We start from the raw sequence: 72,089 nt of genomic DNA on the forward strand, positions 1-72,089 counted from the left end.
TAAAATACATCCCATGAATTACACTGTTATTTGTCTCTCAGTTGTAGAAATTAGTTTCATTCATATCCCACTACGTTTAGTTGCGGTTGGATCATTATAGATCCTATTTCTGTAGTCTTTTGTGGTTTAAAGAGTTAATTTTTTTATGAAAATATGTTTTTCAGTTGACCAATGATTAGCTAATTTCTGATTGTAGAAAAGGAAATAGGTTTCCACAAGGCGCTATTTTCATTTCCTCATGGGGAAATGAAAGAAGAGCATAGCAGAGAAGAAAGGCTAGACACAAGCACTGAACCTCTGCTACTATGGGGAACTGGGCTGTGAATGAGGGTCTCTCCATCTTTGTCATTGTAAGTACTGATACATTATGAATTCTCTGACTTGCCTGGGTTCTCTTGGGAACTAAAATAGAGAAAATCTTTTTTGTTTGTTCATTTTATTTCTTTGATAAATTGTATTGAAACTTATTTATTGTGTGAACATGCATCCATTTGTGAGCCAACTGAGTTCATTCTCCCAAACTTACTTTTGGAAAGAATGTAACTATGGGCTCCCTTCACCTACTTTATTTCTTGAGTTTTTTGGAGTACTAAATTATCCAACATTTCACATGGGAGCAGAAGACATTTCATGTTAATGATCGCTGAGTCTGAGTTGTTTATTAATGTTTACTCCAAAAGCAAATTTCTACTTTTTATGTGTTTATTCCAACTCAAAAATGAGCAATTGAAACTTTATATCACTTTCCAAATAACAACTACAAGACTGGCTCATCTGTGGGAAATTGGCCTTTATTTCAGGAATTACAGCAAAAGTGATTGACATTCTCATATTTATTTTTTAAAGTGCCTTCTTATCTCTGAGGTAAATTAAGTTATTTATAAGGTTTATAAAAATTTAAGGAAAGAATTGAAATTATATATCTAGACTCATATATACATTATATATATCATATATACTATATATGATATATGTAAATCATTTTAATCTATCTTGAGAAATGATTTTTGTAAGTAAAGATATGGCTAATCTGCAAATAGAAATGTTAATTTCTTTGATTTTTAACATAGCAAAGGTCAACCATTATTTTATGATGCTGGTCTCAGCAAAGCAATCATGGACAACTGGGAAGATAGAAATGTGATTTATAGCTATAGCTTTCCCAAATATCCAATGAAAGCATTATATATGTGTTAAAAAGAACTCATAAATTGAAATTTTGAAAGAATTTATCATGAAGTAAATATTGAGTCTTTGAGTTTTCTAGGTAGAGAGAAATTAGTGGCACAAGTATAATTGAAACAACAAGTATTTTGTCATTTAAAAATATGCCAAACCAACATTCTAATGCATGTAGAATTCTTCTGAGGATTCAGAGCCATTAACTTGAGTTATCACCATTTTATGAAAAGGTTACTCCTACAAAAAACAAGTTCAAATTATACTTTTAGATCCTACCACACCTTCTAAATTTCACAAACTTGAAAGTGAAGGCACAGGTTGAAAAGCAAAAGTAAGAATGACAAGGTTAGGAAATGGAGAAGTTGTTTTTAAAGAAATTGTTCTCCAGTGTCTATGACAGTGGTTCTCAACCTGTGGGTCACGACCCCTGAAAATACATCCTGCATATCAGTTATTTACATTATGATTCATAACAGTAGCAAAATTACAGTTATGAAGTAGCAACGAAAATAATTTTATGGTTGGGGGTCACCACAACATGAGGAACTGTATTAAAGGGTCACGGCATTAGGAAGGTTGAGAACCACTGGTCTATGAGCATTTAACAGCTTCAAAGCACAGTTAAGAAAAGATCACTATGGAGCTGAAGGTAGAGACTAGATAGTGTCACCACTTGTTGCAGTCAGTGCTTCAGATGAAATAAGCATCAGAATCTAGAAGGTTCTTTAAAAAAAAAAATCCCAACACCCTTCACCTCTTCATTCATGCTCAATAACGCTCGTCAAAATTTAAGCAAAACTTACCAAAGTAGAACTAAAGCAGTGATGTTCAACCTTTGTAAAAATTGAATGTCACACATAAATTAATTACTAAAATTCTGCAGCACACCAAAAAAATATATGTTTTGCCGAACTGACAAAAAATATAGGTATAATTTTGATTCATTCACACTGGACAGCTATTATTGTATTAGCTATTGTTATTTTTTTATTTGGCAATCTAAGGGAAAATAAGTCAGTGTCTCTTACTAAATAGTCACCCATTTCATGTTTTAAAAATTCTTACAGCACACCAGTGTGTCTCTTGACCCCAATGTGCTGCGGCATACCATTGAAAATCGCTGAATTAAAGACTTGACATTTTAGCTGATGAGACTCCCACTAGCTGGGCTGGGATACTGTGTGGTGGAGGGAGGTGATCGGCACCTGTGAGAGAATAACACAGAGTCCTACTGGTGTCGGGGACAACATAAGAATATATTTTTTTCCTTCTCTTTTTAAGAAAAGTCATGTGCTATCATTTATCTATCTAAGGCTAAGCAGAAAAGAGGAGTTATTATCAGTCTTGGCATACTAGCCAAGTAGTAAAACAATCATGTGAAACAACACGGGGTGCAAGGGTTAATTATAGGGAAGTATAGTGTCACTGCCCTAGGAAAGAGCTGGTTCTAAAATGGTTACATCCAGCTTTGTAACCATCTGTGTCAAAGGCTGGACTTGGGGAAGTCCTAACCTTGGTCTGTCACCAATATTGTGTGAAATCCACTGGTTGAGATGTGAAAACCTCATGTAACTGTTTCTGTTTGTGCAGCTGGTATGGCTGGGCATGAACGTCTTCCTCTTTGTCTGGTATTACCGGGTTTATGATATTCCACCTAAGTTCTTTTACACTCGAAAACTTCTTGGGGTAAGTATAAATTCCATCTCATGCAGTAATGAGTGGCTCACATTTTAATCAAATATTCTTGTTCACATTCCTTTGAAATATTTCAGTAAATATTCTGACCAACCCAAATAGCACTATCAGCCTCACTTCCTCCATTGCAAGCCCCTGGACAAGAGTTTTTAGGTCTTCTAGTGTAGGACAAACAAAAGTGTGGCAGGGGTCCCAGCAGCATCCCTCCTCTCCCCGAAACCTCTGGACAAGTATTTAGCTTAAAAGAGAAACCTAGTACTAGCTCTGGAATGAAAGGGCAGGTTGGAGAGATGTATCCAGGCATGACACAGTTGGGACAAGTGGAACTTTTCATATGATTCTTACCACTTGTGTACATAGAAAGCCCTAATCCTAGTGCAGTGATGGCGAACCTATGACACGCGTGTCAGAGGTGACACGCAAACTCATTTTTTTTGGTTGATTTTTCTTTGTTAAATGGCATTTAAATATATAAAATAAATATAAAAAATATAAGTCTTTGTTTTACTATGGTTGCAAATATCAAAAAATTTCTATATGTGACACGGCACCAGAGTTAAGTTAGGGTTTTTCAAAATGCTGACATGCCGAGCTCAAAAGGTTCGCCATCACTGTTCTAGTGGAATGTTATGAAATGATCTGAAGGAAATATGAATTTCCCTATATATGGAGCCTTTGAAGGATGTGCCCAAGAATCACATTCATTGATTAGACCAGCAGAATAAAGGCTCCCAACATTCCTTGGGTCTGTTAGCATTCCCAGTTTCGTTGAACTGCCTGGTCTCTTCTTCATCACAGATGAAAATAATTACAACTATAGCTGCCCCCAGAGTATATTATTTGCTACATCATGCTGAAACCATGAATTTATTACTTAATAATAATGCTAATTGTAATATATATTATAAATCATACATATTAATAATTATACCATTATACTATATTATTATGGTTGTTGGTACCTTATTCAGGTTGATGCTGAGAAGGATGATTTCTCTTCACTTTCCCCCTCCAAAATATGCAACTTCTTTAGGTATTTCAAAGAACAATTATAATGGAAAAGCATTATACAATACCAACTTAAGTTAGTGTTGAGGTTAGTCTAAGTGCTTAGAAAAGACTCTTTAACAACCCCAGTTTCTATACTGAACTCTAGTTAATGATATGCATTTTAAGTATTTAGGGGAAGTGAACTAATGTCTGCAATTTACTTTGAAATGCATCAAAAGTAAGATATGTTGATGGATGGGTAGAGGTATGGGTAGATAGACAAATAGATGGATAGCTATGTGATAAAGCAAGCAGAGTAAAATGTAAAAGATGTAATCTTGGAGATAGGTAAACAGTATTCAATATGAAATGATTTAAAATTCTCTTTATGTTTGAAATTTTTCATTTAAAAATGGATGGGGGGTAAGGGACAAATTAAAACAAAGGGTCCCAGCAGGCCCTAAAGGTAAACCTTCCTTTCCAAGTAACTAGATCTCTCAGGTGTGTGGGGCTCATGCTGGGAGCCTTGGGGAACTGGGGAGGTGTTATGTGCTCACAGGTACAACCCTACTCCCTCTTCTGCCTCTTTTAGTCAGCACTGGCCTTGGCCAGGGCCCCTGCGGCCTGCCTGAATTTCAACTGCATGCTGATCTTGTTACCAGTCTGTCGAAATCTGCTCTCCTTCCTCAGGGGTTCCAGTGAGGTAAGAACAAACGTTTACAAAGTTTGAGTTCCTCAAAATCTCAAAGACCATCAAGCTAAGTGTCCTATCTTAAGAAGAGCAAATCAATGGTTTATTAGGATTTCAATCTCTGTAGACTATTCATGAGCCACTCCATGCTTGATTCTGTAGTTTATTTCTATATTAACTGTTGGTGGAGCTCCCTGGGACATCCATTTAACCTGAAACGGACATTAAAAAAACCAAAAAGAACCAGTCAACCTATACCTCAGTAACAGCAATAAAATCCATGTGCATGCACACACAGAGACATACATAATATAATATGTATGTATATGTATATGTATATGTATATAAACACAGCTTTATGAGGCTGATGTGAAATGTGGGAATTAATCTTACAGTGCCACACTTTTCAAAGTCAGAGAAAATCTCTTTTGTGGACAATATCCCAAGCAAATGGAATCAATGGGCAATGAGTCATACTATAATGAATGTGATGAAGAGGTGTTGGGTCTGAGGAACTGAGGAGTTCAGAGTTTTCCAATTGTCCAGGGCTCCTTTCACTTTCAATTCAACAATTTCATGAGCCCCTGAATGTACTATGCTTGAAGAAAAAAAGAGGTTATGTAGAAAGAACTTTTGTAACCTCTAAAATGGTATATGAATTTCTTATTGATATCATTATACAGAGATGCAAAGCACGGAACTTAGAACCTACAAATAGTACTCAAATAAATGGGTCCCACAAGATGTTACAAATAAGGAACTACAGGGAATCAAAGGAGGGGAAAATTATACCAGATTGGCAGAGGATGAAGAAAGGCTTTCTGGAGAAGGTGGCATTAGATATGGGCATATAAAGATAAAATGAGCCTCTAGGAGATGTGAGAGAAAAAAAAACTTTCTACTTGGAGAACATGGCAAGAGCAAAAGCACAGGAAATTGTATTCTTGAAAGCCATGACTAAGCATGACCTCTGGCTTCTCTTTGGACATTTTTGCCATTCCTGATCACAACTGAATAGCTCTTCCAAAGCTGGGATTGATATGCTGGTGGGACCTATTCTACTAGCTCAGCCTCTGATTTTTCTCTTAATAAAACATATGTTTTTAATATTAACTACTTTTTAAAAAAAGATGACTTATTAAATGCAGATAATTTCTAGAGGGGAGTGGCAAAAAAATCTCCTTTAGGGGAATGTAGGTATTGTAAAGGGCAGATATGAGATAAGGCTGATGTGGAAGCTGGAGCTTTTTTTTTTTTTTAATGTATTTTATTGATTTTTTTACAGAGAAGAAGGGAGAGGGATAGAGAGTCAGAAACATTTATGAGAGAGAAACATCGATCAGCTGCCTCCTGCACACCCCCCACCGGGGATGTGCCTGCAACTAAGGTACATGCCCTTGACCAGAATCGAACCTGGGACCCCTCAGTCCCCAGGCCGACGCCCTATCCAGTGAGCCAAACCGGTCAGGGTGGAAGCTGGAGCTTTGCTGATAAACTAGAACCTTGAATGTACAGCTGAGGAATTTAATACCTAATTTTGCAATCACAGAATATTTTGGGGAAGGAAAGTGGTCTAAACTGTCAATAACAAGGAGAACTTGCCTTGAACTCTGCCTCATTTTTCCTAGTTATACTAAATTCACATTTATTCTAAGGGGAATTTTTTAAGAACAATACAAAACTCGATTTACTAATATAGGATTAGAAGACTACAACTAAAGTAGACATTGATTACAAAGATTTCCAAATAATCTCTTCAACGGAAGAAACCACAGAGGTAAAACCACATTTGCTTGAAAGTTTTATTGATGAGCCACCTATGAAGTACAATGTCTGATATACCATAGGTATCCAGTGAACATTTGCTAAATGAAGCTCATGCACTGTAGTTTTTTTATTTTTAAGGAGACACAATTTTTATTCTTCCCCCTTCCTCCTGTTTGAATGCTTAGAGGAAGTAAGCCCTGAGAAGTGGGCAGTGTTTTCACCAGGATGGCCTATTAAGAAATCCTTGTTACCCCACAGGCCCAAATTGCACTGCCTTTGAACTGCCATGCCCCATGAGCAATGTCTGTTGTAATGGCCGATTTTAGGCTTCCTGTGGCCCAGGAAGGAATATCCTCATGAGGGTCTCTAAAGACAGGGATGAAATAAGGCTGCTCTTCAAATTACAGAGAAGCTCAGCTCTGTAACCAGAAAGACCTGTATGTCAAATAATATATGTTGCTTAAATTAGCAGCAAGCAACATTCTTTTATAGATGGGATGTGTCCCTCCTTCTAGGTCTCACAGCTTAAAATGTGAACTTTGTAAAGGAAACTTATTTTTCTGATTGAGATTAAAGTGAGTGAGCATGTTGTGACTAATGTTGGAAATCATATTAGCTGCCACTTATTGAGCCTTCATAGACCTCACCTAATGAAATATGTATGCTAAGTCAGTGAGGTGAGGAAACAACTAAACGGAAGTGTTGGAATTCAAACCACAGTCATTGTGCCCCCAGAGCCCATTCACTTTCCTACAAGCCACTTAAACTCAAAACTGTCCTATTTTGATATTATGGTCTTAGATAGTTATTCATATATATGAATGATTGGAGCATGCTGAATAACTTAGGCTAGAAATGGCAAAGATGTAACTTTAAAGATTTGTTAGTAGAACACTGTAATTTGTTAACAGTCACAGAACTTCTGTTCAGTTTCTAGTGGTTTTAATCATTTAGACTTTGCATTATAATCCTTCTGGTTACCTAGAGAAAAAAATGTGTATGGTTGGTCCACCCCAGGAAAGATAGGGGTAAAGACTCATCCTGCTTTATTGAGGAAAATGGGGAAGAATAGGCCTTAGCATACAGAAATCCCCAAAATTTTTCAAAATGATGTGAGAAAGTAAAAATGAAAACAGTGTGACAAGTGTGGATATGTGGGAAAATACATCTGTGTAGGTTTAGAATAATCATTATAGATTCTAGTACAGTGAAAATGTAATTCATTTAAACAAATAATAATTAAAGGATTTTTAAAAATGCATGACATACTGCTCTACATACAGGAAACTTATATTCTAGCTGGGGAGCCAAGCCATACTAAAGGAAAAGTTAAATAATGATACAAAAGGCAGCTCTAGGAAGAAAGCTTTTGGGAGAATATTAATTATAAGAGCAGCCCATCATGACCCTTTTGCCTTTTTAGACCTCCTGCTACTAGTAAGCAGTGGACCGCTCCAGCTGCCCTCCCCGCTTCACCCAAGTGCCCCCACGCCCACCCCCACCACCTTATCAGAGAAGGAGCGAGCTGTCTCAGATGTCAGCTCTGAGCTCCCAGCATCCAGTGATCTTATTTCCCCCTTAATGGAAGAACAGATTTGAGCTCCTGATACCTGAAGTCATTTAGTCTTTGCACTGCCAGCCACAAGCTCAGCCAGCTCTTCTTCTCTAGACACTGGATACCAGGAAAAGAAATTATATATATCCTTCAAGCTCATGAAGATGCCTCGAAATCAGAACAGGAGAATGACTGGGTAATTCTGTGGTGAATGCTGGTTGTAGCAACATGCTGAGCTGCTTTTGGAAATGTATTTAAAATTTGAAACTGTAGCTGACAATGACATTCGAATGAATGGCACCGTGCTTTATGGTCGCTGAGGGAGAACTGCCAGAGAGGCTTTGCTCATGAATGAATTTTCCACAAGGGCCAGGTACGTGCTTCGCTGTCATGAAGAAAAAGCAGAGAAATCCCCAAGACCTCAGAGGGATTGCTCAGGGTAAAACAAGACTAAGTTAAAAAATCTGCAGTGGATCACAACTTAAGCAATTCAGAGTAAACAGGTGTTTCACATTGACTGCTATAGACTAAACATGCCCGCTCACCTCACCTGCAATTCATATGTTGAAACCTAATCCTCAAAGTGGTGATATTGGTAGGTGGCCTTTGAGGAGGTGATTAAGTGTTGAGGGTGGAGCCCTATGAATGGGATTAGCGTCCTTATAAAAGAGATGCCAGGGAGCACCCTCCTTCCTTCAGTCACGTCAAGACCCAGGGAGGGGACACGTGTCTATGAACCAGACACTGAATCTACTGGAACCTTGGTCTTGGGCTTCCCAGGCTCCAGAAATAAATGTTTGTTGCTTAAGCCATCCAGTCTATGGTATTTTTGTTATAGCAGCTGGAATGGACTAAGACACCATAGACTAGGTGCTCTGGTAATTGATTTATAAGCATGATCTTATTTAATGTTCACAACCCTGTGGAGTAGGTGCTATTACTGTCTTTGAACTCAGAGAGGTTAAGTAACTTACCCAAGATCACACAGACAGTAAACAGGGGAGCCAGTATTTAAGCCTTAGTCAAGCTTTTAGCAATACCAAGGACTCTTGAAGTGAACAATCCCTGAAGTGATGTCTATTGATTTGCCTACATCACCCCTCAGGACTGCCTTGTGCTGAGGTGGTCTACCTACATCCAGGGGCAGTGGAAGCATCTCACCACACCAGCATTTCATGTTTTCTGCCTGTATAAATCCCACCCTTTGTTAGAGTGTTTTACTTCCTGGGAGGTGGCCATCAGAGTCCCTGGAATGGCACCTAGAGTTCCCAGCCAGCACACCTCTACCTGAAAGCCCTGAATATGGGTTCTCAAAACCCAACTCAAATCCCATGTCAACTATGAAGCCTTCTCTGACTCCCCTTTGGAAGTGAGGATGGCAGTGATGGGACCTAAATCCTGGACTGGGAGTTAGTGGACATTGGATCTGACTTTGACTGTGTTACATATAAGCTGAGAGACCCCAGGCAAACCTCTTAACCTTTCTGTATCTCTGCTTTTTTCTCCAGAAAATAAGGGAATGGGATTAGGTGAATCCTCCTAGACTCTTCTGAACTCAAAACATTTGTAACTTAGTACTTAATATACATTATCTTGTACAGTATTATTCTTCTCACACATCTCTCTTTCTCTCTAGCATATTCTCTAAAAATTGTGAGTTTCTGGCAGGCAGGGTCTCTTTAGATTCTCAATCAATACTTATTGTTTTTTGCTGTTCAGAGTTCCACTGCCCACAGATAAAAAAAAATAAAAAAATAAAAAAATAATGATACAAAAAAGAAAATATTTACTAAACACCATTCAATGAATCTATGAAAAGACTTAAGGGGAAAGAACTATGATAAATATATAGGTAAGGATACTGGTAACAGAGTAAATTGTTCAATGTCTCACAGCTAGGTGGTAGGACTGGGATACAACACAGGTATATCTCATGGCAAAAGTTGCTCTCTGAAATGTAATTCAGTACTGCTTTCTGGCCCTACTAATTTTCATTCTCTCATTCATAGAAGTCCAATTATGTATCAGGATGCCAATAAGGACTGTATTAATGATCTATTACTGTGCAACAACTTTCCACAAACTCAGTGGCTTAAAACAACCCCAATATTTTAGCTCATTGCCCTGCAGGTCAGAATTTCATCTGTGTTTGGGTTCTCTGCTCAAGGCTGAAACCAAGGTGCCAACTGGGCTGAATTCCCATATGGAAACTCTGGGTAATAATCTTCCTCCAAGCTCATTCTTGTTAACAAAATTCAATTCCTTGCAGTTTCAGGACTGAGGTCCCTATCTCCTTGCTGATGGTCATCCAGGGGCTGCTTTCAGATCCTAGATGTCCCTGTTTTCCTTGTCACGTGGCTCTGTAACTGCAGATCCAGCTCAAACTGTTTGTAACAAGACCCAGAACAAAAGTTTACACCAAGTTTACACTTGGGAATCCTTAACTACTTCCTCCCCATAATCCTTCTGGTTACCTGGAGAAAAAAATATTCAATATTGGCCCACCCAGGAAAAACAAAGGACCAGGACAGGACAGCAACCTGAGCACAGAAGTGAAGGGTCCATTGTCCAGGAAGATACCGCACTGAAACCCCTTAAAGTCCTACCCTGAACCCTGGATCAGGGAGCAGAATTGAGCCTTGCCTCCTGTCTCAATGCCAGTTGACTCAAAGATAAAAGCCTTTTCTTTTCTCAAAAGCCAGTGACATGACTTCTAAGCACATTGGGCAGCGAGCCCTTGCCTGGTAACGGTCCCCTCCATTTTCAAGTCAGCAACAGTGCATCAAACACTTCTCATGCCTCTAATCTCTGACTTCTTCCAACTCTGACTTCTAGACCGAGATTTAAAGGGCTTTGGTGATTGGGTCAGACTCACACAAATAATCTCTCTCATAAGGTCAATTTGGAACTTTACCACTGCAAAGTCCCTTTTGCTATATAATGTAACAAAATCACTGGAATGGCATCGATCATATTCATAGGTCAGGTTCTACCCACATTCAAAGGGAGAAAATTACATAAGGTCATTGGGAATCATCTTAGACTTCTGCTTACCACAGGGACTCTAAGAACAATTGGGAAATATGAAAAGATAATTCCTTAAAATTATAAAGAATACAATGTAGTAAAACTAAGCACAGAACTTGAAATAAACACAAAAGACAATGAGGTTATATAAGAAATAAAGGACAGTCAGGTTTTCATCAACAAAAGTGTAAAATAAGTTATTTCAAATAAGAAACCCTTGTTTTGAGAGCCTGAATCACTGCTGAACTTCACCCATTTTCCCTCCACACTGACAATTCCAGTACATGGGCAACTGCCTTCTGGAAGCCCCAGTCATTCTCTGCCCGAGGATTTTTTTCCAGCCATTTCCTGGGTGAAATAGCAGGGTGCTGATGCTCTGGGTACAGCCCTCAGCCAGTGATAGATGTAAATTGGTGGATGAGTATCAAGTTTCCTAACCCTTCAGGAAAAAAATAAATAGAACAGAAAACAAAACTCTGTGGCATGTTCTATAGTCTCCTAGAGTTCACTGATATATGATATGATAGTGGTAGTTGATATGACACACCCTTTATAGGTTTTCTTCCTTTCCAAGTCTTACTTCCCCTTACCTTGATTTCTGTGATCATCTTCCAGAATTTACACTTAAATTCTTGTGTGTGTGTGTGTGTGTGTGTGTGTGTGTGTGTGTGTGTTTGACAGGTAGAATAATAGTGAGTATATTTTTACCTTTGGTTTGGTTGAAAAGGACATGAACTTTCAAGACAATTAGATGTAGATCCAAGGAACATGAGAGTTAGTACTATTATCTGTAAAATGAGGACAGTAATAGTTATCTCATTGTATTAAATGATGTAATGAGTATTGGTAACCTTCCTGGCTCACAGAAGCCCAATTATTTGTTCCTTTTTCTGGAATCCTCAATGTCTTACTAGTATTTCTACAGTTCTAGGAATCTGCTGTCCTAGTGAAAGTAGCCTGTCCTCCTTATATGTAGCTAACTGAGAGATAGTGGAGTAAGCAAAGTTTTTCATACAATTATATTTTTCTATAAAACCAGGACATTTTATTTAAAATTAGTAAGCCTAATATTAAACATCCCTATATTAAAATTGAATAATATGTTTAGAACCATATATTTATAATACCTAAGTTTTTTTTGTTTTGTTGGTTTTTTTGTTTGTTTGGTGTGTTTTTTTGTTTTGTTTTGTTTTGTTTTTGGCACTTCATTCTGCTCTCCTTAAAAGTTCTCTGAATCTCTATGGCAGTACATCTAGCCTTGGGGACAAAACAGCCATAGTGTGCATTTGAACAGTTTTCAGAAGAGCAAAACTCTGATTCAAACATAAACCAGGTTTTGTTTGGGGTTGGTTTTTTTTCTACTTTGGGTAGTGATCTGAATCCAGATTCAAATCCACATCTTCTTACATACACTGGGAGAACAGTTACACCAATGTATTGAACAAAATACTATTTTTAATGTCCAGGTAATCATATAAGGTATTGGATATCAGAATATTTATATCTTTGGCATCAGACATTATGAGTTTAAATCCCAGCTCTGCCACTTTAATTAAACTATGTGACCTAAGGCAAGGTAACCTCTCTATGCTTTTTTTTTCTTCTCATCTCTTATATAGGCATAATAATGGTACCGCCCTGATAGGATTGATGTAAGAATGAAATGACTCAATGCATGTAAAACAATTAAAGCAACTCCTTGCATAAGCTCTTTGTAAATATTAACTATTGTTATTTGTGCTATTATTATTTGGTTAATGAACTCCCCTTGTGATGTTGTCAACATAGGCAGGTGGACTATTTTTTCTCCTTTAGTGTATAACCTAGAAGGGTGTTGTTCTAAAGCTATTCACTTGTTCTAGAACTGTTCACTTGTCTGTGTCCCCATTAGACTGTCAGGTCTTTAAGGGAAGGCCTGTCCTTTGCTAATTTTTATATCCTCTGTTTATTTAATAAATTAATCTGAACTATAAACCATATAGTTAGATACGTTTTCTGTCCAAATTCATATTTTATATAATTAAGCAATGGATTCCAGGAGAAACTTTTTAGGCCACTAGTAAGGGAACATAAAACATAGTGGTTAAGCCAGTTATGCCACTTACTGGCCCTTTGACGTTGGGGCAATGACTACATCAATCTGAGCTTCAGTATTTTTACCTACCAAATGGGTATAATGACAGTTTTTATGGTGGTTGTGAGAATTAAATGAGATGATATGTCTCTAATGTCCGGCACAGAGAAAACCTTCTTATTAACAATTACTATTTCATTATTTTCCCCTTAATCCAAAGTTTTGCTCAACAAGAATTCGAAGACAACTGGACAGAAACCTCACCTTTCATAAAATGGTGGCATGGATGATTGCACTTCACACTGGTAAGTTTATTAAGATATTTGGGCTTTCAAAGAAAACTTGGAACCAGAGATTTCTCTCTATTCTTACTTTTAAAAAATAGGTCAGCTTTTGTAGGCACATTCGGTGGTGATTAGATATATTGTATTTTTTATGAGTTCTGTTAAAAATATTCACCCTTCTTTCCACCATCCCAACATTAGGATTTATTCCTTCGGGTCTTAACACTTTCTAATCTTGGGCTCCTCTGATAAAATCCTAGCATCGTCAACTTTTTTTCCACCCTTTTTATATAAAAAATATTGGTTAGTCCACATATGAGGGCTTTTATTCATTCATTTAAAAAAATTATTGTTTGAACATGTAGATTCATGGATTTGTTGCAATAACTTTAGAGAAGCCACAGCCTATAAATTGAGCATCCCTTATAACAGAGTTTATCAGCTAAACACTTTATTATTATTTATATATACATGTATATGCATGTATATATACATATATAATAGGTATACAAGTGATAATATGTGTTATGTACAATGTATTATTAGAATTATTAAGGTGGTGGTATTGGCACAAGAAGGGTTGTATCTGGCATGGCAACTATCATTAATAATACTGTATTTGAAAGTTGCTGAGAGAGTAGATCTTAAAAGTTCCCATAACAAGAAAATAATTCTGTAACTATGTGTAGTGATGGATGTTTTTGCAATATGTATAACTATTGAATCATTATGCTATACACCTGAAACTTATATAATGTAAGTAAATTATACCCCCATTTTTTTTAAAAAAAAAAAGTGCAAAAAAAAAGAAGGGATGGATCTGAGACCTTTATCAAATCTCTATTAGGTCACTTAATAAATAATTGATGTGCCAGACTATAGGCATGCTCACATATACAGTGATGAACAAAACAGACTTTTACTCTATCCTTAAGGAGTTTGTCCCTGAGTAAAATAGGCTTAGTTCACAGACGTTCAGCTGGATTTCTCATTTCCTAGTAGTAGATCATGCAGATTTTCTGAGCTGTGGCAAATGAAATATTTTAAAAGTGAAATGTATAAAAAAGTGAAATATATGATAAAATCTTGTTAGAAAGCAACATAGTATAATGGTTAAGAGCACAGATTTGTGGGCCAAACTGCTTGGATTTGATTTTTTTAAATTCTTTATTGTTTAAAGAATTATATGAATCTCCTTTTTTCCCCTCTTTGACCTCCTCCCTGCCACCCCCTCCCCCAAGCACAAGCATTTGGAATTGGATTTGATTTTTAAACCTGTTAGTTATTAGCTTGGTGACCTTGGGCAAGATTTTAAAGCAATCTATGCCTCAGCTTTCTCATTGTAAGATGAGATGGTAATAAACATATCTAAATCATTGATTCTTAAGCATTAAGTATTTATAAAGCACAGCAGTGCTTGGCACCTAGTAAGTCCTATGACAGTGCTTGTTAATCAAAGAGTGAAATTAAAAAAAAAAAGAGATTCATTCTTATGCCCATTGATTTGTATCAGTTTCATATAATTTTGTCATCTCTTTCTGGACTAATGTCAGAGTCCAGTGAATAGAACAGCTAAAGGTATATGTTACATGAGAGTCTTACTGTTTGAGCATAAATATATCTGGGGAAGAGAGACAACGACAGGACATCTAAATATCCTCAGAGACCAAGGTTATTTTGTAGAATCTTAGAAATTAGTTGAGTCTTTAGGATCATATAGTTCAACACCTTCATTTTGCAAATTAGGAAACCCAGACCAGAGAGGTTAAGTGATTTTACTACATTCACACAACCAGAAAATAGCTTACCCACTAGAATTCCCTTGCCTCTCTGGTCCTGGAGACCCAGTTTTTGTTTATAAGTGTATTGGACCATACTTGTGTTTCCCTGTAACTTATCATAGAGTCAGAGGCTATAGGAAAACCCAGCTTACAATAAAATTGCCCACATTCTTTACCTCCTTTGTTTCTCTTCTCTGCCCTTTTTAGCGATTCACACCATTGCACATCTGTTTAATGTGGAGTGGTGTGTGAATGCCCGAGTCAACAATTCTGATCCTTACTCAATAGCACTGTCTGATATTGGAGATAAGCCTGGTGAAACTTACCTCAATTTTGCTCGAGAGAGAATCAAGGTAAGCCTCTTATTTCCTGATTCTGATGTTCCCTAGACCTGTGGTTGGCAAACTGCGGCTCACGAGCCACATGCGGCTATTTGGCCCCTTGAGTGTGGCTCTTCCTAAGCCTTAGGAGTACCCTAATTAAGTTAATAACAATGTACCTACCTATATAGTTTAAGTTTAAAAAATTTGGCTCTCAAAAGAAATTTCAATTGTTGTACCATTGATATTTGGCTCTGTTGACTAATGAGTTTGCTGACCACTGTGGCCTAGACTATTAAAACTGAGGACTAGATTTCAATGAGAGAAGTACTTCTCTTGGCCAGAACAGCAAAAGTTGAATATCAGATTAACAAGTCTGAAGGTTCTAAGAAGGTGGGAAGGTCTCCCACAGAGAAAAGATCTCCCACACTCCTAATCCCATGTGTGGAGGGTCACTAGATGTTTATCAGTTCCTTAAGCTAACCTGTGAGACTCTGTGTGGGTGGAGCCTGGAGTAACTAAGGCTCACCCATGACAAGGCCCAACAGAAAGCCAGGAATACACATCTAGACAAATAAAATTGGATTTATTACTTTATTACTTGCTGCAGCAAAAGAGACCTTATACCACAAGGAAGTCTGAGGCATCTCAGAAGGATCTTAAGAGGGGCTTGTTATAGAACCTGGGCTTGTGTTAGATAATCTGGGAAAGGTTTAAGCAAGCTAGGACTTGCTCTAGATCAGGTATGGTCAGGAATTGGGGGTAGTTCTAGGATTGGGTATTTTCATTTATTTCTAGGGGACATAAGGGAACAGAAAGGGGCTAAATATTTAATAGGTAAAGAAGCAGCAGTCACCCGTCTTTCTTATACTGGTTCAGACATGATTTTGGAGTGGTTTTGTTTTTGCCTCACTCTCTAATAGTCACAGAATGATGCTGGCATTCTATGAAATTGTATATGTGACTAGGAAACACTCTGGTCTAGGTATCAGTACCAGGTCAGTCGCCAGTTGACAACTGTCAGTTATACTTTTGTTCTTTTTTACCTACAGCATCTAAGGTGTGGCCTCCTATGTCTGCTAATTGTCATTCTTTGATATGCACAGTGCACTGAGAGTAACTCAGCAGTTCTCCAGGGGGATCCATTTGTGGTATCCACAGGCAAGGTCTTCTCCACTTCCAGCAGTTGTTGAAGCTTCCTACACTCAGAGGGAGAAGCTCCAAGTGGTCTTCATGTGCCCAGTGGTTTGGGAGAATGGCCAAATCACATCTCTGTGCACCAAATTTCAAACATGTTTCCTTCTGTTTAGAAAAGATTATAAGAAAAGTCCCTTAATTCTGAAGAAATAATTATCCTTGGACTTGACATGCAAAAATTTGGCTCATCTACTTAGGAACAGAATGAAATAGCATCAAACAAAACAGAAACTCTTTTTCTGTAATGTGTTGAATATTTTTATTTTATATTGTTCATTGTTTTGTACAATCATTTATAAGGGTGGCATTATTAACATACAAGATATGTAAGCCAACCCTGCCTTGTTGTGCTTAGATCCCTTTGGATCACTTTTATTGTGTCTGTGTTGCCCCACCATTCTGTGTGCTTTCACTTCCAATTTCCTGTATAAGCGTGTCTTCCTCATAGGACCACCCTGGGGTTATCGGAGTCCCTTTGCCCACAAGCTCAGAGATCTAGAAAGGCCTGGATAGCTACCTCTCCATGTGCAGTCATTACCCAATAACTGATGGATGCAGGCCATGAAAGCCCAGCTTCCTTGCCTTGAGTCAGGATAAACTCTGAGTTGTAACTTACCATTTAGTTTCCCTGCAACATCAGAATGAAGAAGCTACCCTCTATAAGACTTGGCCTGATATCACCTTCTTACTTGACTTATTCATCTTTCTTGTCCTTTTATCCATTCCCTTACCAGTTTCTTCTGAAGCACAACGTTTCTAAATCACTTGCCTATGAATCCTCATCTCAGGGTCTACTTTGGGGAAATGCAACCTAATATGTTAGATATACCCAGAATTTGCCAACAAAGCACTGTGGCCTTTTCCAAATCAAAGGGAAAAAGACCTTTAGGCCAGTAAACTGATTTGCTTTATGTGATACTCCCTTAGAACTATTTCAGTGTATCAATTCATATTTCCTATGACACCTCAACCACATAAGACTTTTTGAAACTGAGAAATATCTATTCCAAGTCTATATCCCTCTGTGAGAGATGATTAGGATTATGTAAAGGGGGAATGAAAATACCTATTGTCTTATATACTGGACACTTTATATATAGGTAGTCCTGGATGTGAGAGCCTACAAATAATGTGTGTATGTATTTGCATTTTATAGAATCCTGAAGGAGGCCTGTATGTGGCTGTGACTCGGTTGGCAGGCATCACTGGAATTGTCATCACACTGTGCCTCATATTAATTATCACCTCTTCTACCAAAACTATCCGGAGGTCTTACTTTGAAGTGTTTTGGTACACACACCATTTATTTGTGATCTTCTTCATTGGCCTCGCCATCCATGGAGCTGAGTGAGTGTTTAAACTCCAGGGCCAAGTCTTTTATGTCACACCTCCAGTTTTCAGGTGTGATGCTCTGTTAGAGGCACAGTGACCTCCTTGTCTCTGTGTGGTCAACTGTCTTCTGAGAGAATATGAGGGGACAACAGAGGTCAGTGTGATAGAAACCACTCAGCAGCACTTTAGTTTCTAGCATTCAATTTATAGCTATTCACAGTGTTGTTGTTTATAGCAAACTTAAAAATACATAACAATTTGAGTATCTTTGCAAGCATATAAAACATGTTGAAAGTGCTCATACAGTCTTGGATGTCTGCTATAATGTTTCCTGTGGCTTAATTACTAATATATTAGACAAATCCCCAAACTAAAAGAGTTAGTGATTAATCAGTTGAAAAGATTTGCTATAGTTGAAAGTTTTTATTCAAGCCTATCATTAATTGATTGCCTACCATGTATGAGAACTGATCCAGACATTATTAAGAATTCTAGAAAGAAAATACATGGTATTGTCTTCGAACATCCTATATAATTAAGAGGTAATATGCAAATTGACCATCACACCCTTGCACAAGATGGCCGCCCCCATGTGGTCACAAGATGGCCGCCACAAGATGGCCGGCAGGGGAGGGCAGTTGTGGGCAACCAGGCCTATAGGGGAGGACAGTTGGGGGGGGGGAACCAGGCCGACGGGGGGGGGGCAGTTGGGGGCAACCGGGCCTGCAGGGGAGGGCAGTTAGGGGTGACTGGCCAGCAGGGGAGGGCAGTTGGGGGCAATCAGGCTGGCAGGAGAATGGTTAGGGGATGATCATGCTGGCAGGCAGAAGCGGTCAGGGGCAATCAGGCAGGCAGGCAGGTGAGCAGTTGGGAGCCAGTAGTCCTGGATTGTGAGTTGGATGTCCGACTGCTGGTTTAGGCCCAGCAGTCAGACATCCCCCAAGGGGTCCCAGATTGGAGAGGGTGCAGGCTGGGCTGAGGAACACCTGCCCCCAGTGCACGAATTTAGTGCACCAGGCCTCTAGTTCTAATATAATAAAGGCAAGAGTTAACTTCTAGTGAGTACTTGTTATAGACATGAAATGTTTCTTTTAACCCCCAAGAGGTAGGGATGCTCTTACTATACCCATTTCCTGGGAAAATTGTAGACAGGGGACAAGACTAAAAAAGGTATAATATGTAGCCCAAGCCACCCAGTTTTTACTTGACATAGCTGGGATTGGATCCTAGGTGGTCTAAGGTACCTGAGAGACACAGTGCCAGAACATGTGGTTGGAAGACTTTGCCTTATTGGTCATCTTAAATGAACAGTTTCTCTTATTCTTTTGTAATTTCAACCCTCATTTTGTAACCTGTTACCCATATTGCCAGAAGCTCTTTGGGAGGATAGTTTCTATTTTTGTAATGAATTGCATTGATTTTTTTTATTATGCAAAGGGAATAGCTACTTTAAATTTCAGTTCTTCAAAGTGCAATTTAGAATCTTTAGGTGAGACTTGATCATAATCCAGCTGTTTCAGAGAACCCTAGAGAGAAAAAAAAAAGAATGTCCCCCCTCTCTTATTTAATAATTCCACAATTGTACATTCCTGTAGTTTCATAGATAAGCACATTTCTTGGAGCAGGCAGAGGAGTTATATTTACCCATTTTTTATCTACTACTTATACTGGTGGACTGATTGCTCACAGTCTTATGGCTAGGTAATAGCTGATCTGGGATTAAAATCCAGGCTTTCTAATTTCTGATCTTGGCATCAGGAAGAGAAGGAGAAAATAAAATTATTTTTCTATTTCTTCCTCTCCAAGTAAACGTGGGCATTAAGAACTTAAATAGTTATCATTTGTTGGATGCTTACTTTGTATCTGGAATTTGTTATGTGTCATGCCAATTGATTATTAAAATAAATATTTGATGAGGTCCTGGTGTACATATTTTATAGCTGAAGAAGCTGAGGCTCAAAAGAAGTTTTGAGCCTTGTCCAAGCTCACCAAACCAGTAAGGGGTGAATCTGGGATTTGAAACCAAGGCTGCTTGGCTTGGATCCAGAACTATTTTCACCAGATCATTCTGCTTCTAGTTACCTAGTCTCTCTAAGCCTCATTGTCCTCATATGTGAAATGGGAGTACTAATACTTAACTTTCAGGCTTGTTATGAGGATTAAACCAGATAATTTGATACAGTGCCTTTTTCTAGGCCAGATATATAATAGATGCTCAATACATGATAATTTCTTCCCCAAAATCTAGGGGTAGAAAAGGATGGTTAATGACCTTGAATTAAAAAATTATCAGAATTTAACAAATGACATAATAAAATTTAGGTCCCTAAGCAAACTTCTACAAAGGACCTTCTATTTCTCTTCTTATTACATGTTCTGAAGATCCTGCTATCTATGTTTCTCGAGGTCAGGGACATGACTTCCTCAACCTTGTGCCTCCCTTGCTATATCCCACTAAGCCTATATTGTATTAAGTTTTAGTAGTTGCTCAATTAGTATTTATTGAAGTGAATGGGCTCTGAGCACTTCAAGGGAGAAACCATTAGTGTTCATATCTGTGAGAATGTCTTAATCTCCACAAAGTTAAGTCATCTTAAATTGAACTCAAACTTTTGGTTTAATTTAGACAATTTTGAAACAAATAAAACACTTGTACCAAGCCTCATGGCTATTGTTTATGACTGCAGGGGTTGTCAACTACACAAAGGTGCCTGCTCTAGAGGAATAAAAGTAGCCCATGTTCTGCTGGCCAACGTCTTTGCCTGTAGGCCTGTCCTCATAGAGGGAGCATCTTGTTCTGAACTGCACAAAGGCACTGTATGGGTTAGCAGTTTCTTTGTTAGATTTGTAGTTTTCTGTTTGTTTCTTTGTTTATAAATGAAAATAATTCTAGAAAGACAAGCACAAATGATCCCTTTAAGAAAACATATATTTATCTAAAACTTCTCGTTTATAAGGTTACATATAAATATTCTTTGTGCCATTGTACATGATTTTTTCTACTGGTAAAGATCATATATTTTCTTCCTTTTCTTTAATCTATTTGGAAGGAGCAATAAGATATAACATTTTAGTGAAAAGTACAAGACCCATATTAGAATACTTAAAATATGCCCAGCCCTGGCTGGGTGGTTCAGTTGGTTGGAGCTTTGTCCCATACACCAAAAGGTTGCAGGTTCATATCCCAGTCAGGGCACATACCTAATTTAAGGTTTGATCCCTGGTCAGGGCGAGTACAGGAGGCAACAGATGCAATAGATGAATGTTTCTCTCTCACATTGATGTTTCTCTCATTCTTCTTTTTCTCCTTCTTCTTCCTCTTCTTCCCCTTCTTCCCCTTCTTCTTCTTCTTCTTCTTCTTCTTCTTCTTCTTCTTCTTCTCCTCCTCCTCCTCCTCCTCCTCCTCCTCCTCCTCCTCCTCCTCCTCCTCCTTCTTCTTCTTCTTCTTCTTCTTCTTCTTCCTCCTCCTCCTCAAAAATCAATAAAAACATATCCTCATGTGAGGATTAAATAAAATATGCTCAGACTGTCAAGAAATTTGCTTAATTTCCTGCTACTAAATGATCTGTACTTAAATTTCCTCTCCAGGCGAATTGTACGTGGGCAGACCGCAGAGAGTTTGAAGAAGCACAATATAACAAAATGTAATCAAAACATCTCAGATTGGGGAAAATCAAAGGACTGCCCAGTCCCTCAGTTCTATGGCAACCCTCCTATGGTATGTACAATTCATTGTTGCTATTACAGTTTCATTATCAAAATCTTCAAACTGTGTCTAAGAAATACATACAAATGTCTTGGAGTTGTCCATTATAAATGTCATGGAACAGTTAGAATGTTATAAGTATCTACTTTTTTTTTCTACTGAAGTTAATATAGAATTATTTCTTAAAAAGTAAACTTTGCATTGGTCTTTTATGAACATCCTGATATAAAAATCAGAAAAGCATTGTTTTTAAAAGTGCTCTTTGGGTTCAAGAAGTTCTATCTTTTCTCTTCTGGATGTGCAGATCACAATAATACCAGTTAATGATTTTCAGAGGCATTCTATCATGAACTTAGTCGGGTAGCTTAGATAATCACCTATAAGGAGCTAAAAAGTAAGGCTTTTGGATTTGTGAAGGAAATCGATGAGGTGACACATAAGGTTGCTGTTAGGCATCAGGAGGTCCTGTCAATGAGGCATAAAAAAGGTTGGGCAGCCAGGTTCATACTAACATGCAATGGCATTGCATGGTACAGTGGGAGTGTGGCACTGGTGACAAAGGGGAAACATGCTGAAACATTTACTTTCTTTTGTTGGGAGCTACAAAGAACTCCATTTTGTGTATTATTTATTTTTTATTTATTTCTATTTTTTAATAATCCCCCCAGGAGTGAGGATATTTTTTCCATTGATCCTTAGAGAGAGTGGAAGGGAAGAGGGAGGGGAGAGGGAGAGAGAGAAAGAAACATTGACAAGAGAGAGACACATCGATTGGCTGTCTTCCACTCGCGCCCTGACAGGAACCCTGGGATACAACCTGCAGCGGAGGTATGTGCACTTGAGTAGGAATAGAACTGGCAACCCTTTGGTCCGTGGGCCAATCTCTAACCATTTAGCATACTAACCAGGGCCATTTTGTGTAAGCTTAATATCTCTGTTCTATAGAATTAGGAGTGGACCCTGGGATGTTCATATCTTCCCCCCTCCCCTCTTTGGAAAGCAGTATACATTATTGGTTATTATGCTAGCCATTTGTATAAAGCTAGCCAAAAAAATTCAACATTTGCATAGGGCTTCTGAGCAGAATTATTATTTTATCCTTAAGCCCAGTATAATATAATGGTAAATTTCTCATTCCATTTTCTCTTTTCTTTTTTTGTACTCTACTAGTATAGGACTACTCTTCCTTTAGACACAGCATGTTCTCTGAGACTTAACATCTTTACACATCCTTGCTCAATACTGAAAGCAACCAGACACCTCAGTGAACTGCCCCAACTACCTTCAGACATCAACAGAAATTATAAAAAGCGAACTGTATTTCAGGTTCTCTTTATAGGCTAGGAGAAGGCACATATCCTTGAAGACAGCTGGAGTCAGAGTACTACTATCTTAACAGGCGTCTACCTCAGAGGAGTTTCTGGGTTTTGAGGGATATTAGAGGCAATGTCCAAGACTTGGCTCCATTCAATGGAGCTCCATGGTGGCACCCAATAAATAGATAGATGGTCCCAGACTGTTTTAAAAACCTGTGCCATGAAAACAAAGTCCAGAAACAGAACAATACTGACTTTTGGGGTAGATACTCTTCAACTGTGGCTAGAGAGGGGAGCATTTAGGTGATATTGCCTTCTAAAACTCTTTGCTACTTCAGGTATTAAACTAGGTGCTCTCAACTTCCAATAAAAAGTTTCCAAAAAAATTTAATAGAAAGATCATATGTGAAAATATGAGAAGCATTTCATGGTTTTATTTCCTTCTTGGAATCCATTATGGAATGTCATCTTTTAGATGCTATTGCCTTCTAAAATTCTTTACTATTCAGGTATTAAGCTAGAAACCTAACTTACTGAGTCCCAGAATGGATTTGTCTGGGACAAATAAATGAAACATTTATATGTTTTCATATAGCCAACAATGCTATAAGGTAATTTTAGTGTTCTGCAACACCACCGATTCTGACAAGAGGGGAATCTAAAAAAAAATCTGAAAATCTTTGGGTATGTCCCTATTCAGCAAGTGCATTGCATAGTTCCTAGGAACTTACCAGGATATTGAAGAAACAGTTAAATTCTTACAAAAAATTTCCCATCTTGCAAAAGAATACATTTTGACTACTTAACAATTGAAGGCATTTGCAATATTGCATTAAAAATACGGTGTTGCTGAAATGCTATCTTTTAGAGAAATGTTAATTCTGAAACCAACCTTGCTCTGCTGTAGGGTTATTGCAACTGCTGTTGCAACACTAGGAGGAAATCCCATTCTTGTGCACAGTTCCTCTTTGGAAAGTTTCATACTGTAGATATGAAACTTCATGGCCTTGCACAGTTCCACAACATGATCTTGGAGAATGTTCATTTTTACTGGCTCAGTTTTAAATTTAATTCTAGATGTTTTTATGCATTCTGTTGTAGAACACATTTACTAATATAAATTATTTTTAAAGCCTACAAAGATTGATTATCTTGACTTCTAAAATGTTTTGTTTCCTTGAATCTTTTATTAGCTATCACCCCATAACACATCCCTTTCTAAAAATCTTTCTTTCTGATTACAGACTTGGAAATGGATAGTGGGTCCCATGTTCCTGTACCTCTGTGAAAGGCTTGTACGATTTTGGCGATCTCAGCAGAAGGTGGTCATCACCAAGGTATTAGCTGGTTTAGAAATTACTAATAGAATCTAACTATAGCATGGAAAAATCTACCCAAGTTCTCTATATCATTGGTCAGAGCTCTTTTTTATTCTTTTTTTTTTTTTAAAGCTTAGAGCAGAGAGATGACCTAGTTAATTTCAATGCACTTAGCTTGATAATCAAATGGTTGGGCCTTTTAACTGGATAAACTAGAAGTTCACATTTTCTTTTGAAAAATGAACCCAAATATTTTGTAGAAATAAATATGGTGTGTGTATGTGTGTGTGTGTGTGTGTGTGTGTGTGTGTAGAGGGGAGGGACATAAAGTGATAATGTGATTAGTTAAGAGTGGAGAAACAAGAGGAGTTCAAAAGGCATACATTGAGCCTTAAAATAGTCAGATGCCAAAAGAACCAGGGAACTTCGGTTGAGGTTGAGATAGCTTCCTAGGTCCCTTTACCTCCTTTTCTGTGCTTTGTATGTGATCATAGACTAAAAAATTAAAGTGCCCTCCCCCAAAAAATAAAGTACCTAAAGTCTTAAGCAAGTTACTAACTAAACTGCATCAAGAATTGAGTCTCCTAGCTTCAAGTATATAGTGGCTTTCTCCCCAATAATCTATGCTGTTTCTCATCATTACATAAATAAATAATATCCAGCTATAGAAATATACACTTCTTATTATTGTTTCAGGAAACACCAGACAAGACTATTTGAAATATATATTGATTTCAGAGAGAGGAAGGGAGAGGGAGAGAGAATCATTGATTGTCTGCCTCCTGCATGGCCCCCGTCCCCTGACCCACTAGGGATACAATCCCCAATCCGGGCATGTGCCCTGACCAGGAATTGATCCCTGACCTACTGGTTCATAGGTCGATGCTCAACCACTGGGCCACACTGGCTGGGCAGAAAAGACTATTTTTATCAAATAAAATTTAATTCAATTCACTTCAGTTCAAAAAGTATTTACCAAAACACTACTATGGCTTATTTTTGCAATATTCACAAATTCTTTCTGTCCTTCACCCTAACTTTTCTTTCTTGTCAACTAAGGAAGGTCATAGTAAAGATAGTCCATCTGGCATTAGAAATCTGAAAATACAAAAAGCCACAAAAGTTCTTCTTTTATGATACTTATATTGTACTATCAGAAAAATCCCACAGATCAAAAGAGCTACCTCAAAATTTCCCTTACTAGACTAGGACTAACAAAATAAGTGTTTTCCTTAAACATATTTCTAAGGGAAAACTTATTTTCCTTTGAAGAAAATAGATACTCATTTTCTTCTCATATAAACATACATAAGAAACAATGCATGATCTGTAAGTATTCCAGTCATAAAGCTGTCCCCTAGTACATTTTATTAAATCCAATCCTAATTTTGCCTGTGGTAGCAAAATTGCTATATGGTAAAAATTTGTTTCACCACACAATATTGCAACATGGTAAACATAATTTTCAAAATAGTCTTTATAAATTTTTATTTTCTGTTTTCAAAATGAAACTTTATAACTCTATTTCAGTGATGAAGGGAAGTTGGTTACAGCTTTATCATGTAAGATCTATTTAAATCACAAGTTTCAAAATGTTTGGCAATTTTTATTAAAAGGACTTCCCATTCTATTCTTCCTCACTGGTGAAAAGAAAAGCTCAGCAAGATTAGTCAACATTGGGAAACTGCTGTTTTTTTCTATTGATTTTTCTTTCCTTGTATATCTCTTTTTTAAAACAATTTTGTTTTATTGCTTAAAGTATTACAAAGAGTATTACATATGTTTCCTCCCCCCGCCTTGACATTCCCCCGGCCTCCCCTACTCCCCCAAGTGTCTTATGTCCATTGGTTATGCTTATATGCATGCATACAAGTCCTTCGGTTGATCTCTTACCCCCACCCTTCCCGCCCCCTAACCCTCCCCAGCCTTCGCGCTGTAGTTTGACAGTCTGTTCAATGCTGTTCTGCCTCTGTATATCTCTTGTTTGTTTTTAGTTGTACATATGAAGTCCTTCTAGGTTTTTCAGGAATCGTCAAAGAAACAATATATTACTTTCTATATTAAAATGAAAGCTTTCTATTGTGTTCTATTTTTTAAAATTGTTTACTAATTCACCAATTGATGTGCATTTGTACTGTTTCCCATTTTTTTTTTGCTATTATAAACAAAGATGTTATCAACTTCCATGTATACGGATTGATGGCAACAGGTAGGTAGGGCCTGGCTTTGAGAAAGATAGATAGTGTATTCCTCAAATAGGGAGAAATGTAGAAACAATGCCTGGAGTCAGACAGGTTTGAGGTGTGACTCAGGACAAAGGCAGATAAACACAGTTAGTCTTGGTTTGGGAGATGTTGCTATAACACACCAATAGGGTCTTCTTTCTCTTCTATCCAGATGCTAAGGCTCTCATTCCCTGGGGAGACAAGAAGACTGAGCAGGAAACCATCTCTTCTTTCTGTTTCTAGCCCCTGCCTTGCCTTCTTAAAGAAAAAATATGATAATAAGCTGGTTCTTAGGTTCAATTCCCTTGTAAGACTCTGAGACAGAAAGCTACATGTAGAAGGTTTATTGGAACATGTTCTCTGGAGATGAACCTGTCAAAGAAAAGAAAGGCAAGATTGGGAGAGGAAAAAGCTGACCCTAAATATGGTTGCAATTGCAGAGAGTGATCCTGCAGAGAGTGCTGGAGTTAGTATGTCTCCTTGGAGTTGTCCCAAATTGAGGAGAGGGGCCAAGCCTCTCTTCTCAGGCATCAGCTCATCATTGGTCATGGGCTACAACTGAGGGCAATGCCCAATGAGAGAGATATCTGCTGCAGGAAATGCTGTGTTGGCCCTGAAGAAAGAACCTGGGTGTGGCATCTTAGTTCAGCCCTTTATACATACAGACACTGAAAAGGCAAGTTTTGGGGAAAGTGTAGTTTTCAGAGATATGTTTTGTTCCTTAGGTGGTGACTCATCCTTTCAAAACCATTGAGCTACAGATGAAGAAGAAGGGATTCAAGATGGAGGTGGGACAATATATTTTTGTCAAGTGTCCCAAGGTGTCCAAGCTGGAATGGCACCCTTTCACACTGACCTCTGCCCCTGAGGAAGACTTTTTTAGCATCCATATCCGCATTGTTGGGGACTGGACAGAGGGACTGTTCAATGCTTGTGGCTGTGATAAGCAGGAGTTTCAAGATGCCTGGAAATTACCTAAGTGAGTACAAAGCAAATATAACAAAGGCATATGAGTTCAGGAAAAATGACACTAAATAGCTCCTCTCCCCGCATCTCTCACTATCTCCTGAGTCTGACAAAACACACAGGTTCTACAAATATAGGTAGCTATCTCTATGTTCCCCATTTTTTTGTGTGTGGTGTGTTTGTGCATATATTTATAAATCTTATATGAAAGGTAAAATATTTGAATCAAATATGAACATTCCCAAATTCCTTTCAATATATAAGGATCAAGGCCAAGGTATATTAACCTTTCTAACAAGCAAACATATTATACTAAAGATGTTCTTAAAATACAATTGGTGCATGTTATTTGAGGGTAAATGCCATATATCATTCATTTTACCTCCTTCTCCCCATATGCCTAACATGGTATTAGGCACTTAGTGGATGCTGAAGAAAAGTTTGTTGAATAACTCAATGAATACACAGATGAAAATTGGACAAATTAAAGCTACAAGAGGTTTTGATGTAGAAATTTCCCACTTTATTTCAATGCACAATATAAGCAGAAATTTCAAGCCTGGGACACCCTGACAAGAAATACAGACATGTGTGTATGTGGGGAGGTTATGGGTAAAGGGGATGAGGAGATGAGCAAACTACCCTTGAGAATTAGCAAATGTTTTCAGTAAGCTAACAATTCCTCTTCATACTTCCAACTCCAATGTTCATACTAAGTTGGTTACTTGAAAGTTGTTTCACAAAATAAAGTGCTCCATATCCTGGTTTGAAGTGACATATTGCACACCCCTAGGAATAATGTGTGCCCCATCACACTCTGAAGAGTAGAATATGTCTGTAACAGTCTCTTCTTATGCTTCCCTCCAGGATAGCTGTTGACGGGCCCTTTGGCACAGCCAGCGAAGATGTGTTCAGCTATGAGGTGGTGATGTTAGTGGGAGCAGGGATTGGGGTCACACCCTTTGCATCCATTCTCAAGTCAGTCTGGTACAAATATTGCAATAATGCCACCAATCTGAAGCTCAAAAAGGTAGGTCCCATTATTGTTCAGAAGGCTTGGAGCATTCATCACACTCTGACAAGTAAAGTCTGAGAGAGTCTTTGTGGCTGAGGGTGGCAGAGACCAAGGGAAGTGTAGGCCCTTGGTATACTGTATTTGTATATTACTATATAGAATAGTATATTACAAGAAATTTGGAAGAAAGAAAGTTGGGGTAGAGAGAAAGTATTTACAACCCCAATCCAATAGCTGTCCTTTTTGTATATTCTCTTTCAATATTCCCCACATTTACATATTTTTAGAAAATTGTAAATAATGCAGATGTACAATTTCATGTCCTGGTTTTCTAGAAACAGTGTTTTTCCGTGTTGCTGCCGGCTTTCAGTAATCATTTTAATGATTCCTTCATGTTCCATTGAGAGGATATAGAATATTTTTTCTATCATCCTAGGTTAGTGATCAAGATCAATTTCATTTTCAGCCTCCCAATACTTTTGTTGCAGGAAGAGAGCAGGAGACATGTTTTTCATGTAACTTTTACTTTCTTAGGATAACTCTTCAGAATAAATTCCCAGAGGATTTTGTTCGTCCTATGTAAATTTGGTTTCATTATATGATAAAGAACATCATTATTGAAACTTGAGGCATTCTAATAACCCTAGATATTACCGCTAATGGGAACATTAAGCTTATCATGACTTTTAATTCTTCCCTTTTCCTATTTCCTATGTGAGGAAGGTTTGGGTAGAAATACTTTTTTCCTTAGGAACTCAGGAATGTCTGGTAGTAGCAGGCAGGGAATTGGTCCTGTGACTCAAGGTTCTACATTAGTCTAGATCAGCGGTTCTCAACCTGTGGGTCCCGACCCCTTTGGGGGTTGAATGACCCTTTCACAGGGGTCGCCTAAGACCATCGGAAAACACATATATAATTACATATTGTTTTTGTGATTAATCACTATGCTTTAGTTATGTTCAATTTGTAACAATGAAATTGGGGGTCACCACACATGAGGAATGGTATTAAAGGGTCGCGGCATTAGGAAGGTTGAGAACCACTGGCCTAGATTCTAGTGGTTTTTATGAGAGGAGATACAAGGGAATCCAGGGATTCTGGGAAAGCAAGAGCAGACCCAAAGAGAAAGAGGTGGGCTAATATTTTTTCTTAAACTTTGTATGTTTGAAGCCAAGCTATTCATTTACTGCCTTGCCAATGTGAAGGCCAGAGCCAGTTCATGTGAACTAGCTTGTCAAATGTCTAGAACTTTCTGAAAACTTCTTTCCAAACCTTTTGAGCAACAAGAAAAAGTTGGGAGGAGGAAAGAAATCCCTGGGTCAAGGCTGACAGGGCTTATTTAAATATAATCTGCTTTATGATCTGTCCTCTTTCAGATCTACTTCTACTGGCTGTGCCGGGACACCCATGCCTTTGAGTGGTTTGCAGACTTGCTCCAGCTGTTGGAGACCCAGATGCAGAAGAGGAACAATGCTGGCTTCCTCAGCTATAACATCTACCTCACTGGCTGGGATGAGTCACAGGTAAGGACAAGATCTCAAATTTCAGGTTCTTCCCACAGTGCCCAGGGCTTACTGACTTCCCTTTGGCTATTGAAGTGTCTTCTGCACTGTTTTTACTAAGAGCAGTTGATTGATTCTGGTGATTCAGCCCATTCACTATCACTCAATATCCCCACACATTCAGACTGTTGAGATGATATTTTGAAGTTGATATCTGTGGAACAGATCAAAGCTAAGCTGCTGACAAGGAATAAAAGCCAAGACTGACCTTATAAGAGAAATGCTACCACCGGAGGTCTCAAACAAGGTAGACCAGAGGATCCACAGGGTAATGAGAAGATAGTATTAGCTCTCTTTCTCTCTCTCTTTATATCTACACACATATACATACATATCATACATATACTGTATATACCTTTAATTTTCAGTATATGCATGTTTTATAATATACACAGTACATATACTATGTGCCAGATATTCTTTTTTAAAAATACATTTTTATTTATTTCAGAGAGAGGAAAGGAGAAACATCCATGAGACAGAAACATTGATTGACTGCCTCCTACATGTCCCCTATTGGTGATAGAGCCCACAACCGGGGCATGTTCCCTGACCAGGAATCAAACTGTGACCCTCCTGGTGCATGGGTTGATGCTCAACTACTGAGCAACACTGGCCAGGCCCAAATATTGTTCTTAGAGTTGGTATAGTTTGTCTAATTAAATCCTCACAACAACCCTATGAATTAACCACTATTATTATCCACATTTCACAGATGAGGAAACCAAGGCCCAGAACAAGTTAGGTCATTTGTCCAAGGGCGTCCAATTAGTAATTAGCAGAGTCAGAATGTTCCAGAGCAGCACTCTTAGCAACTTCTAGTAGTTTGCTATTAGCATTTGTAGATAAACCAAAATATATCTAACAAAGGTGTATATACACACATACATATATGTTAAATATATGTATGTGTGTATATATGTGTGTATATGTATGTATCCCCTCCTTCCAGGGACACTTAGCAATGTAAACATTCTACGATTCACAAAGACAACCCCCTAACAGCAAAGAATTATCTAGTCCTACATGACAAAAGAGCTTCAATTGAGAAACTCTAAAACAAGTTAATTCCAAGAGGATAGCATTTATAAATAAGCAAACATTAATGACTTGCATGGAAACAGCATAAGCTGTCACTCTGAGAGGAGAGCTACAGCAAGAGTCTGCTTATTCCTGACCAGTGTCTCAGTGGCTCCTCAATCCTGGGCATCTTTCCCATGCACGATGTACCTTGAAAATTGACTTTTTCTCATTTGGGTTTTGGCATATTGTTTAGCATGGATTCCCTGAGTCTTAGAAAAGTCTTGTTGTAAATGGGCCAGGGACACATGACCGTGAAAATTGCTAGTCAAAAAAAGTGGTTTTAAGATGCAACTTCTGCAATTCAAAAACAAAACAAAACAACAACAACAACAAATACTTGATAAAAATGAAACCCAGAAAAAAAATCTATAACATAAAAATTGCTTTGCAGTTTTGATATTTAAAAAACCAGATACAGTTTTTTTTGTTTTTTTTAAAATATATTTTATTGATTTTTTACAGAGAGGAAGGGAGAGAGATAGAGAGTTAGAAACATCGATGAGAGAGAAACATCCATCAGCTGCCTCCTGCACATCTCCCACTGGGGATATGCCCACAACCCAGGTACATGCCCTTGACCGGAATCGAACCTGGGACCCTTCAGTCCGCAGGCCGACACTCTATCCACTGAGCCAAACCGGTTTTGGCAAAAAGCCAGATACAGTTTTTGATGGGAAATTTATTTGTATTGAAAAAGAATTATTTTGCTTTGCAAAAATAGTCTCTACAGATTTATTAAAACAAGTAACCACCCTTTTTACCTCATTCATCCCCGGCCCAGATAATTTAAAATCTGATTTAATTTTAAAATAAATTTAATTAGCTACTTTTATGAAAAATATCTGTGTTCAAACTGAAGCTCCCTAGAATGGTAGCAGAAGTCAACACAAACACACACACATACACACACAGACTTGCTTTAGGCTTTATTTGATATCTCATGATGTTATCAAAATATGAGTGCATTTTAGTCAATGATTGTTTTAGTTCTTAGTGATTCCCCTAAAGAAGAGGGAGTGGAAATATATTAGTGCAAATGAAGAAAGTCATAGAGCAGATGAGATACAGAACCAAAAGAAAAACAAGTGAGACAAAGAATTTGAATCCTACCCACACTTCAAAGACTGAATCAAATGCTGCCACCCTGAAACCATCCTATAGCCTCCCACCCCAACTCCTTCCTTTCCTCTCATTGAGATGTTTGTGTCTCTTCTACAGCACTCATCATACCTTACTCTATAAATATGATTATTCATGTTGATACTTCAACGTCTGCCCTCCTAGATTATAAATTGCATGAGGAGACCTAGTTTTTTCTTTTTTAAAAAAATCCTCACTAGAAGATATTTTTTCCATTAATTTTTAGAGAATAGAAGGGAGGGAGGAGGGGGGAAGAGAGAGAAATATCCATGTGAGAGACACACTGATTGGTTGCCTCCCTTATGAGCCCTGACCAGGACTGGCAATCGAACCTGAACCCTTGGTTACATAGGCCGACACTCTAACCATTGTGCAACTGGCTATGGTTGGTCAACTTTTTTATCTTCTACCCTACAGCACGTTTTGCTCCAAATATATATATATATATATATATATATATATATATATATATATATATATATATTTGTCCTTGCTTTGTGAGATATGTAACTATTTCAGAAAAAAAGAAACATGTTTTTACAGCATGTCTTTTTTTTTTTTTTCTGAATTCATTTCCTATCCTGCAGGCCAATCACTTTGCTGTGCACCATGATGAAGAGAAAGATGTCATCACAGGCTTGAAACAAAAGACTTTGTATGGACGGCCCAACTGGGATAATGAGTTCAAGATAATTGCGAGTCAACACCCAAAGTAAGGCATTTCCTGCTTTAAGGTGTTCTTGAGGCTTGTGGTCTGTCTAAAAGCAGCAGCTCCCAAATATGGCTATATTTGTATATTGAAAATGAAACTACCCAGATTCCTATATTTACACAGTATCTGTGTCTGGCATGCTGATCTGTTAGAAATTCCAGGGAGGGTCCATTATCTCATCACGCATCCGCATGCATCTGATCCTAGGCTCCCTCATTTTAGTATCCTGCTGCCTTCACAAACAAGGCTGAGCAGCTCTCCCATGGGGCAATCTAAACCCAACCATTTGTAGAAAAGACAAAGGAGCAGAGGGGCTCTTCCCTGAGGCCTAAAATCATTTGGAAATCCCCCTAGGTTCTGCGTAATCTATGGCATCCAAAAACCTGAAACTGTCTTTTCTTTCTTTCCCCAAAGTACCAGAATAGGAGTTTTCCTCTGTGGACCTGAAGCCTTGGCTGAAACCCTCAGTAAACAAAGCATCTCCAACTCTGAGTCTGGCCCTCGGGGAGTGCATTTCATTTTCAATAAGGAAAACTTCTAATTGGTTTCTTTCATGAGAAAATAAATGTGGGTTATACTGTTGAATGTCCAAAAAGTGCTAGCTGGTTATGTAAGTTCCCCCCTTAAAAAATGGAGAAAAAGAAATTCTAATGTGAAAGTTTTCCCTGAAAGGAATGTCAAATTGTTTGATTGTAATAATATGCATTTGAATGGAGCTTTATAGTTTTCAGACCACTTTTACAAACATTTTTTTTTCTGTCACTCATGCCAGAGAAAGGTAGGGCAATGATTCCTGGAGTTAGTTTTTAGGAAAAAAACAAATGGGGACTCAAATGATGAAGTAACTTCCCGAAGGTTATGAAGCTGAGATGCATCTGACTCCAGATTTGGTATTCTTCCCACAATACCAGCCTACCTGGAAATGGGTTTGTATATTCCCCAAAAGGAGAAGCAAACCAGAAAGTAGCTATTCATTTTCCATTTTGTGTCATCTTTGTTCTCATTATTGTCATATGGAAGGAAATATTATGTGCTGACACATTTAACATGAATGTGTCAGTGTTAGATTTTTAACATTAACATTAAACATTTAACATTAACAGGATTGACAGGACTGACAACATTAACAGGATTGACATTTGTTCATACTTCAGTTTACCAATAGATCATATTAATTGTGTCAGATATTCTTCTTACAAAAGAATATTAGAGTAACTGAAATTGATGTATTACCCAACATATACAATCATGCTTGGCGCAGAGTAGATATTCAATGAAAATCTGTTGAATGAATGAATGAAAAGACATTTAGAACCATATAATGCCAGGGTAGAATTAATTTAAAGCCTTAAACAGAATTCTCTAAGGAAATAACTTCTGTTACTCTTATAGGCCAAAGGAACATGATGTTCCTGAAGGTAGGGAACAGGCTAAGCATAATAACCAATAGGGTGTCCTGGAGGTTCCCTCACATTCATATTTGAAGCATGGAGAGAAGGTAGATGGAGGCAGAGAATGGACCTTCTACTGTAACTCAGGCTGGCTTCTCTAGTCTTGCTATCTGTGTTATGAAAGAAATGCATACTTGAAAGGATCTCCCCCAACCATCACTTGTGAATTTAAAACTAAGAATTGTGATAAATATGTATCTGAATGTCCATCTGCCTTAAATAGCATCACCCCTTGCTTTACTTAAATACTCACATACAAAAATGGTTCTTATTGGGTGACTAATGATTTATTGTTTTATCATCATCACCATGAAATTTATATCCTAGAAACTAAAATACCCAGTTTATTGTGTAGGTATTGAATTCACACTCAATAGAATGTTCTCCATATCTATGTGTTCAAAAGAGAGTCTCTAAATCATTGTTAATATGTCCAGAAACATTTTTTCTTTTTCTTACAACTGCTCTTATAGCTGTTAACTAAAAAGTTTTCTTGGCCCAACCCTCTGGAGCCACAGATATTTAGAATTATTCAACTTCAGTAAGGAGGAAGAAAGAGAAGTAAGCAGGGGGAAGGGCAGAAGACAAGGTTTGGAATAAATGGGCAGGAAGGAGGAAAGAGAATAGAAGAATGAGAGAAAGCTAAAAAGGTAAAAGGTTAGGGTAGGGGAAAGGGACCTCACATTGCTCAGTTTCTACCCCAGACTTAAAGTCTTATATGTACTGAATGTAAGTGAAGGAAGCATGCACATATTCATTTTATTTTGATTACATATGATATTGAATATGAGATTGTTATTACAAATTTTGAAGTGAGTGAGTATATTCAGTGTACTGGGATGAACTAGTAAGAACTCAGATTTTCTTTTGGGTTCTCAGGATGACCAGGACACTAACAAGTCAGGTCTGCTGCTGGTATGTCATCTTCCCAAAATGTCCCAGGAAAGTTTCCATGTAGAGAAATGTAGGTCCAGCCTGCTCACACTGCATGCCAAGTTCATTCATTTAACAAATTTTTATTGTGCTATTACAATGACTCTGGCTCTATCTTCCTGTTTTCAATTCTTGATACCAAGTGTGAGGAAAGGGGGAACCACACTTATACGGAGTCTGGGACTCTTGGCTACCACTAACCTATTTTGACATAAATAAAACCAACTCCATTTGTTGCTCTGAAAATGTTTCTCCCTTTGGCACCATAAAGGGTTTTCTCCCTTTGGCACCAACATGGTTACCAAAATCGAGAAATCTGTCCTGTGTTATGCTGGTTATGAGATTTTTAAAGATGAGTATAAAAGTGTTTGTCATTTTGAGAGCTTTCTTCTTCATGCTTCTTCCAAGCCACCAGTGCATCTTTTTTTTTTTAATATTTAGTATTTAGCATTTAGTAACAATTACTGAGAGAATGATTAAGCAGTGTTTTAATCTCAACATTCTAAAGGCTTTTCTTAGTTCTTTCGTTTTTGCAATATTGCTTTTATGAAATTTGGATGCTTGTAGGTATGGTATGTGATTATCCTGGGGGTCCCTGGGAGATAATTCTTAGTAAGAACTATTAAAACTGTACTTGATATTAAAATTAATGAACTCTTTTGGTGTCTGTGTTGTTGATCTTTGTGTTAAAGGGTGGATTCAGATAGTAAAGATTTCTTTTCTTCCGCAGTAGAGTTGAGATTCCCTGTGTTTTTGTATATGTCATGCCAAAAACTGCACAATTTATGGATTGGGAAGGGAAAACTGAGTATAGAGTTCTGTGCTACTGTCCTGGTGACCAACACATCACTGGTATAAGGAACAAGGACGCATCACCTCACATCAGAATTTAAAAGGCAAAGAAGCCCTAGCATAAGACCTCTTTTTTTTTTTCATTTCCTCTTGGGTTCTAACTATGCAGTTAAGTGTCATCAAATCAGACTGTTAATATCCTATCTAATAAAAGAGAAACATGGTAATTAACATACGACTGCTACCCTTCCCATTGGCTAATCAGGGCAATATGCAAATTAACTGCCAGCCAAGATGGCGGCCTGCAGCCAGGCAGCTTAAAGTGAACATGAGGCTTGCTTGCTTCAGTGACGGAGGACTCCAACGTTCCCCGCCTACCTTGCCGGCCTCTGAGCTTGCAGTTTGAAACATAGTTACAAATATAGAAGCTAAACAAAACCCCAGCAGGGCTTTCAGCAAGCCGGGATCTCAGAGCTGGAGTTGATACAGAGTTCCGATTATAGAATGCAAACAAACCAGATACCTGCTTTCAGCAGCAGAGGCCTCAGAGCTGGAGCCAGAGTTAAAGCTGGCCCAGAATAAAAAGAAAAAAAGGAGCAGTTGGGAGCTTCAGCCACCCGCCAGCCTGAAAACAGCCATCATCCCCTCACCCAGGCTGGCCAGGCACCCCAGTGGGGACCCCCACCCTGATCCAGGACACCCTTCAGGGCAAACCAGCCGGCCCCCACCCGTGCACCAGGCCACTATCCTATATAGTAAAAGGGTAATATGCCTCCCAGCACCAGGATCAGCAGATCTGCGAGGCCTCCCAGCACTGGGATCAGCGTGACAGGGGACAGCGCCCAAACCCCCTGATCGCCCTGCGGCTCTGTGTGTGACAGGGTGTGGTGCCCCAACCCCATGATTGGCCCTGCTCTGTGGGTGATAGAGGGCAGCGCCCCCCCCCCCAACAGGCCCTGCTCTGTGTGTGACGGGGTAGAGCCATAACCTCCCCATCGGCCCTGCTCTGTGTGTGACAGTGGCGGCGCCCCAACCCCCTATTGGCCCTACTCTGTGAGTGACAGGGGGGAGCTCCTCAACCCCCTGATGGGCCCTGCTCTGTGTGTGACAAGGGGGAGCTCCCCAACCCCCTGATTGGCCCTGCTCTGTGCATGACAGGGGGTGGCGCCGCAACCTCCCCATCGACCCTGCCTTGAGTGTGACAGGGGGTGGTGCCTCAACCCCCCAATCGGCCCTACCCTGAGAGTGACTGAGGGTGACATTGCAACCTCCTGATCCACCCTGCTCTGTGCATGACAGGGGGTGGCGCCCCAACTCCCCAATCGGCCCTGCTCTAAGCCCAACCAGGGGCTGCACCTAGGGATTGGGCCTGCCCTCTGCCACCCAGGAGCAGGCCTAAGCCAGCAGGTCGTTATCTCCCGAGGGGTTCCAGACTGCAAGAGGGCATAGGCCGGGCTGAGGGACCCCTCCTCCCCCCTGAGTGCACAAATTTTTGTGCACCAGGCCTCTAGTATGTACATATGGTTCTGTGTTGGCCATTGTTCTAAATGAGTCAACCAGTTACAATCTCCACTGTCCAGGAAATGGATAAAGGCATAGGCATATATTCCTGTGGGAGTCAGCAAATTCTGCCATGGTGGCTAAGGACATTACCTGAAACAAGTGTTAATAATAGAAATAGCTAGCTAACATTTAGCAAATATCTTCTACTATGTCAAACATTTTATATACATTTCAGCTAATCACTCAGGGCACTGCAAGGTAGTCATTTTATCCCAATCTTGTTGATAAAAAGCCAGTCTAAGAAATCTAACACTGATACAAACTATCATTTAGTTTACAGTCATATATAGGTGACACTGTATCCTTAGTGTATTAGAAGGTAGGTATTGACAGTCTGTCTTGTTATTGGTGGTATGAAGTTTAATCACCAGATTTCTCTGTTATAAATGTAAAGGTATTATTTTACTTTTGTAACTAGTCAGTAATGTTTGGGGAATATTTTGTGATGATAAAAATATCATTTTCTCCAATAACTTTTTACCCAGTCATTTTAGCACATAAAATTATATCATCTGCAAACAAAGATAATTTTACTTCTTTTTGATTTCATGCTGCTTATTTATTTTTCTTGTCTGATTGCTTTGGCTAGGACTTCCATTACCATGTTAAATAGGAGTGATGACAGTGAGTACTTTTGTCTTATTTCTGATTTTAAAAGAAAAGCTTTAAATTTTTTGCCATTGAGTATGATATTAGCTGTTGGCTTGTCATATATGGCCATTATTATGCTGAGGTATGTTTCTTCTACATCCGTTTTGTTGAACATTCTTATCACGAAAGGATGCTATTTTTTGTCAAATGCTTTTTCTGCATCTATTGAGAAAATCATATGATTTTTATCTTTCTGTTAATGTGGTGTATCACATTTGTGGATTTGTATATGATGAACTATCCTGCATCTCACCAATAAGTCTTACTGGACAATAGTGTTATAGTGTATAATCTTTTTACTGTGCTATTGAATTTGATTTGCTAGTATTTTGTTGGGAATTTTTGCATCTATATTCATTAGGGATATTAGCTTATATTTTCTTGTAGTTTCATTATCTAGATTTGGTATCAGAAAAAGGCTAGCCTTGTAAAATGAGTTTGGGGGTGTTTCTTCCTCTTCAATTTTTGCAAGAGTTTGAGAAGGATTGGCATTAATTATTCTTTAAATGTTTGGTGGGATTCACCAGTGAAACCATCTGGTCCTGAGTTTTCTCTGTTGAGAGGTTTTTTGATTACTGATTCAATCACCTTATTCTTTTTTGGTCTCTTCAGATTTTCTATTTCTTCGGTCTGGGTAGGTTATATGTTTCTAGGAATTTATCCATATCTTCTAAGTTATCCAGTTTGTTGACATATAATGGTTCATAGTATTCTCTCATGAACTTTTTTTTTTTTGTATTTCTGTGGTATCAGTTATAATGTCTCCTCTTTAATTTCTGATTTTATTTATTTGAGTCCTGTCTCTTTTTCTTTGAATTTGAGCTAAAGGTCAATTTCAGTTATCTTTACCAAAAAAACAAAACAAAACAAAACAAACCTGTTAGTTTCACTGATTTTTTAATATTTTTTTCTGGTCTTCATTTTATTTATTTCTGCTCTGATTTTTGTTATTTCCTTTCTTCTGCTAACTTTGGGCTTAGTTCTTCTTTTTCTATTCCCTTGAGGTGTAAAGTGAGGTTATTTGAGTTGTTTCTTAATGTCAGCATTTATTGCAATAAACTTCCCTTTTAGAACTGCTTTTGTAGCATCTCATAGATTTCAACATGTTGTGTTTTCATTTTTGTTTGGTTTGAGATATTTTTTTATTTTCTGTTGGATTTCTTTTTCTAACCCATTTGTTGTTCAGGAGAATGTTGTTTAATCTCCACACAGTTGTGAATTTTCCAATTTCCTCCTGTTTGTTTTTTTTTTGTTTGTTTCATACCACTCTATTCAGAAAAGATACTTATGATTTCAATCTTCTTAAACTTGTTAAGACTTGTTTTGTGACCTATCCTGGAGAATATTCTGTGTGTACTTGAGAAGAATGTGCATTCAGCTGCTGTTGGATGGAATATTCTGTATATGTGTGTTATTTTTATTTGGTCTAAAGTACGGTTCAATTTCAATGTTTCCTTGCTGATTTTCTATTTGGATGATCTTTCCATTGTTGAGAGTGGGACATTGAAGTTTCAAATACTTTTATCTTATTTCTGTCTATTTCTCCCTTCAGATCTGTTAGCATATGCTTAATATAGTTAGGAGTACCAATGTTGGGTGCATTTATATTTAATTTGTTATATTTGTTTACCCCTTATCATTTTATAATGTTTTTCTTTGTCTCTTGTTACCATTTTTGGCTTAATGTCTATTTTGTCGGATATATTTATAGTGACCCCTGTTCTCTTTTGGTTTTCACTTGCATGGAATATCTTTTTTTCATCCCTTCATTTTGAATCTATATTTTTCCTTAAAACTGAAGTGAGTCCCTTATAGGCAGCATTTAATTAAGTCTTTTTTCTTAATTTACCCATCCAGCTATTCTATGTCTTTTGATTGGAGAAGTCAATCCATTAACAGATATTATTGATAGGTAAGGACTTACTATTGCCATCTTTTAAAATGCTTTTTGGCCATTTTGTAGTTCCATTTTTCTTTACTTCCTTTCTTGCATCCTTCCTTTGTAAATGGATGATTTTCCATAGTGATATGCTTTGATTCCCTTTTCTTTATCTTTTATGTATATATTGTACATTTTTGTTTTGTGGTGCCCATGAGGCTTACATAAAACATCATATACATATAGTTTTTAGCTCACTGATTCTGTCTCCTGCTTGCTCAAGTCTACTGTAGAAGCTTTCTATTGAATTCGTTAGTTCATTCAGTATTCTTCAGCTCCAAATTTGTTTGATTGTCTTTGTGTGTTTTTTCTATGTCATTGTAGAACTTCTCATTTAGTTCTTGTATTGTTTTCCTGATATCATTAAATTATTTATCTATGTTCTCTTGTAGCTCTCTAAACATTTGTTGAATAATTATTTTGAATTCTTTGTTGGATAATTCCTGGATCTCCATTTTTTTTAGAGCCAGTTACTGAAGTTTTACTATATGCCTTTGATGGAAACATGTTTCCCTTATTCTTTATAATTCCTATAGCCATTCATACGAGTCTACACATTTGAAGAAGCAATCATTCTTCCAGACTTTATGGACTGAGTTTACTAAGGGAAGCTTTTCACCTGAGGATGGAGGCACATTAAATGACGTTGTGACCTTTGGCCCATGGTGTAGGGTGCCAAGTTTGCCAGTATAAGGCAGCACCAGGTCTGAAGAAATTTGACATCTCTTCATCTCAGGACACTGGGGTCCACAGTATCAAAACTGTGTGGTCTTTGGTGAGCAAAACAGAAAATCTGCAGTGACTGTAAGGGCTATTGGGGTCCTAAATGGACCTCCAGCTCTGTTAGCTGGGCATGATGGTAATCAATGGTGGGGGCCAGAGCTGGTGGTGTGCACACACTTGGCTTTAGGGTGTCAGTTGCTAGTACCTATATAATGGGGCCAGTTTCAGACATCCTCATAGTCATGGGGGCCAGGGCAGATAGCAAGGCCTGGGAACAACTATAGACTCACTAGCAGCTAAAGAGGATATGACTATTTTTTAAACTTTTTTATTTATTGAATAAGGTATTACATATGTGTCTTTATAATCCCATTGCCCACCACCCCCCCACACACACACACATGCTCTCACCCCCCTGTTGTCTGTGTCCATTGGTTGGGCTTATATGCATGCATACAAATCCTTTGATTGATCTCTCCCTCTTATCCCCACCCTCCCCTAATTTCCCTCTGAGGTTTGACAGTCTGATCGATGTTTCTCTGTCTCTGGATCCATTTTTGTTCATCAGTTTATATTGTTCATTATATTCCATAAGTGAGTGAGATCATGTGGTATTTATCTTTCTCTGACTGGCTTATTTCACTTAGCATAATGCTCTTCAGCTCCATCCATGCTGTTGCAAATAGTAAGAATTCCTTCTTTTTTACTGCCACATAGTATTCCATTGTCTAGCTGTACCACAGCTTTTTAATCCACATATCTGCTGATGGGCACTTAGGCTGTTTCCAAATCTTAGCTATAGTGAATTGTGCTGCTATGAACATAGGGTTGCATATATCCTTTCTGATTGGTGTTTCTAGTTTCTTGGGATATATCCCTTGATGTGGGATCACTGGGTCAAATGGGAGTTCCATGTTTAGTTTTTTGAGGAACCTCCATACTGTTCTCCACAGTGGCTGCACCAGTCTGCATTCCCACAAGCAGCACACAAGGGTTTCTTTTTCTCCACATCCTCGCCAACACTTGTAGTTTGTTGATTTGTTGATGATAGCCATTCTGACAAGTGTGAAATGATACCTCATTGTCTTTTTGTTTTGCATATCTCAGATAATTAGTGATGCTCAGCATGTTTTCATATGTCTCTTGGCCTTCCTTCTGTCTTCTTTCGAAAAGTATCTATTTAGGTACATTGCCCATTTTTTGATTGGGTTGTTTACCTTCCTTTTGTTAAATTGCATGAGTTCCCTGTAAATGTTGGAGATTAAACCCTTATCGGTGATAACATTGGTAAATATGTTCTCCTATGCAGTGGGCTTTCTTGTTGTTTTGTTGAGGGTTTCCTTTGCTGTGCAAAAGCTTTTTTATTTTCCTGTAGTCAAAATACACCAACATTTATTTATTTGTTTATTTATTTATTTTTTATTTTTGTTTATTTTTTCACTAGTTTCCATTGCCTTAGGAGCAGTATCAGTAAAGAAATTTTTTCGGCATGTGTCTGAGATTTTGCTGCCTGTCGATTCCTCTAGTATTTTTATGGTTTCCCATCTTATGTCTCAGTCCTTTATCCATTTTGAGTTTATTTTTGTGTATGGTGTAAGTTGGTGGTTTAGTTTCATTTTTTTTTTTTGCATGTATCTGTCCAATTTTCCCAACACCACTTATTGAAGAGACTGTATTGACTCCATTGTATGTTCATGCCTCCTTTGTCGAATATTAATTGAGCATATTGGTTTGGGTCAATTTTGGGGTTCTCTATTCTATTCCATTGATCTATATGTCTGTTCCTGTGCTAGTACCAGGCTGTTTTGACAGCAGTGGCTTTGTAATACAGCTTGATATCTGGTATTGAGATCTCACCTACTTAATCCTTTCTCAGGATTGCTGTAGCTATTCCGGGTCTTTTTTTATTCCAGATAAATTTTTGAGGAGTTCGTTATAGGTCTGTGAAATATGTCATTGGTATTTTAATGGGGATTGCATTGAATCTTTAGATTGCTTTGGGTAGTATGGAAATTTTGATTATGTTGATTCTACCAATCCATGAACACAGAATGTTATTCCATCTGTTTATGTCTTCCTCTATCTCTTCTTTCAGTGTCCTGTATTTTTTCGCATATAAGTCTTTTGCCTCCTTAGTTAAGTTTATTCCTAGGTATCTGAATTTTTTTGGTGTGATGGTAAATGGGATTGCTTTTTTAGTCTCTCTTTCTGTTAGTTCACTATTGGTGTATAGAAATGCCATAGATTTCTTCGTGTTAATTTTGTATCCTGCTACATTGCTGAATTCATTTATTTAGTCTAATAATTTTTTGATGGAGTCTTTAGGGTTTTCTAAGTAAAGTATCATGTCATCTCTGAATAAGGACAATTTTACGTCTTCTTTTCCAATTTGGATGCCTTTTATTTCTTCTTCTTGTCTAATCACAATGGCTAGTACTTCCAATACTACATCGAACAGGAGTTGTGAGAGTGGGCATCTCTGTCTTGTTCCTGTTCTTAGGGGAAATGGTGTTAGTTTTTGTCCATTGAGTATGATGTAGGCTGTGGGTTTGTCATATATGGCTTTTATTATGTTGAGGTATGATCCTTCTATTCCCACTTTGCTGAGAGTTTTTATCAAGAAAGGGTGTCAGATTTTGTCAAATGCTTTTCCTGCGTCAATTGATATGACTATGTGATTTTCATATTTCAATTTGTTTATGTGATGTATCATATTTATTGAATTGCAGATATTATACCATCCTTGTATCCCCGGGACAAATCCTACTTGGTCATGGTGTATGATGTTTCTGATGTACTGCTGGATCTGATTTGCTAGAATTTAGTTGAGAATTTTAGCATCTATGTTCATGAGGGATATTGGCCTATAATTCTCTTTCATTGTGTTGTCTCTATCTAGTTTTGGTATTAGGGTGATGCTGGCTTTATAGAATGAGCTTGGAAGTGTTCCTGCATCTTGAATTTTTTGGAATAGTCTGAGGAGGATAGGTTTTAGTTCTTCTTTGAATGTTTGGTATAACTCCCCTGTGAAGCCTTCTGGCCCTGGCCTTTTGTTTGCTGGAAACTTTTGATGACTGCTTCAATTTAGTCCATAGTTATTGCTCTATTGAGATTTTTAGAATCTTCCTGATTGAGTTTTGGAAGGTTGTATTTTTCTAAGAATATGTCTATTTCCTCCAGGTTGTCTACTTTGTTGGAATGGAATTGTTCATAGTATTTTTCAACAATAATTTCTATTTCTGTGGGTTCTGTTGTTATTTTGTCTCTTTCATTTCTGATTTTGCTTATTTGGGTCCTCTCTATTTGCTTCTTGGTGTGCCTGGCTAGATGTTCATCAATTTTGTTTATCCTTTCAAAGAACCAGCTCTTGGTTTCATTGATCTTTTGTATTGTTTTTTGTTTGTTTGTTTGTTTGTTTATTTCTATGTCGTTTATTTCTGCTCTGATCTTTATTATCTCCTTCCTACAGCTCACTCTGGGCTTTTCTTATTGCTCTCTTTCTAGTTCTTTAAGTTGTAGAGTTAGGTGATTTACTACCATTTTTTTCTTGTTTTTTGTGGTTGGCCTGTAGAGCTATAAACTTCCCTTCAGGACTGCTTTCATTGTGTCCCATAGATTTTGGATTGTGGTGTTTTTATTGTCATCTTGTCCAGGATGTTTCTAATTTCTTCTTTGATCCTATTTGTAACCCACTCATTGTTTAATAGAATGCTATTCAGCTTCCAAATGTTTGAATTTTTTGGATTGTTTTTATTGTAGTTTATTTCTAATATCATACCATCGTGGTCTGAGAAGATGATTGGTATGATTCCAATCTTCTTGAATTTGGGGAATCTTTGCTTGTGACCCATTATGTGGTCTATTTTTGAAAAAATCCCATGTGCACTTGAGAAGAACATATATTCCGTGGCTCTGGGGTGAAATTTCCCGAAGATGCCAATTAAGTCCATCTGATCTAGTGAGTCATTTAGGACTGCTATTTCTTTGCTTATTTTTTGTCTTGAGGATTTATCCAGTGATGTCAGTGGTGTATTAAAGTCCCCTTCTATGAATTTATTGTTGTTGATCTCTCCCTTTATATCTTCCAGGAGTTTTTTTTTTATGTATTTAGGTGCTCCTGTATTGGGTGCATATATGTTTATCAGAGTTATATCTTCTTATTGTATCAATCCCTTTAGTATTATGAAGTGGCCTTCCTTATCTCTTGTTATGGCCTTCACTTTGAGGTCTATTTTGTCCAATATAAGTATTGTTACCCCAGCTTTTTTTTCATTTCCATTTGTCGGAAAGATTTTTTTCTATCCCTTCACTTTCAGTCTGTGTGAGTCCCTTGTTCTGAGGTGGGTCTCTTGTAGACAGCATATATATGGGTCATGTCTTTTTATCCATTCAGCCACTCGATGTCCTTTGATTGGAGCATTTAGTCCATTTACATTTAAAGTTATTATTGAATGTTACTTGTTTGTAGCCATTTCTGTTTTTTTTGTGCCTGTGTTCCTGCTTACCTTTTCATTTCTTCTTTTTAGAGCATTCCCTTTAGCATTTCTTGCATTGCTGGCTTGGTAGTGATAAACTCCCTTAGTCTTTTTTTGTCTGCAAAGCTCCTTATTTCCCCTTCAATTTTTATTGATAGTCTTGCTGGATAGATTATTATTGGATTCAGTCTTTTGCTTTGCATCACTTTGTCTACCTCCTTCCATTCCCTTCTAGCTTGATGTGTTTTTGTTAAGAAATCATTTGATAATCTGATGGGGGATCCTTTGTAGGTAACTCTCTGTCTCTCTCTCTTGAAGCCTTTAAGATTCTCTCTTTGTCATGAACATTTGCCATTGTAATTATGACATGTTTTGGTGTGGGTTTTTGGGATTCATCTTGCTTGGGACTCTCTGTTCTTGGGTACCTTTTTCTTCCTTATATCAGGGAAGTTTTTTTCTGTCATTTCTTCAAATAGATTTTCTAATCCTTGCTACTCTTCTTGTCCTCTGGCAGCCCTATTATGCATAAGTTACTTTGTTTTGTATTGTCCCGAAACTCCCTTAGGCTCTCCTCCTGCTTTTTAATTTTTTTCTCTAGTTACTGTTCAGATTGGTCTTGTTTCTGTACTTTATCTTCTAACTCACTAATTCAGTCCTCTGCTTCTTCTAGTCTACTGTTGAAACCTTCCATGGTGTTTTTGATTGTAGCTATATCACTTTTCATTTCTTCCTGATTTTTGCATAGGTCGTTGATTTTCTCGTCCATCCAGTGTATGAACTTTGCAACCATTACTCTGAATTCTTTTTCTTTCATGTTGCATGCTTCTGTTTCACTTATTCCTTTCTTGGCTATTCCTATTTTTCTTTCCTCTGGGGATTCTTTCTTTGTCTCCCCATTCTATCACCAGAAGGTTCAAACGTCAAGTTGCATGCGCCTGGGCCATGTGCAGTGGGAGCTTCACACGCCCCAAGTGTCACTTAGAGCTCTGACACCAAGATTTGTAGCTGCTGTGGGTTGGTGGGAGTCACACTCACCCAGGATCAGAGTCACAGGTGCTTAGTGTGACCTCATGTGTGCACCTATGATCAGGGACCCTGCCTGTGCCACACTGAAACAGATACCCCAATGGCGTTTGCCAAAAATCAGAGTCCCCTAGTGCGTGTCAAATTCAGAGACTCCCCCCACCCCACTTTGTTCTTGCCAAGATCATGTATCAGAATCTCTGTTGCTTGGTGCAGTCTCACACCAAGCATCAGTGTCCCTGTGTACACATGCACCAAGAATTAGAGTGACTGTCTCTTAGTATGAATGCACTGGGAATCAGGGACCCCAGGTGTGCATGATGAGAAACAGAGTCAAGTCACTGGTGTGCAGTGCTACCTCTTGTGAGGAGAATCAGAGTCCCTGGCCTGCTTGGGAGATTGGGTTTCACAGTCGCACTGTGTCGGCAGGAGGTCCACTTCTGCCCTGCGGAAAACAGCCTTCCATGTGCGCTTGCTCTGAATCAAAGTCAGGTGGTACTGCCGCTCAGTGTTGGCATGGGGTCTGGTCACGCTGGTGTGCACTGCGGGAAACAAACTCCCTATGTCCATGCACCCAGGCTCAAATTCAGTGTTGCCTCCCTGTGTGGGCATGGCGTCAGGTCACGGGAAAAAAACTCCCCAAGTTCAAGTGCCCAGGTTCAAATTCAGCTCTGCCTCCCTGCTTGGGCATGGGGTCTGGTCATGGCAAACAAGCTCCTGCAGATCGTGCACCTAAGCTCAAATTCAGCCCTGTCTCCCTGTGTGGGTGTATATTCTGGCCGTAGGAAACAATCTTCTGGTGTCCACGCACCCAGGCTCAAATTCAGATAGAGCCGCCACTACTGTGTGTTTGAGCGGAGAAGGTCTGGCAGTTTCCTATGCCACTGCTGCGGGGCCGGTGGGGAGGAAGATTGGCTCTGTGACTCACAGAAATCTGCGGCCAGGGTGCCTGGGGTCTTGGTGTCCATGGGTTTGCAGCTGTGGTTGCAAGTATTTTACCTGAGTGGCTGTAGGGACCTCGTTTGTGACTGAGACCAGATTGGGTAGTGGCGAGGCTAGGATCCTAGTCTCAAGCAGTTCTGTTCTTCAAGATGGCATGGTCTCTATGCTGGCGGTGTCCTCCCAGGAGTGTTTTCAGTGACAGCGGGGTTTTGCCATCTAAGACTTCCCATTTTGGCAGCCTGTTGGAAGATTTGTAGGATCTAGCTGTCCCTAGCTCTAACTCACACACACCACCCACGTCTACACACTCCTCTACCGCTCCCTCACTCTCTCACACACTCTCCCTCCCTATATTCTTGCCAGTCTCCATCTTTTTCCCCAAAGGTTGTATTTTTCTAGGAATATGTCCATTTCCTCTAGGTTGTCGAGTTTGTTGAAATAGAGTTGTTCATAGTATTTTTTAACAATCCTTTATATTTCTGTAGGGTCTGTAGTTATTTTACCTTTTTCATTTCTGATTTTGCTTATTTGGGTCCTCTTTCTTTGCTTTTTGGTGAGCCTGGCTAGAGGTTCATCAATTTTGTTTATCCTTTCAAGGAACCAGCTCATGGTTTTGTTGATCTTTTGTAATGTTTTTTGTTTTAGTTTTTTGGTCTCTATGTCATTTATTTCTGCTCTGATCTTTATTATCTTCTTCCTTCTGCTCACTCTGGGCATTTCTTGTTGCTCTCTTTCTAATTCTTTAAGTTGTAGAGTTAGTTGACTTACTACCTTTCTTTTTTCTTGTTTCTTGTGGTAGGCCTGTAGACCTATAAACTTTCCTCTAAGGGCTTCTTTCATTGTGTCCCATAGATTTTGTATTGTTGTGTTTTCATTGTCATTAGTTTCCAGGGATATTTTTAATTTCTTCTTTGATCTCTTTGGTAACCCAATCATTGTTTAATAGCATGCTATTCACCTTCCAAGTGTTTGAATTTTATTGATTGTTTTAAATGTAGTTTATTACTAATATTATGCCATTGTGTTCTGAGAGGATGCCTGATATGATTTCAATATTCTTGAACATGGAGAGACCTTGCCTGTGACCCAATATGTGCTCTATCTTTGAAAATGTCCCATGTGCACTTGAGAAGAATGTATATTCCGTGGCTTTGGGGTGAAATGTTCTGAAGATGTCAATTAAGTCCATCTGATCTAGTGAGTCATTTAGGATTGCTGTTTCTTTGCTGATTTTTTGTCTAAAGGATTTATACAGTGATGTCAGTGCTGTATTAAAGTCCCATACTGTGATTGTATTGTTGTTGATCTCTCCCTTGATATTTTCCAGGCCTTTTATTATGTATTTGGGTGCTCCTTCATTGGATGCATATATGTTTATCAGGGTTATATCCTCATGTTGTATTAATCCCTTTAGTATTATGAAGTGCCCTTTTTTTATCTCTTGTTATGGCCTTTGCTTTGAGGTCTATTTTGTCAGATATAAGTATTGCTACCCCATCATTTTTTTTTTCATTTCCATTTGCCTGAAAGACACTTTTTCATCCCTTCACTTTCAGTCTGTGAGAGTCCCTTGTTCTGTGGTGGGTCTCTTGTAGACAGCATATATACGGGTCATGTTTTTTTATCCATTCAGCCACTCAGTGTCTTTTGATTGGAGCATTTAGTCCATTTACATTTAAAGTTATTATTGATAGGTGCTTTTTGGTAGCCATTTTCATTTTTTGTGCCTGTGTTCCTTCTTACTTTTTATTTCTTCTTTTTACACCAGTCCCTGTAGCATTTCTTGCATTGCTGGCTTGGTAGTGATAAACTCCATTAGTTTTGTTTGTTTGTTTTTTTTGTTTTTTTTTTTTGTTTGTTTTTTGTGTTTTTTTTTTTGTCTGTGAAACACCTTATTTCCCTTCAATTTTTAATGATAGACTTGCTGGATAGAGTATTCTTGGATTCAATCCCTTGCTTTGCATCACTTTTAAATTTCCTTCCATTCTTTTCTGGCCTGATGTGTTTCTGTTGAGAAATCATTTGATAATCTAATGGGAGATCCTTTGTATGTAACTTTCTGTCTCTCTCTTGCAGCCTTTAACATTCTCTCTTCGTCCTGAACATTTGCCATGGTAATTATGATGTGTCTTGGTGTTGGTCTTTTGGGGATCATCTTGTTTGATACTTTCTGTGCTTGTGTGACTTTTTTTATTCCCCACATCAGGGAAGTTTTCTGACATTTCTTCAAATAGGTTTTCTAAACCTTGTTCCTCTTCCTGTTGTTCTGACACCCCTATTATTCGTATGTTGCTTCATTTCATGTTGTCCTACAGCTCCCTTTGGCTCTCCTCCTGTCTTTTAATTTTTTTTCTCCAATTGCTGTTCATTTTTTGTGTGTTTTTCTTCCGTGTCTTCTAATTCGCTAATTCAGTCCTTCGCTTCTCCTAGTCTACTGTTGAAACTTTCCATGGTGTTTTTTATTGCAGCTATATCACTCTTTGATTCATCTCAATCCTTACATAAGCTTTTGATTTTTTTCATCCATCTGGGTTATCAACTGTAGGACCCTTATTCTGAATTCTTTTTCTGACATAATGCATGCTTCCTTTTCACTTAGCTGCTTTTCTGGCAATTTTTCCTTTTCTTTTCCTTGAGGGTTTATTTGTCTACCCAATTTTGTTCTTACTGAAAAATCGAGATGTCAAGTTGTGTAGGAGCTGCTACTTGGGTGGCAGTGGCTCCTCGGGCAGCAGTTGATCCTCAGGTGGTTGTGGCAGTGGCTGCTTCCCAGTTGGCAGTGGCTCCTCTGGTGGGTGCTGTTCGCAGCGGTGGAGGCTCCTCTGGATGGTGGGTGGAGGCTGCTTACACAGCTGCTGCTCCTCAGATGGGGGTGAGCTGCTCATGAGGCTGCTGCTCCTTGGATGCCTGCAGGCTGCATGTGGCTGCTGCTCCTTGAACGGAGGTGGGCTGCTCGCATGGCTGCTGCTCCTCAGATTGGAGCAGACTGCTCATGGGGCTCCTGCTCCTTGCATAGGGGATGGCTGCGTGTGGCTGCTGGTCCTTATATGGGGCAGGCTGCTCGTGAGTCTGCTGCTCCTTGGATAGGAGCAGATTGCTTGCAGGGTTGTTGCTCCTCATACTGGTGGAATGCTCGTGCAACTGCTGCTCTTTGGGTGGGGCCAGGCTGCTTGCGCAGCTGCTGCTTCTCGGATGTTGGGGGATAGGCTGCTCACAAAGCTGCTGCTCCTCAGATGGGAGCGAGCTGCACTTGTGGCTTCTGCTCCTCTGATGGGGGCAGCCACTTGCATGGCTGCTTCTCGTCAGATGGGTGCAGGATGTCTGCAGCTTGTGCTCCTTGAACGGGGGCTGGCTGTGCAGGGCTGCCACTCCTCAGACATGGATGGGCTGCTTATGCAGCTGCTCTTTGGATGGTGTTGGGCTGCTCATGAGGCTGCTGCTCCTTGGACAGTGGCAGGTTGCTTACATGGCTGCTGCTCCTCATACAGGGGTGGGCAGCTTGTGTAGCTGCTGCTCCTCAGATGGGGACAGGCTGCTCACATGGCGCCTGCACCTCAGACCGGGGGCAGGCTGTGTGGGGCTGCCTCTCCTCAGTCATGGGCGGGATGCTCATGTGGCTGCTGCTCCTCTGGCTGGGGCATGCTGCTCCATGTATCAGGGTGGGATTCTCTCGTGGTTACTGCTTCTCAGATGTGGGGACGGGCTGCTCATGCAGCTGCTGCTCCTTGGACAGGGTCAGGCCACGTGAGGCTGCTGCTCTTCGGCCTGAGGAGGGTTTCTCATGGGGCTGTTGTTCCTTGGACAGGAGCGGGCTGCTCCTGAAGAGATAGCAGTGCCCTGAGCTAAAGCGTTGGACCAGTCAAGGGGCGCACTCTTTGGAACTCACAGGAGTCTGTGCCTGGGGTGGCTGGAGTCTTGGTGACCGTGTGACCACAACCTAGGTAGCAGGTCCCTTACAGGTGTGGCTTTAGAGTCCCAGGTGTTATCTGAGGGAACTCTGGGTGGAGGTGAGGCTGGGCTCCCAGTCATAGCAACTCTCCCCTTCAAAAAGGCGAAGCCTCTGAGGAAGAGCCAGCCTCTCTGGGACTGTTTCAATGGTAGCAGAGGCTGCCTAGTTAGGTGAGCATGGTTAGCCTGCCCGCAAAGGCCCTGCAGGACCTAACTGTGCCACACACACACACACACACACACACACACCACCACCACCACCACACGACCACACACTCCTCCTTTGCTCCCTCACTCACTCACACTCTCTCCCTCACTGCCACCTTCTTCCTGCCTCTGTACTTGGGTCTGGAATGTTATTGACCAGTTTGTGGATGGAGTCTCCTCTCTGGGTGTCTGGTTATGTGGCTCGCTCTCCAACACATTGGCCAAATAGGATAAAATTCACCTCGACAAGACACGACACAAAAGGAACAAAACACAAATGTACTCACGACACTGATAACCCAAGTATAAGTGACCACCAGTGAAAAGAGAATTAGGGGAGAGAAGAGAGAGCACAAATGATATCAAAGAGAGAAAAAAATTGCATGAGAGAAAAGAAAAAGAATAAAAAGAAATACACCAAGAGGACAAACAGGTAAATCAAAACATACAAACAAACACCAAATTCCCAGTAAAGAGGGTGGGGGCAGAATCTTATATACAGAAAGTAAGGTAAAAATTGAATGAATATGGGGAGGACTTCAGTTCAGCATAGAGGAATTAGAAAAAAGATGAATGGATAAGGAGAATTAGAAAGAGAAGAAAACAATAATAATAGTAATAGTAATAATAATAATAATAAAAATTTTAAAAATTGATTAAAAATTAGGATAAATATAAAATAAATTGGAATGATAGAAAAAATAATGTGAAAAGAAATAGACAATATAAAAATAAACAGGAAAAGGAAAACAAAGAAAAAAGAAAAAAGAGATAACAAAATAATAATAAAATCAAATAAAAATGAAAAAGTGAAGTGTCATTTCTTTGGCTGGTTTAAGATCCCACTCTTCTGTACTGTCTGTGGCTTCTCAGTTTCCTGTTGCTGTGACTGAAGGCCTCTCTTAAGGCCAGTCCTGTGGACTCTCAGGGACTATTCAGGGTTTTTTTTTTTTTTTTTTTTTTGTATCCTTTGTAACACTCATAGTATAGTCTGGGTGTGGCTGTATTGGTTTCCTGGAGATTGCAGGGAGGGGCTATCTCTTCAGCAGAAAATGGCTACCTAGGTCCTGCATGTCAGATATGACTCAGCGCCCGACTCACAGCTGCTTCTCCTGGGTCCTTTCCTCACCCCAGCCTCTCCCCAGACTCCACAAGTCTACACCTTCTCCTGCACCTCAGCCACGGGAGAGTGTCTGTATCTGAAAAGTCCTATGAAGTATGTTCCACAAAGAAAAACAGAGGCCACAAAGAGGGGAAAGAGTTGCACCTCTGTGAGCCCTTCTCCTGCCCCCTCTGGGCTCAGTCTTTCATGACTGTGGACCCAGATCTAGAATCCCCTGCCACCAGCAGTCCTGCGGACCTCCTTTCCACAATCAGATGCTGTGCCTGTCCCAAATGATGCAGCTTGATGCCATGCAGTTTCCCTCTGACCCTCTGGAGTCAGAGGTCTCACAGTTCTCTCCAGCCCAGATTCTCTCCAGCCCAACCTTTCTCCAGGGGTCCTCTGCCCTTCCTGGCTGTGAATTATCTCACCAGCTGTGTCTCCTTCACTAATTCGAGGTTGATGTTATTCAATTCAGCTGCGCATTCCATCTACTCTGGGACAAGACTCGAGACATGTCCATCTATTCCGCTTCCTTTTTGAGGCCCCCAAGGATATGACTTGACATGTTCATCTGTGGCTACCCCTCTCACTCTGGGCTAGCACACTGTTGTGGAGGTTGTTAGTGGTTTGGGACTAAAGGTTTACAGGTGCAAATCTGGGTGGGCATGGTTGTGCCAGCCACTGACAGAGGACAGGGCGTGAAATGGGCCCACAAGCAGCTATGGGGGCCCCGGTTGTTGATTCGCTAACCCGTGGCTGCACACTCTCCCCTTGTACTGGCAGGCGTCAGTGGAAACCAGTGACTGGTGGCAGGACAATGGCATGCAAGTGCACAGTTGGTGTCTTGCACTTCTCCAGCTGCAGAAGCCTGAGCTGGCTGTGAGCATGGCTCTCAGGCTCTGGTGAGGGAGGAGAGCGACTCCAGCAGCTGGCATATTATACTTGCCCAGCTACAGAGACCTCAGTGACATCAGTTGCAGGTCTATGTCTCCAGTGGGAGTGGTGAGGGGAAGGGAGCAGGGAGAGACTCAGGTTGCTGGTGTGGTACATGTGAGACAAGCCCTGGAAAAATCTGCAGAGCGTCTACTGCAATTGCGCTGACCATTGGTTTCATGAGTGGTGAAATATGCCTAGGTTTCTTCAGAGCAGGTTTCTAAACCACAGTTGCTTCTGCTATATGTCTGTTAATAATAGCCTATGCTTTTCTTCATTGTTCCTAGCTGGCTTAACACATCTCAACTTTGCAGGTCTAGGTGGGATTGAACTAAAGTGGGAAGCTTGCACAGTGTCAACAAAGGCTTGGAAAGCTGATCAATCACCTTACTCTTCTTTTCCTGATGAGGAGAACTCTTTCTAGCTGGGAAGTTCTTTCTTGATGCTGAACAATGCCAGCGTGGGGGATGGGATGATGCAAGCAATATGAATTTGTTTTCCTTTTCTTTTGTGTGACTATTCTCAGGTTTTTTGTTGTTATTGTGGTTGTTTTGTTTTGTTTCACAGTGTTACTAAAATGCCCTAAATGGACTGTAGAGATCTCTCAGAACTGTTTTTGTCCATGGATAGTGCCTAATCATTGATCTTTGTGGGAGTACAGGGAAGCTGGGTTCTCCTACCTCACCTTTCATTCCATGTACTCTAATTTTTACTTTTAAATTAAGATAAGATAGGACCTATAAAGAAGTGGAATTATCTGGCTAGATAAAAGAAGGATCTATTCTAGGGTGACTCAATAATAATTAATTAATATACTCTTTAAATATTTATTTATTTATTTTAGAGAGAGGAAGGGAAGGAGAGAGAGAGAGAGAGAGAGAGAGAGAGAGAGAGAGAGAGAGAGAATGATGTGAGAGAGAAACATCGATCTGTTGCCTCCTGTATGTATCCCGACCAGGGATCATAGGTATGTGCCTATGTATGTGCTCTGACCAGGAATCAAATCTGCAACCTTTTGGTTCACTATTGCACTATTGGCCATATCATAGGTGTGTGTGTGTGTGTGTGTGTATGTGTGTGTGTGTGTGTGTTAAAAATAAAATTACATAAGAAAGAAACTAAGTTATAAAATGAAAGAATCTGTCAACTGTAAATGTTGTTGGGTAAAAAAATTGCTGACAGAGTCTAAGAAATCTGGCCCTTAGAGATTTCTAAAACTTCAACAAAAGATCAACCAGGTGGCCTGAGATTCTTTTAGAACTATAGTCTTTTTTATATTATTGTGGTGGCTAAGGAATGCAGTAGTCTCAACAATTGGATATTCCAGCTAATAATAATTATTGCTAACATATTAGCAATTTTCAAGGAATTGGGATACTGTAAGGTATAAGAAGAAACTAAATTTAGATATATACTGTTTTGTGAACAAAATGAATTACTAAGAAATATTGTACATGAATAGTGGTCACTGTGAATTTATTTCGTCTTACTCTGAGAACTAATGACCTGGAGACTGTACCTGTCTAACTTTTGGAAACAGCCCTGAGTATTATATTCTGAAACTTCATCCTTCGGAGAAGACTGTTCCAAATACAGTAAACCTGATTTATATAAAAATGAGGCTCAAAAGATATTTATAAATTTTAGAATTACATTAGAATATTAAGTAATCACCAAAATTGTTAAATATTGCTTTCTCTTTTCAGCCATGCAATTTCCAATTAAGTAACAATGAAATCACTAACCCACCTACATGCATAGAAAAAGCTAAACATCACTCTTTCAGGTCAGAAGGGGTGAAATTCAGGTCATGAGGAATGAGTCTCCTTTGTCCTTCCAAAGGGATTTCAGAGAAAATTTCAGATTTCCTTGCATTGGTTGATAAGAAAGACAGCATTCTATCCTAAACATTTCCTGGGTATTGTTAATGTGAAAGTATGGGCTAAAAACCACCGGAACACACTATTGACATGGTAGTTATTCCAGATCTAACTATTGAAGGTCAGGAGAGCTATCTGATCATCCTGTTTTACATTTGAGGCTTTGTATGGCCAAAACATTAAACTCAGACATCTGTGTTGTGAACTTCATGCTGCGTTTATTAGCCAGTGTTTCATTATACTAGGGCAAATGTGCTATGACTTTACTGAGATCAAAGGCAATAGTGAGTTTGACCATGTCCAAATCACAGTGGAACTATGGAACTAAGCTGTAAAACACCCTTTAAAATGTATGTTTTTGTACTTTTTTCCTTTGTAGAAAATATTCGCCAAACTTTACTTTCCATTTGGATGACATAAAAGTACATTTTTGAGAAATCTTCTTTAAGATATTGTACATCAAAGAGTGAGGGTCGGGGAAAATAGTGAAACATAAATAGATGGCATCAGCATTAACTAGAAGGAACAAAACAAGGTAAGGAATATTAAGAGAAAATGAATAGTGATTATTAATTTTATTAACCAATGTCATCTCAATAAATTTAATAAAAAACAGTAAACAAATAAAAGATATCTGTTCTATTTGAAAAAATAAATAATGCTTAAATTGATTGCAATTTGCCATTAGTTTTCCACTTTTCTCTGTACCCATGTCCTCTGCAATGCAACTTTATAGTACTTTCCTGCAAGAGGAGTGGGCTATTTACTCACCCTGTTGAATCTGGGCTATTCTTGTGACTTGCACTGGCCAGATTAACCAAACAACATATATGCATATATGCATAGCCCATGGACACAGGCAATAATGTGGGGAAAGCCTGGGGTGGGGCAGGGGCTGGGTGGAGGGAGTCAAAGGGTGGGAAATGGTGGACATCTGTAATACTACCAGCAATAAAAAATAAAAAAATGAATGCAGCAAAAGTGATATGTGAATTCCAGTCTAGGCCTCAAGAAACCTGGCATGCTTTTGTTGTCTTTCACTCCTCTGCTTTTTCCATGACACTATGCCCAGGCTAGCTTTCTCTGGAGTGAAACATGTAGAGCAGAGTAGTCAGCCTGGTAGTATCAGCAAAGACATCAGACATATGAAAGAGAGCCCAAGATTAACAGAACTTCTTAGGCAACCCACAGCTGACTGCAGTTGCATAAGTATGCCTAACACACAACCACGAAATCACCCAGATGACCTGTAGATGCATGGGAGATGGTAAATAGTTTTTTGTTTTAAGCCACTAACTTCAGGTTACTTCTTACAAAGCTACTGACATAAAGAAATGATGAAATAGATGGAAGTGTCCAGGATAAGAGTTGTAGCCAATTATACTTATGCTTACATTGCATGTTAAACTTTTCTGAGCTGTGCTGTAAAGAACATACTAACTTGCCTATGAAGAAAACACTATATCATTTGAATTATCATGATTTGTTTGGAGTCATACTTGTTTTAAATGTCCCTGGGCTCATGGAGCACAAAGGTGTTGTCATCTAGAATGTAGCAGATAATTTATTTTAGACAATTCTACCTCAATAACAAGCATGTTGTCCCATCAATGTAGAAATAAGCTATCTGACAATCTCACTGTCTAAAATGGAAGTAGCAACAGGGAACGATGGCAGGAGGAAGTGGCTGAGCAATCAAAATGGAACTAAAATCCACAAACAGTAATATATTAAACTCTGGCATAGCTTATCAGAAATTCTCTCTCTCTCTCTCTCTCTCTCTCTCTCTCTATATATATATATATATATATATATATATATATATATATATATACACACACACACACACACACACACACACACAATGGTTTCAAGTGACATCTAAGAATCTAAAGAAAGGGCAATGAAAGAAACACTATAAGCATACTCAAAAATCTTAGAAGCATAGCAGTCTGGAGTCATTTAGTGTAAGAAAAAAGAGTTCCTTATACCTCAACAGACCTTAACAGCATCATTGTAATGCATTTCTTCATTCCTTCATTTATTCAACAAATGCTATTTGTCTGTGCTTTTTGCTGGTCAATGTACTGGCCAGAACCTAAAGGACTGAGATTATTAATTAGAGCTTACAATTTGGTACAATAACATGTGTAATCACAGTGATGTGGGTTTTTTTAAAATATATTTTATTTATTTTTTTACAGAGAGGAAAGGAGAGAGATAGAGAGTTAGAAACATCGATGAGAGAGAAACATCGATCAGCTGCCTCCTGCACACCTCCTACTGGGTATGTGCCAGCAACCAAGGTACATGCTTTGACCAGACTTGAACCTGGGACCCTTCAGTCCGCAGGCCGATGCTCTATCCACTGAGCCAAACCGGTTAGGGCCACAGTGATGTTTTAATAGCCCATTCACTAGAGGGTTAAATCATGTTAAGCCAGCTAAAATATGCATGCACAATGGTTAAGATGTTTGCCTATGTTTAAAATGTAACTCTTCAGTTATCTGAAAAGTGCACACATGAGAATAACTCTTACAGAGTGTTCCCACATGACTTAAATTTTGTATTATTAGTATGTCTCATTTTTTGTATAATGACTATGTACATTTCCAGGAATATCAATATTTCTGGGAGAAAGGAAAAGAGAATTTGTGTATATTGTGCATAAAGAAGTAAAACTTGCTTACAAATTAAAGATAAAAACAAAATATTAGGTTGTTTTTAAAGCGGAGAGGAGAAATCAAAATTTCATGATATTTAAGGCATTAAAAGAAGAAAAATGACTTTTCACTCTTTTAAAAATAATTCTTTATCTTAGCTATTGTAAATTGCACTGCTATGAACATAAGGGTGCATGCATTCTTTCTGATTGGTGTTTTGGGTTTCTTAGTATATATTCCTAGAAGTGGGATCACTGGGTAAAATGGTAGTTGCATATTTAATTTTTTAAGGAAATTCTATACTATTTTCCATAATGGTTGCACCAGTCTGCATTACAACCAGCTGTGTACTAAGTTCCCTTTTCTCCGCATCCTCTCCAGCACTTGCCATTTGTTGATGGTAGCCATTCTGATAGGTGTGAAGTGATACCAAATTGTGCATAATTTGCATCTCTCTGATGATCAGTGATTTTGAGCATTTTTCATATATCTCTTGGCCTTCTGTATATCCACTTTGGAGAAGTATCTATTTAGGTCCTTTGCCCATTATTTTAATTGGATTGTTTGTCTTCTTTTGTTAAGTTATATAAGTGCCTTATATATTTTGGATATTAATGCTTTATCAGATGTATCATTGACAGATATGTTTTCCCATATAGTGGGCTCCCTTTTCAATTTGTTAATGGTTTCTTTTGCTATAGAAAAGCTTTTTATTTTGATGTAATCCCATTTGTTTATTTTCTCCTTAGTTTCCTTTACTCTAGATGTATCGATAAAAATATTGCTACAACAGATATCTGCGATTTTGCTGCCCATGGGTTATTCTAGTATTTTTATGGTTTCCCAACTTACATTTAAGTCCATTTTGAGTTTACAGCCCAAGTGTCCATCAGTAGATAAGTGGATAAAAAAGCTGTGGTACATTTACACCATGCAATACTATACTGCAGTAAAAAAGGGATCTCTTACCCTTTGAGACAGCATGGAGGGACCTGAAGAGTATTGTGCTAAGCAAAATAAGCCAGTCAGAGAAAGACAAGTATCACATGATCTCACTCATATAAAGAATATAATGAACAAAATAAACTAATGGACAAAATAGATACAGAGACATAGAAGCATGAAACAGACTTATAAATCTCAGAGGGAAGGTGGGTAGGAGGGGGAGAAAGTTGTTTGGAAGAGATCAACCAAGGAATTTGTATGCATATATGCATAACCCATGGACACAGACAATAGGGTGGTGAAGGCCTGGAGTGGGGGAGAGGGGGCAAGGGCAGGCTAAAAGGGGAAAAGAGGGGACACATGTAATACTTTAACAATAAATATTAAAAAAAAAAAACAGAGCTGAGAACCAGAGGCATATAAAATAAATAAATAAATAAATAAATAAATAACTCCTTAAAAATGCTAAAAGTTAAGAGAAACCAAGATGGCGGCAGAGGTAAAGACCTGAAATTGCTGCCTCTCACAACTACTTCAAAAATACAACTAAAAGACAAAACAAACATCATCCAGAACCACAGGAAGGCTGGCTGAGTGGAAACTCTACAACTAGAAGGAAAGAGAAAAGCACACTGAGACTCAGAGGAGGTACGGAAGTAAAGTGCAGAGGTATGGAGGCACACGTGGAAAGGGCTGGCAACTGAGGACACAGTTGTCTTTTTCAATCAGGAGGGAGTCTCAAGCTCCCGACTGCTCTGAACTCCAGTTCTGGGTGAGTCTCTGGGAATCCAGACTCATACGGGGAGAAACTGGACTGTCTGGCATCAGTCAGAACTTGAGGGCGGCATTCACTCAGAGTTGCTTGCAGCGATTACCGGGACACTGAGATCCAGGGCCTCTTAGGGTAGGACTGAGGATCAGCCATGGCTGTTTGCTTCGCCCTGTTGATTCCCTGAGACCCCACCCCACCCAAGCTGTGCACAGAGGATTTTGCATATGAAAGGCCTGGCCCTTTGCAATCTGAAAATTACCTAACAAACTGCAGCTGGGTCAGAGAGACCCAAAACTTCCAAAAGAAGGCCCAAGGCCCCACAGCAGCTTGCATTGCTTCACAGCTGGGCCTCATCTGGGTACCTCCAAACCCCAAACAAAGAAGAGGAATCTTCAGATCTCTCCATAGCTCCTGCTGGGTAGCCTCAGGCAGAGGCTAAATTAGCACCACTTTAGAGATCCAAGAGCCAGTGTACCCAGTGGTCAGAGTGGGACCATCCAGATTACAACTCCTCAGATCCATAAGGGACACACTCAGGGGGAAAACTCAGTGAGCACCAAAGCCCCACTGAAGCAAGTCTTGCCCCATAAGGGTGTCTCCAGCACAGAAGTTCTCCCACCCACCATAGACACAGCTGATTTTCACAGCCAATTGGCCTGGAGGTCAATTCCTACCAGTGATACCTACAACAGTCAAGGCTTAACAACAACAAGACTGTGCACAAAGCTCACAAAGGGGTGCACCAAGAGTGTCCACCTCAGGTAATTGGGGAGGTTGAGCTACTGGGCCCTATAGGGCACCGAGCACAAAAAGCCACTCTATCAACACAGGAAAGCATAAAAAATGCAGAGACAAAGAAACAGGTCACAAATGACAGAAATGGAGGAAAGCAAACTACTAGATATAGAGTTCAAAACCACGGTTATAAGGTTTTTCAAGTATTTTCTAGAAACCGCCGATAAATTTAGTGAGACCCTCAATAAATCTAGTGAGACCCTCGAGGATATGAAAAAGAATCAACTAGAAATTAAGCATACACTGACTGAAATAAAGAATATTATACAGAGTTCCAACAGCAGACTAGAGGATCGCAAGAATCAAGTCAAAGATTTGAAATACGAAGAAGCAAAAAACACCCAACCAGAAAAACAAAAAGAAAAAAGAATCCAAAAATATGAAGATAGTGTAAGGAACCTCTGGGACAACTTCAAGCGTACCAATATCCGAATTATGGGCGTGCCAGAAGAAGAGAGAGAGAAAGATATTGAAAACCTATTTGAAGAAATAATGACAGAAAACTTCCCCCACCTGGTGAAAGAAATAGACTTACAAGTCCAGGAAGCGCAGAGAACCCCAAACAAAAGGAATCCAAAGAGGACCACACCAAGACACAGCATAATTAAAATGCCAAGAGCAAAAGACAAAGAGAGAATCTTAAAAGCAGCAAGAGAAAAAAAGTCAGTTACCTACAAGGGAGTACCCATACAACTGTCAGCTGATTTCTCAACAGAAACTATGCAGGCCAGAAAGGAGTGGCAAGAAATATTCAAAGTGATGAATAGCAAGAACCTATAACCAAGATTACTTTACTCAGCAAAGCTATCATTCAGAATTGAAGGTCAGATAAAGAGCTTCACAGATAAAAAAAAGTTAAAGGAGTTCATCACCACCAAACCAGTATTATATGAAATGCTGAAAAGTATCCTTTAAGAAGAGGAAGAAGAAGAAAAGGGTAAAGATACAAATTATGAACAAGTACATATCTATCAACAAGTGAATCTAAAAATCAAGTGAATAAATAATCTAATGAACAGAATAAACTGGTGAATATAATAGAATCAGGGGCATAGAATGGGAGTGGACTGACTATTCTCGGGGGGGAAAGGGGTGTGGGGGGTGCGGGAAGAAACTGGACAAATATCCTACATCTATGGGTGAGGGCAGAGGGTGGGGTGTGAACCGGTTGGAGGGGAGCTATTGGGGGTGGGGAAGAGGAACAACTGCAATAATCTGAACAATAAAGATTTAATTTAAAAAAATGTTAAAAGTGAAAAATATAGAATTTACTACTTTTTTTGTTACCATACCAACCTTTTATTTTTATTTTATTTTAAAAATTCTTTATTGGTTAAAGTATTACATATGTCTCCTTCCCCCCCCACTCGCCCCACTGACCTCTCCCCGGTTACTCCCACCCCCCAGCACATGCCCTCAACTTCCTAGTGTCTGTGTCCATTGGTAATGCTTATGTGCATGCATATAAGTTCTTTGGGTGATCTCTTTTTTTCACTTATTTAATTTAATTTAATTTAATTTAATTTTTCTTTATTGATTAAGGTATTACATGTATCCTTAACACCCCCATTGTCCTTACCCCCCCCACACACACACACTCATGCCCTACACCCATATTGTCTGTGTCCATTGGTTAGGCTTATATGCATGCATACAAGTCCTTTGGTTGAACTCTCCCCCTTACCCCCACCCTCCCTTACCTTCTCTCTGAGGTTTGATGGTCTGATTGAGGCTTCTCTGTCTCTGGATCTGTTTTTGTTCATCAGTTTATGTTGGTCATTATATTCCACAAATGAGTGGGATCATGTGGTATTTACCTTTCTCCAACTGGCTTATTTCACTGAGCATAAAGCTCTCCAGGTCCATCCATGCTGTTACAAATGATAAGAGCTCCTTCTTTTTAAAAGCAGTGCAATATTCCATTGTGTAGAAGTACTACCGTTTTTTGTTTGTTTTATTGTTTAAAGTATTACATATGTCTCATTTTCCCATGATTGAACCCACCCCAGTCACTCCCACCTGCTGAAACAAGCCCCCACCACCACAGTATCTGTGTCCACTGGTTATGCTAATATGCATGCACACAAGTCCTTTGGTTGATCTTTAACTCCCCTCTCCCCTGCATTCTCTCTGGGGTTGAACAGTTTGTTCAGTGTTACCTTGTCTCTGGATCTATTTTTGTTCATCAGTTTATGTTGTTCATTATATCCCACACATGAGTGAGGTCATGTGATATTTATCTTTCTACAACTAGCTTATTTCACTTAGCATAATGCTCTCCAGGTCCATCCATGCTGTCACACATGGTAAAAGTACCTTATTTTTTATAGCAGAGTAGTATTCCATTGTGTAGATATACCACAGTTTTTTATCTGCTGATATACACTTAGGCTATTTCTAAATCTTAGCTATGGTAAATTGTTCTGCTATGAACATAGGGGTGCATATATCCTTCCTGACTGGTGTTTCTGATTTCTTGGGATATATTCCTAGAAGTGGGATCACTGGGTCAAATGGGAGTTCCATTTTGAACTTTTTTAGGAAACTCCATACTGTTTTCCACAGTGGCTGAACTAGTCTGCATTCCAAACAGCAGTGCATGAGGGTTCCTTTTTCTGCTCATCCTCACCAACACTTGTCATTTGTTGATTTGTTCATGATAGCCATTCTGATAGAAGTTCTTTTAGGTCTGTGAAATATGCTGTTGGTATTTTAATGGGGAGTGCATTGATTCTGTAGATTGTTTTGGGTAGTATGGACATTTTAATGATGTTGATTCTACCTATCCATGAATATGGTATGTTCTTCCATCTGTTTATGTCTTCCTCTATCTCTTCCTTCAATGTCCTGTAGTCCTGGAGTTTTCTGAGTAGAGGTGTTTACCTCCTTGGTTAAGTTTATTCCTCGGTGTCTCAATTTTTGTGTGCAATGGTAAATAGGATTGTTTATTTTAATTACTCTTCTGTAAGGTCACTATTGGTGTATAAAAATACTATAGATTTCTTGGTGTTGATTTTGTATTCTGCCACATTGCCAAATTCATTTATTAAGTCTAGCAGTTTTTTGATGGCTTCTTTAGGATATTCTATGTAAAATATCATGTCATCTGTGAATAATAACAGTTTGACTTCTTTTCCAATTTGGATGCCTTTTATTTCCTCTTCTTATCTGATTGCTGTGGCTTGCACTTCCAGTATTATGTTGAAAGGGAATGGTGAAAGAGGGCATCCTTGTCTTGTTCCTGTTTTTAAGGTAAATGGTTTTAGTGTTTGCCCGTTGAGTATGATGTTAGCTGTAGGTTTGTCATATAAGGCTTTTATTATGTTGAAGTATGATACCTCTACTCCCACTTTGCTGAGGGTTTTTATCAAGGAAAGATGATGAAAAGCATTTGACAAATGGTTTTTCTTCATCAATTGATATGATTATGTGATTTTTATCTCTCAATTTGTTTATGTGATGTATCATGATTATTGATTTACAGATATTGTACCACCCTTGCATCCCTGGAATAAATACCACTTGGTCATGTTGTATGATCTTTCTGAAGTAATGTTGGATCTGATTTGCTAGAATTTTGTTGAGGATTTCAGCATCTATGTTCATCAGAGATATTGGCCTGTAATTCTCTTACTTTGTACTGTCTTTATCAGGTTTTGGAATTACCGTAATGCAGGCTGCATAGAAACAGCTTGGAATTGTGCCTTCCTCCTGAATTTTTGAGAATAATCTGCGGAGGATAGGTTTTAGTTCTTCTTTGAATGTTGGGTGAAACCCCCCTGTGAAGCCACCTGTTCCAGGGCTTTTGTTCGCTGGAATTTTTTTGATGACTGCTTCAATTTCCTTCACAGTATCCACCTATTCAGATTTTTTCATTCTTCCTGATTGAGTTTGGAAGGCCGTACTTTTCTAGGAATATCTCCATTTCTTTAAGTTGACCAGTTTGTTGGAATAGAGTTGTTCATAGTATCTTTTTACAATCCTTTGTATTTCTGAGGTTTGTTGCTATTTTGCCTATTTCATTTCTGATTTTATTTCAGTCCTCTCTTTGTTTCTTGGTGAGCCTGGCTAGAGGATCATCAATCTTGTCTATCCTTTCAAAGAGAGTTCTTTTTTTTTGTTTGTTTTTTGGTTTTTTTAAATCTTTTGTATTGGGTTTTCCTTGTTTTTCTTTTTTTGTTTTTTTGTTTTGTTTTCTTTTGTTTTCTGTTTTTTGTTTCTATGTAATTTATTTCTGCTCTGATCTTTATTATATCTTTTCTTTATCACTTGGGGCTTCCTTGCTGCTCACTTTCTAATTCTTTAAGTTTTACAGTCAGATGATTTATTACAAGATTTTCTTGTTTTTTGAAGTAATCCTGTAGTGCTATGAACTTCCCTCTCTGGGCTTCTTTCACTGTGTCCCATATATTTTGGACTTTTTGTGTTTTCATTGTCATTTGTTTCCAGGATGTTTTTAATTTCTTCTTTCATCTCTTTGGTAGCCCAATAATTGTTTAATAGCATGTTATTTAGACTCCAAATGTTTGATTTTTTTATTGTTTTTATTAAAGTGGATTTCTTATATTAAGCCATTGTAATCTGAGAAGATGCTTGATATGGTTTCAATCTTCTTGAATTTGGAGGACTTTGTGTCCCAATATGTGCTCTATCTTAGAAAATGTACCGTGTACAGTTGAGAAGAATGTATATTCTTTTTTTAAAAATATATTTTATTGATTTTTTACAGAGAGGAAGGGAGAGAGACAGAGAGCTAGAAACATCGATGAGAGAGAAACATCGATCAGCTGCCTCCTGCACATCTCCTACTGGGGATGTGCCCGCAACCCAAGTACATGCCCCTGACCGGAATAGAACCTGGGACCCTTGAGTCTGCAGGCCAACGCTCTATCCACTGAGCCAAACCGGTTTCGGCCAAGAATATATATTCTGTAGCTTTGGCATGAACTATTCTGAAGATGTCAATTAAGTCCTCCTGATCTGGTGAGTTTTTTAGGATTCTGTTTATTTGTTGATTTTTTGTCTGAAGGATATATCTAGTGTTGTCAATGGGGTATTAAGTCCCCTACTATGATTGTATTGCTGTCAATCTCTTCCTTTATATCTTCTAGAAGTTTTTTTTTTTTTTTTTAAATTTGGATGATCCTGAATTGAGTCCATATATGTTTACCAGAGTTATATCCTTTTGATGTATTGATCCCTTTAGTATTATGAAGTGGCCTCCCTTATCTCTTGTTACGGCATTTAATTTGAGTTTTATTTAGTTAGATATAAGTATTGCTACCCCAGCTTTTTTGTCATTTCCACTTGTCTGAGAAATATTTTTCCATTCCTTCACAGTCCATGTGAGTTCCTTGTGCTAAGGTGGGTCTCTTGTAGAAAGCATGTGAATGGTTCATGTTTTCTTAAACATGCAGCCACTTGATGTATTTTTAATGGAGCATTTAATCCATTTACATTTAAGGTTATTATTAATAGGTACTTCTTTGTTGCCATTTATATTTTTTAAGCCTGTGTTCATTCTTGCCTTTGTATTTCTTCTTTTTAGAGCATTCCCTTCACCTTTTCGTGCATTGCTGGCTTGGTAGTGATAAATTCCTTTGGCCTTTTTTTGTCTGTGAAGCTCCTGATTTCCCCTTCAATGTTCAATTCTAGCCTTGGTGGATAGAATATTCTTGGATTCAGTGCCTTGCTTTGCATCACTTTGTATACTTCATTCCATTCTGTTCTGGCCTGATGTGTTTCTGTTGAGAAATAATTTGATAGTCTAATGGGGGTTTCCTTGTAGTAAACTTTCTGTCTCTCTCTTGTAGCACTTAAGATTTTTTCTTTGTCATTAACATTTGTAACTATGGTGTTTCTTGTTGTGTGTATTTTTGGGTTCATCTTGCTTGGGAATCTCTGTGCTTGTGTGACTTTTTTCTTCCCCAAATCAGGGAAATTTTCTGTCATTTTTTCTTCAAATGGGTGTTCTAATTCCCGCTCCTCTTCTTGTTGGTCTAGCAGCCCTATTATACGTATGTTACTTCGTTTCATGTTGTCCTAGAGCTCCGTTAGGGCCTTCTCCTGCTTTCTCATTTTTTTTCTCCAATTGCTGTTCATATTCACTGTGTTTTCCTGCCCTTTCTTCTAATTCACTAATTCCATCCTTTCCTTTTTCTAGTCTACTGTTGAAACCTTCCATAGTGGTGTTTTTTTTTTTATTGTAGCTATATCGGTTTTTATTTCATCTTGATTCTTAAATTAGTTGTTGATTTTTCTCATTCAGCTGGTTTAGGAACTCTCTGACCCTTATTCTGAATATTTTGTCTGACATATTGCATGCCTCTATTTCATTTAGTTCCTTTTATGGCCACGCCTCTTCTTTCCTTGGAATTGTTTCTTTGTTTCCCCATTATTGCTTTCACAGAAGGTCCAGGCATCAAGACAGTGAAGCTTGGGGCTAAAACCTCAGGCTTGGTTGGCAGAAGGGTGCAGTCAGTGTCTCGCCTGTGGGATATGCGGAACTGGGGCTGCCTCCAGAGTTTTGGTGAAGAGGGAGTGCAGTCCAAGGCTCAACTGCAGGATGTGGAAGGCCACGGCCAACACCGTGGGCTTGGCAGGTGGGGAGTGCAATTTGAGACTCACCGATGGCATGCATGATGCCCAGGATGGACATGGTGGGCCATAAGGTGTGGGGTGCACTTCATGATCCACAGGAGCCTGCATCTGGGGAGACTGGAGTCCTGATGTCCATGGGTCTGCAGCTGATGTAGCTGGTCTTTGGACGGACTGGTTGTAGGGTCCAGGGTGGTGTCTGAGTCCAGGCTGGCTGGTGGTGAGGCTGGGATCCTAGTCACAGCAGCTATCCTCTTCAAGATGTCATGGCTTCTGTCAGAGTTGGCCACCCTGGATGTGATTTCAGTTGTAGCAGAGGCTCTTGTTCTAGGAGAGCCTGGTCCATAAGTCCCTTAAAGTCCTGAAGGATCTAACTGTCCTTCACTCAAACACATTCATACCACACATGTCCACACACACCCCTTTTGCTCCCTCACTCACTCACTCACTCACACTCTTTTCCAATTTGCTGTCCTGCTGTCTGCCATCTTCTATCCCTACTAGTATATATATATATATATATATTTAAAATATCTTTCATTGATTTCAGAGAGTAAGGGAGAGGGTGAGAGAGCGAGAAACATCAATGATGAGAGAGAATCACTGATTGCCTGCCTCCTGCACACCCCCAGTGGGAACTGAGCCCACAACCCCAGCATGTGCCCTTGACCAGAATCAAACCTGAGACCCTTCAGCCCACAGGCTGACATTCTATCCACTGAGTCAAACCAGCTAGGGCCCCACTAATATTTCTTATGTTCTGCTTTCTTAATGGTATATAAAAACACAGTTATTTTAAGAAATGAGGAAGTTTTGACCTGCCTGCTGGCTAAAGGCCTGCTGCAGGTGGTGTTGATTGCTTGAGAGTGGAAAAATATAAACTCTTGTTTAAGTAAAGATTAACTGGCCAAATGAATCCAAAATATGCCTAAAATTTAGAAAAAAAAAGTAGCCCAGCTAAACAGTCATAAAACCCAAAGGTCACATGGAAAAGACAGATTCAGCTAGTTAATAAAATTTTGGAAACTTCCAGTTTAATATTATCAGAAATTTATACACTGAGTGGCCAGAATATTATGACCACCTGACATTTGTAGTCAAATTAGCTATAATTTTGCACTGAAGTTGCTAGAGGGCCTGATCATTATAAATGTCTGAATAGCACAACATACCTAAGTATCATTGCTGATCAAGTTCATCCTATCATGTTGATGGTGTATCCCAATGGAGATGGCTTCTTCCAAGAAGACAATGTGCCATGCCATGGTGCTCGTATTGTGCAGGAGTGGTTTCAAGAACATGAGGGAGACTTTACCTTGCTTAGGTGGCCCCCACAATCACCAGATCTCAATCCAATTGAGCATTTGTGGGACGAAGTTAAAAGAGCCATTAAGCAGTGGGTTCCACAACCATCAAATCTCACAGAACTTGACAGTGCTATTCATCAGACATGGTGTCAGATTCCTCACATCACCTTTCAACATCTCGTGGAGTCAATACCAAGAAGAATCACCGCAGTATTGAAGGCAAAAGGTGGCCCAATGAAGCACTGATGGGGAGGTCATAATAATATGGCCAGTCATAAGAATCTGGCCACTCAGTGTGTGTGTGTGTGTGTGTGTGTGTGTGTGTGTGTGTGTGTACATATATCCTATCTAATAAAAGAGAAACATGGTAATTAGCCATAACTTCGCTACCCTTCTCATTGGCTAATCAGCAAGATATGCAAATTAACTGCCAACCAAGATGGCGGCTGGCAGCCAGGCAGCTGGTGCGAACAGGGAAGCTTGCTTGCTCCAGTGACGGGGGAAGCCAGGTTCCCCACATGCCGCTGCCGGCCTCTGAGCTGCTCTCTAAGAAACATTGTTACAAATATAGAAGCTAAACAAAACCCCAGAAACCTGCTTTCAGTCAGCTGGGATCTCAGAGCTGGAGTCGCAACAAAGTTTCAAGTACAGAAAGTAAACAAAGTCCAGATACCTGCTTTCAGCAGCTGAGGTCTCAGAGCTGGAGCTGAGCCTTAGAGCTAATGATGGCTCTCAGCTCCAGTGACAGCCATAAAAGGTAAATAAATCCCAGAATAAAAAAGAAAAAAGAAATAAAAGAGAGGTTGGTAGCATCAGTCACCCGCCAGCTTGAAAACGGCCCTCAGCCCCTCACCCAGACTGGCCAGGCACCCCAGTGGGGACTCCCACCCTGATCCAGGACACCCTTCAGGGCAAACCAGCTGGCCCCCACCCGTGCACCAGGCCTCTATCCTATATAGTAAAAGGGTAATATGCCTCCCAGCACCGGGATCAGTGGAGCCGCAAGGCCTCCCGGCCTGGGATCAGCGGAGCCATGAGGCCTCCCAGCACCAGGATCAGGGGAGCCACAAGGCCTCCCAACACCGGGATCAGTGGAGCCATGAGGCCTCCCAGCACCAGGATCAGTGGAGCCACAAGGCCTCCCAGCCTGGGATCAGCAGAGAAGCGAGGCCCCCAGCACCAGGATCAGCGGAGCCGCGAGGGTCCCCAGCACCGGGATCAGCAGAGCTGTGAGGCCTCTCAACATGGGGATCAGCGGAGCCACAAGGCCTCCTGGCCTGTGATCAGTGGAGCCACAAGGCCTCCCGAACCTGGGATCAGCTGAGCAGCGAGGCCTCACTGCCCCGGTGTCAAGAAGAGCTGCGAGGCCTCCCAACACTGGGATCAGAGGAGCTGTGAGGCCTCCAGGCCCCTGGAGCAGTGTGACAGGGGGCAGCGCCCTGCGGCTCTGTGTGTGACAGAGGGCGGGGTCACAACCTCCCTATCCGCCCTGCTCTGTTTGTGACAGGGGAAGGCGCCCCAACCCCCTGATCAGCCCTGCTCTGTGCCTAATAGTGGGGAGCTCCCCAATCTCCTGATTGGCCCTGCTCTGTGTGTGACAGGGTGTGGCGCCCCAACCCACCCATGGGCCCTGCTCTGTGTGTGACGGGGTGGAGCTGCAACGTCCCCATCGGCCCTGCCTTGAGTGTGACAGGGGGGAGTGCCCCAAACCCCCAATCGGCCCTACCCTGAGCATGACTTAGGGTGGCATCGCAACTTCCTGATCCGCCCTGCTCTGTGCATGGCAGGGGGGGATCTCCCCAACCCCCTGATCTGCCCTGCTCTGTGGGTGACAGGGGGGAGCTCCCCAACCCATTGATTAGCTCTGCTCTGTGTGTGACAGGGTACGGAGCCCCAACCCCCCTGATGGAACCTGCTCTGTGCATGACAGGGGGAAGCGCCCCAACTCCCCAATCTGCCCTGCTCTGAGCCCGACCAGGGGCTGTGGGGCAGGCACCTAGGGATTGGGCCTTCCCTCTGCCATCCGGGAGGGGGCCTAAGCCAGCAGGTCGTTATCTCCTGAGGGGTCCCAGGCTGTGAGAGGGCACAAGTGGGGCTGAGGGACCCCTCCCCCCACCAGTGCACAAATTTTTGTGCACAGGGCCTCTAGTATATATAATAAAAGAAAAACATGCAAATTGGCAGCCCCTCTGCTATGCCCTAGCCACGCCCACCAGCCAATCAGAGCAACTATATGCAAATTAACACAACCAAGATGGTGGCTGGCAGCTAGGGAGCTGGAGCAAGCAGGAGGCTTGGTTGCCTCGGCGATGGAAGAACCCAAGCTTCCCGGCTGGCTGAGGCTTCCGCTCAAGGCAACAAAGTTTCAATTATAGAAGATAAATAAATCCCCAATACCTGCTTTCAGCCAGCCTCCACTGGTAGCTTAGGTGGCTGGGGGCTGTGGCTAGCCTGAAAACAGATCTCAGCCCCTCACCCAAGCTATCCAGGCACCCCAATGGGGACCCCCACACTGAAGGGGCTGGTCAGCCTCAAACAGCCATCAGCCCCTTACCCAGACTTGCCAGGCACCCCAGGGGGGACCCCTACCCTGAAGGGTCTGAGGCCAGCCTGCAAACAGCCATAAGCCCCTCAACCAGGCTGGCCAAGCACCCCAATGGGGACCCCCACCCTGAAGGGGCTGTGGCCAGCCTGTAAACAGCCATCAGCCTCTCTCCCAGGCTGACCAGGCACCCCAGCAGGTATCCCCACCCTGAAGGTGCTTTGGCCAGTCTGAAAACGGCCCTGAGCCCCTCACCCAGGCTGGCCAGGCACCCCAGCGGGACCCCACACTGATCCGGACACCCTTCAGGGCAAACCAGCTGACCCCAACCCATGCAACAGGCCTCTATTCTATATAGTAAAAGGGTAATATGCAAATTGACCCTAACAGCAGAACGACTGGGAATGACTGGTCACTATGACACACACGGACCACCAGGGGGCAGACGCTCAATGCAGGAGCTTCCCCCTAGTGGTCAGTGCTCTCCCATAGGGGGAGCGCTACTCAGCCACAAGCCAGGCTGATGGCTGCCAGCACAGTGGTGGTGGTAGGAGCCTCTCCTGCCTCCTCGGCAGTGCTAAGGATGTCCAACTGCAGCTTTGGCCTGGTTCCTGCTGGCAAGTGGAAATCCCCCAAGGGCTCCTGGGCTGCCAGAGGGATATGTGACTGCCTGCTTAGGCCCATTTCCCCGGGGAGCAGGCCTAAGCCAGCAGGTGAACATCTCCTGAGGGGTCCTAGACTGCAAGAGGGCACAGGCTGGGCTGAGGGATCCCCGCCCCCCCCCCCAAGTGCACAAATTTTTGTGCACCCGGCCTCTAGTATATATATATCTTTTCTATAAGTGGTGCTGCAGCAATTATATATCCCTATGACATAATATAAATCTTGACTTCTACCTCACACCACACCCACAAATCAAAGATTAGCATAGACCTAAGTGACCTAAATGGCAAAGGTAACAAAC

The 72,089-nt window shown here is 39.8% G+C and overlaps 1 protein-coding gene across 1 annotated transcript; it reads left to right on the forward strand.

The window, feature by feature from the left end:
• The first annotated feature begins 230 nt into the window (after positions 1–230).
• CYBB (cytochrome b-245 beta chain) lies at positions 231–35,982 on the forward strand. The gene is made up of 13 exons (XM_081081270.1): positions 231–350; positions 2,773–2,868; positions 4,460–4,570; positions 13,202–13,286; positions 15,254–15,399; positions 17,720–17,910; positions 21,484–21,613; positions 24,162–24,254; positions 27,187–27,440; positions 28,295–28,457; positions 29,819–29,965; positions 32,815–32,939; positions 33,354–35,982. The coding sequence occupies exons 1-13, from the start codon at positions 306–308 to the stop codon at positions 33,478–33,480; spliced, it is 1,713 nt and encodes a 570-aa protein (XP_080937396.1). The 5' UTR covers positions 231–305; the 3' UTR covers positions 33,481–35,982.
• Positions 35,983–72,089: the final 36,107 nt, after the last annotated feature.

The sequence above is a fragment of the Myotis nattereri genome, assembly GCF_964212035.1.
Source record: "Myotis nattereri genome assembly, chromosome: X".
NCBI classification, from domain to species: Eukaryota; Metazoa; Chordata; class Mammalia; order Chiroptera; family Vespertilionidae; genus Myotis; species Myotis nattereri.

What these genes read in the sequence shown, in the direction of transcription:
- CYBB (XM_081081270.1), top strand. Translation starts at nt 306, where the DNA reads ATGGGGAACTGGGCTGTGAATGAGGGTCTCTCCATCTTTGTCATT. An exon ending in GATGATTGCACTTCACACTG is followed by an intron (nt 13,287 to 15,253) that starts GTAAGTTTATTA and finishes TGCCCTTTTTAG; the next exon opens with CGATTCACACCATTGCACAT. An exon ending in ATTGCGAGTCAACACCCAAA is followed by an intron (nt 32,940 to 33,353) that starts GTAAGGCATTTC and finishes CTTTCCCCAAAG; the next exon opens with TACCAGAATAGGAGTTTTCC.